The 72,089-nt window shown below is 38.1% G+C and overlaps 2 protein-coding genes across 4 annotated transcripts in view; both read right to left on the bottom strand.

Annotated features, from left to right (window-relative positions):
• BCAS3 (BCAS3 microtubule associated cell migration factor) overlaps positions 1-14,638 on the bottom strand; it is a 789,343-nt gene extending 774,705 nt beyond the window's left edge. Inside the window, exons 1-3 of the mRNA XM_044003231.1 lie at positions 14,588-14,638; positions 11,406-11,493; positions 6,042-6,096 (exon numbers count right to left, since the gene is read on the bottom strand). Of these exons, the coding sequence (XP_043859166.1) occupies positions 6,042-6,096; positions 11,406-11,476 (126 nt within the window). The 5' untranslated portion in view covers positions 11,477-11,493; positions 14,588-14,638. The remainder of the gene's footprint in view (positions 1-6,041; positions 6,097-11,405; positions 11,494-14,587) is intronic.
• Positions 14,639-24,150: 9,512 nt separating this feature from the next.
• On the bottom strand, positions 24,151-69,378 carry PPM1D (protein phosphatase, Mg2+/Mn2+ dependent 1D). 3 transcript variants are annotated; one of them, XM_043999557.1, is made up of 6 exons: positions 68,788-69,376; positions 63,300-63,525; positions 53,027-53,151; positions 38,781-38,971; positions 32,616-32,855; positions 24,151-25,555 (listed from the first exon to the last, which is right to left on the bottom strand). In XM_043999557.1, the coding sequence occupies exons 1-6, from the start codon at positions 69,251-69,253 to the stop codon at positions 24,995-24,997; spliced, it is 1,809 nt and encodes a 602-aa protein (XP_043855492.1). In that variant the 5' UTR covers positions 69,254-69,376; the 3' UTR covers positions 24,151-24,994. The 3 variants fall into 3 exon arrangements, with proteins under 3 accessions (XP_043855492.1, XP_043855491.1, XP_043855493.1); XM_043999556.1 differs by having other exon boundaries at positions 63,300-63,528; positions 68,788-69,375; XM_043999558.1 differs by lacking the exon at positions 32,616-32,855 and having other exon boundaries at positions 63,300-63,528; positions 68,788-69,378.
• Between the last annotated feature and the right edge of the window lie 2,711 nt (positions 69,379-72,089).

Here is a 72,089-nt window from a genome sequence, read left to right as displayed (position 1 = left end):
CATGACTAATGCAGAAATAGGATTAATGTTATTATGTGTGTATATATATATATATATATAACCTATATCAGATTACCTGCTGTCTAGGGGAGGGGGGAGGGAGGGAGAAAAATCTGAAATTGGAAAGTTTGTATAAACAAAAGTTGAGAACTATCTTTACATGTAACAGAAAAAAATTAATTAATTAAGTAATTAAAAAAAAGAAGCAAGCTTCTTAAACGATGGGTCATGTAACTTAATGTGGGGATTGCAAAAAAATTTGGTAATAAACGTTTGATTTGTATATCTATTTTATATACCCATATACCCGGGGTCATGTAAAAAAATTCTCAGGAGAAAAGGATTACAAATGGAAAGAGTTTAAGAAGCCCTGCTTTATAAGATATACCAAATATGCTGTGTGATTTCCTCCAATTCTTTCAGATTTTATGAATACAAGTACAAATAAGAATACTCAGGCTATCCATATGTTTTCCCTCATTGCAACTATAACTGGCTCCCCTCCTTTTCTGGTCAGACCTGTCCGATCTGACTCACTCATTCTACATTCCAGCCACACTGGCCTACTTGCTGTTTGCTCTTCTTACATAACTTTCCCTCTCCTGCTTCTGCGCTTAAAATGGGATCCATAATGGTTAAAGGATAGCAACAAGAAGTTTTCAGAAGAAATCAAAGCTATCCATACATATATTTTAAAATGCTCTAAAATACTATTTTTTTCTGGGTTGTTTTGTTTGTTTTTTCTTTTTTGGGGGTGGGGCAATGAGGGGTAAGTTACTTGCCAAGGGTCATACAACTAGTAAGTATCAAGTGTCTGAGGTCAGATTTGAACTCAAGTCCTCCTGAATCTAGGTCTGGTGCTTTATCCACTGCACCACCTAGCTGCCCCTCTAAATCGCTATTAATCAGAGAAATACAAATACAAATACAAATTAAAACAACTCTGAGGCATATCATCTCATACCTTTCAAATTGGCTAACATGATGGAAAAGGAAAATGGCAAATACTGGAAAGAAAATGGAAAAGCAGGGGCATTAATGCACTGTTGGTAGAGTTGAAAATCGATCCAACCATCCTGGAGAAGAATCTTGAACTATGCCCAAATGGCTATAAAACTGTACATACATTGACCCAGCAATATCACTACTAGGTCTATATCCCAAAGAGATCCAAGAAAAAAAAAGGATTTATATGTACAAAAATATTTATAGCAGCTCTTTTTGTGGTGGCAAAGAACTAGAAACTCAGAAGAAATCTAAATATAGCTAAACAAGTTATGGTATATGATTGTTATGGAATACTATTGTGCTATAAGAAATAATGAGCAGGGGGCATAACATTGGTTCATTACTCTTTCCAGGTTTTTCGGGGATCATCCTGTTTGTTATTTCCTGTAGCACAAGACCATTCCACTACAATCATTTAATACAGATTGTTCCATCATTCCTCAATTGATGGACATTCCCTTGATTCTCAATTCTTAGCCTCCACCAAGAGTTGCTATAAATATTTTTTGTACAATTTTTCCCCCTTTTCTCTTTTTCATGATTACTATTGCTAACTGTTTCCCTTCCATCCTAGAATATATTTATTCTATTATCCATCTTCTTTCATCCTATCACTCTTCAAAAGGGATTTGCTTCTGTCTGTCCCCTCCCCCACTCTGCCCTTCCTTCTTTTGCCCCTCTTTCTTTATCCCTTTCCCCTCCTATTTTCCTGCAGGGTTATAGAGATTATTCCACTCAATTGAGTGTATACATTATTCCCTCCTTGAGCCAACTCTAATGAGATTGAGGTCTTTGAGCCAATTCTGGTGAGTGTTAGGCTCATTTACTGCCCAGATTAAACAGATTACTACACCCAGTTGGGTGTGTCTGTTATTCCCTCCTTGAGGCAGCTCTGATGAGTTTAAGGTCCTTGAGTCTTTTCTCGTGAGTGTAAAATTCATTTACTGCCCTGCTGCTCTCCCATCTCTTCTCCTACTCCATAAGCCTTTTCCTGTTTCTTTCATGTAGGATTTCACCTCTGCCCTTCCCCCTCCCCCAGTGAATTCCCTTAACCCCTCAATTTAACCCTAAAGATGTTATCTCCTAGCTAAGTGACACAGTGGACAAAGCATCACCCCTGGACCCAGGGGCATCCCAGTCAAAACCTGGCCTCAGACACAAGGCAGTCACCCACTGTATGACCCCAAATATGTCCCCCAGCTCCAATTTTTTATGGTTCTCTATTTGAAAGTCAAATTTGCCATTCAGTTCAGGTCTTTTCATCACACATATCTGAAAGTCTTCTTTTTCACTAAAGTCCCATTTTTTTCTGCTGAAAGATTATGCTGAGTTTTGCTGCGTAGGTGATTCTTGGTTGTAAAGACCTGGGCAAGGGGGAGACTACAGGGATCTATGCTGGTGCTGAGGCAGAACTTGGATTTTTCACCCCTGCTGAGAACCAGGGTTGAGTAGCAGACAACCATAACACACAAAGCTGGTTGATTAGCAAGTTGGTCTGAGGGTCATCTAAGGACCAGGGAACAGGCCAGGCAAGTGAAGAACCTGATCCTCCTTAAATCATACCACCTGGGACTTCTTAAGCTTGGGCTACTGCAGCCTGGAAACAGTGCCCCACTTTAAGGAGCTAAAAGTCTAGTAAAAGAAAGGCAAGATGAGCCGACAGAAAAAGGTGAGGACCATAGAAAGTTTCTTCAGTAACAAGGAAGACCAAGTGGCGCCCTCAGAAGAAGATGTCAGGGCTCCTATATCTAAAGCTTCCAAGAAAAATAAGGGCAAAGGAAATGGGATTACAACCAAGAATCACCTACCTAGCAAAAATAAATATATTTTTGAAAATGCTTTTTAAAAGTAATAAAATGCTATAATGTAATACCTCCTTCCTTCTGCTGCTAGGAATTCGTGGTTACCTTAAAAGTTCAGCTCATCAATTCAAATGCTACCTCCTAACCTGAAACAATTTTCAATGCCCCCAAATTGTTAATGTTCTCCCACTCCATGAAATTATTTTGAATTCACTCTGTATAAATTGTGTCTTTATCTGATTCTTGTGGGTGTCTCCCAATAGAATATATGCTCTTTGAAAGCAGAAACTGTTTCTTTTTTCACTTTGTGTCCATAGCACATAACACAGTACCTGGCACATAGCAGAAACTTGATGTTTATTGAAGTGAAATGAATTTAGTCTCTTTTACTTTTACATCTTCAACTCAAGTCACAGTACATCATATGTTACAAACTAATTGCACCCACCATGAACCTTTCCACTGCCATTTGGAGTCCCTCAAATTCTGGTTCTTCTCAGATCATGGTATTTGATTTGTAGCCACATACACATGACTTTGAGAATAGTTGTGTTTAAAAGATAGGTTTTCTTTGTGGAAAAGAATAGACAAAAGCACATACAATCCAGTGCTCTCTCTTCTATTTTACATCCATCTCCAGGGCCTATCCAAAATATATTAATTGACAGCCTAACATTTAATGAGCTGGCCATCAAACTATATACCAAGATACAAACATATATTCTTCAAACACTTCTTTTTATCCTGGGTATATTGCAAAGCCTATCACTTCTAATTGGTCAAGAATCTTGTTGATGATACTTAGCACATCAACTCTAAATTCTACCATCTAATTCAAGTTTCTCTAGAAATTGTTTGTCCTTTCCACCTCCCTTTTTAATTAGATTACCCACGCAATTCCTTAGCTCTAACCAAATGAATCTTCTTGCTAACCCTAATGCACAATTTGGCAATTTCTACTTCTAATGTCAAACTAATTTTTCCTTATTATATGCCTTTACCCCAATTTGTTTGCCATTTATCCTACAAAATCAAACATCTTTCTTCTACAATCTACCTCTCCTCTCTCTGCATCCCCTTTTCCATTATTATCACCGTCACTCAGGCTCAAAACCTTGTAGTCAACTTTCTTTCTTCTTTCTCCCTCACTCCCCACCATGGACAATAAAATTCCCACAGATTCTACCTCTACAATCTCTCTCCTATCCCATGATCCTCACTTTGCAATCCTACTATAATCACCGTAGTTCAAGCTCATATCACATCTTGCCAAAACTATTTTCATAACCTTCTAATTCTTCTTCCTATCTGCAGTCTCTTTCAGTTCTTGCCCTCAACTTACATAAAGTCTAATAAAATTGAGGAAGGAGATAATAAAACAAATTAAAAATAACTTTTTATTTTCCCTGTAATTTCATTAGTGTAGAGAAATTTCTACTGATACAGTTTTAACAATCAATGTATGGTACTTACTGGAGATTGAAAAAAAAAGACATTATGTAATTATATACAATTTTTTTGTGTGTCCAAATCATGAATTTGAGTATGAAGCCCTTTCATTTCAAAAACTCCTTCCACCAACTCATATGGATAACTCATATGCAACTTGTCTTGGAGGAAGGTTAAGTAACACCCTTGGTCACACAGACAACATACAATTTATTTTATTCTATATTTTACAAATATCCACTTACAGCTTGCTAATATTCTCCAGTTATTTTATCTATTTAGTCTCCTTAACGAGATTAACTTCTATTTTAATACAGAACTACTTTTCATAGTGTCCCTTACCTACAAATAGTATATGCTTAATTAAAGTTGTTGACAATGAAAAGGGAATGAGATACATTTCTGAATACATAAGTTCTGTTTCCACTTCATTATGGGGGGGGGGGCGGGGCAATGGGGGTTAAGTGACTTGCCCAGGGTCACACAGCTAGTAAGTGTCAAGTGTCTGAGGCCAGATTTGAATTCAAGTGCCCTGAATCCAAAGCCAGTGCTTTATCTACTGTGCCACCTAGCTGCCCCTGCATTCTTACTCTTATTATCTACTGGTACTTTTCCTTTTATGTTGACTGTGGTCTATTTTAAACGTCCCTCAGAGTTTATGTGGCACTAATGGTCTTTTTCAACAACAGATGACATGAGGAGAAAAAAAGTCAATGTCATGAAGCCTCCTCCCTAAATTCAGCAGTTCAGTTACAGATAATTCTAGTATATATTCTAGATTATTATAGGGACAGGTGGCACAGTGGATAGAGTGCCAGGCCTAGAGTCAGGAAGACCTGCATTCAAATCTGTTCTCAGACACTTACTAGCTGTGTGACCCTGGGCAAGTCACTTAACTAATGTTTGCCTCGGTTTTCCTATCAGTAAAATGGGGCTAAATAATAGTGCCCACCTCTCAGGCTTATGTTGAGGATCAAGTAAGATAATAATTATAAAGTGCTCAGCATAAAGCCTGGCACATAGTAAGAACCATATAAATGTTAGCTAGTATTAGTAGTATGGCCCCTTTTATTCTCTTTCCTAGGCATAAGAAGGACAAGTCTTGGGAATATTACCCCTCCAAGGGACTGTCAGGCAGAACTGATAACATGAGGAGTAAAACTGAAGTGGAAACAGAACTTATGTATCCAGGAAATCCTAAACATTTTACTACTGATGAAGCCTCATATTCTGCAAAGAAAATTCAAAAGCATTCCAACCTCTATTACTATTACTGGGAAAGAACAAGTGGTATATAAAAGCCTAACTAGCCAGAGGGAGAAAAGCAGTTCAGGGTAACTAGGCTTTTGTGTATATGGCTTTAAAACACTATTCAACAAGAAAATAGATGCATCTTTGTGTTTAAGTCTAATTTCCAGTTCATGAAATTACTCATCATATTCTACAAACACAGAACATAAAGAAAGGGAACAAAAAGACTTCAGAAGCAGAACTGGGAAAAAAGATCCAATGCTAGGGCCTCTCATTCCCCTAGCTCAACTAACCCATAAAGCAGAGTCATCCCTGGAGGCAGTAATTGCTCCACTGGGCTGTTCCAACAAAAGCCAAAGAACAAAACCCTCCTCTCAAGACAGGCCAAATTGCATAGTCACAACTATGGTCTTTCAACTGAAATTCTGGAGGGGAAAAGAGCAAAAGCCTATTGGAACTTGGACTAAAGTAACTGAAGCCCTTCTACCTGAGGCAAAATAAAAACATTTCTAGAGGCACAGAGTCACTTACCTGTGGCACAACATCCTGAAGGAAAGTCACAACACTCTCCATATAAGATTGCTCCCTGGGGGGAAAAACAGAATAAAATGGAGAAAAATCACTATGGAAGCTTAAGATAATAGAGAATTCTGTAAATAATGTAAAATATCAGTTTATAAGTTCTGAGATTACTCAGCCTCCCCTCTGAGTGAGCCAATAGAAGAAGAGTTCAATTTCCATCACAGGGTTTTCAACTTATCCATTATGGGGCAGTCTCATTTTTCTAGTATGATAAGCCTCTTTCATAACCCAAAAGGCTTGAATGTAACTGAGTTTGGAGATTTAAAAAAATGTTTTTAAATTAGGAATGGAATTTAACAACAAAGGAAAAAACAATATGAACATATATTCAGAATTCTTTCCTAGAATATTTATAGCCTTCTCCTCTTGATCAGGTCATTTTTTTCCATACATGCAGATAACTGTTTAAAAGGATGATGGAGGGGGCGGCTAGGTGGCGCAGTGGATAGAGCATTGGCCCTGGATTCAGGAGTACCTGAGTTCAAATTCGGCCTCAGACACTTGACACTTACTAGCTGTGTGACCCTGGGCAAGTCACTTAACCCCCATTGCCCTGCAAAAAAAAACAAAAACAAAAACAACAAAAAAAACAAACCAAAAAAAAAAAAAAGATGATGGAAAAGGAACTCTAGTGAAGGATACTCTAGTGACTTACTTAAGCAATAAGTTTACCTCTGACTCAGTACAAAACAACGCCTTTAGTTAGGCCTAAAACAAATGGTGCTGATGACTCCACACTAAGTGTTCTGCCCTGCAAATTTGAAACAATATTTTGTTGCAGGTGCAGAGTGTAAAGATGTAGGACTACAGTAATTAAGGCCCCATGGCTCTGTGGCAAGGTTAAAAGGTGTGAAAGATTTCTCTAAAAAGAGGCACAAAGTAACACATGTAACTTGCCAGTGATAATTAAAATGGGAAGGATGTGAATATCAGTAGTCAGAGAAAGCACAGACAATACAAATTTGTTTTAAAAAGATGAGTAATCCTAAATCTTAAAAAATCACCCAAAGACCTACAAATGCCAGCTGTAGGCAAAAATATTTAAGAAAAATGACCAAAGCTATTATTAAATGTACATAAAGCACCATGCTGTATTTTTCCAGAATTACAATATATATCAATAGATTTCTTCTCATGCAACAGCTAAGAGAAATTACAAGAAATACAATTTTCAAAACAATTCACCGACTTTAAGGAGCAAAAGAGTATTTCACTAATATCTGTCACAAGCATGAAGCAAGAAGTCATGGGTGGCACTGGAAAGCATAGACTGTAATAACAAAAATGGAAAGACTCAGCTATGGTAAAAATCAACAAAGAGGTTAACATTTTCTTGAATAAGAATAAAAGAGGACTTTGTGTTTTCTAAATAAGACAATATTTTTATTTTAAATAATAAATGACCTTGGACAAATTTATAAGATAACTGATTTTAGAGCTAGAAGGGATCATACAGGTCTAGTTCAACTTCTCTCCTTTTAAAGAGGAAGAAACTGAGGCCTACAGTAAGTAGCAGAGATTCAATGAAATGAGGTAATGTGCTGTAAGAAACGATGAGCAGGAGTTCAGAGAAACCTGGAGGGTCTTGCATGGGCTGATGATGAGTGAGATGAGCAGAACTAGAAGAACATTGTACACAGTCTCATCAACGTTGAGTGTTGATCTACTGTGATGGACTATATTCTTCTCACAAATGCAATGGTACAGAAGAGTTCCAGGGAACTCATGATAGAAGAGGATCTCCAAATCCAGGAAAGAAAAAAAAGAACTGTGGAGCATAGATGCTAAATGAACCATACTATTTCTTTTGTTTTTGGTGCTGTTGTTTTTCTATTTTGAGGTTTTTCATTATTGCTCTGATTTTTCTCTTACATGACTAATGCAGAAATATGATTAATGTTATTATGTGTGTGTGTGTATTATATATATATATATATATATATATATATATATATATATATAAAACCTATATCAGATTACCTGCTGTCTAGAGGAGGGGGGAGGGAGAAAAATCTGAAATTGGAAAGCTTGTATAAACAAAAGTTGAGAACTATCTTTACATGTAACAGGAAAAAAATAAAATACTTTATTAATTAAAAAAAAGTTAAGGAAGATCTAAACTGAAGTTTTCGCTATGTGACTGAACAGAAGGAGATATACTGTGAAGGTGGAATTAGATAGACTTGCCAGTTAATGATATATAGATAGTGAGGAAGAGGCAAGGGTCAAAGAGAATACCCAGGTTGTAAACCCGGCTAACAAGAAAGATGATATGTAGTACTCACAACAGAGATAGGAAAGTTAGGAAGAAGAGATGATAAATGGGGGATAGAAGAAGGTAATGAGATCTGTTTTGGCCATGAGCTTAAGAAGCCTTCAGGCCGTCCAGTTGGAAATGTTCACTAGCCAGTTAATGATGAAAAACTGGGCCTATGGAGAAAAGTTAAGGCTGGATATACAGTCAAAGGCAGAGATGATTTTGAACCCCTTGGGAACCATGATGGAATGCCCAAGAAAGAGAATGTAAGCTACACCTAAACATAATGATTAAGAATTGGTGAGGCATGATAAATAATAGGACAGGGGCATTCAAGGGCATATATAGTTCAATTGGTGAGTTAAACTGAGGTAAGATTGGTGAAGGAGGAAAGAAAAGTCTGAATCAATATAACAAACAATCTGGGAAAATACCAAGGTATGATGAATTTGGAGGTAGCTTTGAGGACAAAGAGATTTGGGATGACTGAAGCATAGGAAAATTTGGAGGGACAGGGAGTTTATGGCTAGAGGACATTTAGAAAAAATCTTCACCATGGCCCAAAGATAGCTTTCTCAAGAAGTTAGACTATGAGCAAGAAAGAGTAAGTGTGCAAGTATAGCAGAGTCATAGAGAATACAGAGGGAATTAATAGGAAGCCTGAAAAGGTGGGAAGGGCCCAGGATGTGAAGTTTTTAAATGCTAAACAAAGGACTTTATATTGGATCCTTAAGGAAACCAGAAACCACTGGAATTTATTGAGCAAGAAAATGACTTGGTTAGACCTAGAGTTTAGAAAATTCACTTTTGTGTGGAAGATGGATTGTAATGACAAGGGCCTTAAGGGAGTGGGATCACTAAAAAAGCTACTGCAACAGTCCAGGTAAGAAGGGACAAGGGTCTGTGCTAGGATGGTAGGTCTGTTTGAGTGGAGAGAAGGGGATATATTTAAGAAATATTTCAAAGGTGGCAATGACAAGATCTCACAAATGGGGTAAGAAGGAGTGAGGAATTAAGGATGACACCAAGGTTTTGAGCCTGGGTAACTGAAAGGATGGTGCTACCCCTTAAGAGTAATAGGGAAGGGGGCAGCTAGGTGGCACAGTGGATAAAGCACCGGCCCTGGAGTCAGGAGTACCTGAGTTCAAACCCGACCTCAGACACTTAACACTTACTAGCTGTGTGACCCTGGGCAAGTCACTTAACCCCAATTGCCTCACTAAAAAAAAAAAAAAAAATCCAACCTCAGACACTTGACACTAGCTGTGTGACCCAGGGCAAGTCACTTAAGCCTCATTGCCCCAAAAATTTTTTTAAAAAGAGTAAATAGAGAAGTGTCATATGATCATGATGGAATACTGTTATGATAAAAAAATGATAAGCAGGAGAGTTTCAGAAAAATCTAGAAAAACTTAAATGAACTGATGCTAAGTAAAGTACGTAGAACCAGGAGAACACTGCACACAGTAACAGCAACATTGAAAGGATGATCAACTATGACCTACTTTGATAAATACAATGATCCAAGACAATTTTGAAGGAATTATGAAGAAAAATGCTATCCACCTCCAGAGAACTGATAGTCTGAGTGCAGAGTGCAGAGTGAAGTATAATTTTTTCACTTTCTTTATTTTTCTTGAATTTTTTATGCAACATAGCTAATATAGAAATATGTTTTACATGATTTCACATGTATGACTGATATCACATTTCTTGCCTTCTCAATAGGTGGGAAGGAGGGAGAGAATTCAGGATTCAATATTTTTTAAATGAATGTTAAAAGTAAATAATACCCTGGGCAAGTCACTTAACCCCAATTGCCTCACTTAAAAAAAATTTTTTAAAGTTAATAATAAATTTCTTTTTTAAAAAAGAGGGAAAGGTCTGGGGGAAAGATAATGATTTTCTTATAGACACATCGAGTTTCTGTTACCTATAAGATATCTAGTTCAAAATGTCCAACAGGAACTTGGTACTGCAGGGCTAGAGTTGAGGAAAAGAAGACTAGGGATGGATATGTAAATCTAGAAATCATTTACAAAAAGATGATAGTTGAACTCTGTGAGATCAAGAGATCATCAAGTATATAGGAAAAAAGAAAAAAGGAGCACTGGACAGAGACTTGGGGGATGTGACAGTTACTGCATGTGACAGCAAAAGAGAATAAGGCGTATTATTCGACTCAAAAGGAGGAGAAACAAAAGAGAACAGTGTCATGAAAACTGAGATAGAATATTCAGGAGGCGAAGGTACTCAACAGTGCCAAATGCAGCAAACAGGTCAAGATGAATGAAGACCCAAAAAAAAAGCCATTAGATTTGGCAAATAAGAGATCAATGGTAACTTTGAAGAGAACAGTTTAACTTAAATGATGAGGTTGGAAGGAAGACTGCAGAATGCTTGGAAGTTAGTGAGAGAAGAGGAAAGGCACCTAGGAAGAGATCTAATCAGCATGAAAAGTAAGAGCAAATTAGGGTTTTTAAGGATGGGAGAGACATTGGCATATTGGCAGGCAGTAGGGAAAGACTCAGATTATAATGAAAGATTGACAATTAGAAAGATTGTAGATTATAGTGAACTCAAGCATTTATGCAGAGGGATTAGCCTTGGAACTTCATCAGAGACTTAAAGGAAGATATAGTAGGGATAAAGTCAAGAAGGTAAAAAGGAGTTTTTTCAGTAAAGTATGAGTTGACATGCCCAACTAAAATGGTGGAGAAGGGAGTAATGTGGGAGGCTTGGAAGAGACAGTTCAAAGAGGAATAGAGAATTGTTTAGAGAAGAATAAAGGGATTGCCTTATGGCAGTGTCCCAGATAAGATAAGGAACATAAATTTGCAAGGGACCCAACCTATGGCTGAGGCAGAATAAATGGTCCTCAATACCTTTCTTTCAAGGAATCTACTTATCTGATAAGGCCAAAATAAAAAGTACTTTCCAAGCCTAAGCACAGCCTCAGAAAAGGAGAGAAACCACTTCAATTACTGGTCATGGCTAGAGGTACAAATGAGTCTAAATTTTCATTAGCCAATAGGATTATTCTGAAATTTTCTTACGTTACAGCCTGAGGACGAACCACAACTCCTCCAGTACATCGGCTTGGCCTTCGTGGAGATTCTGTAGCCATGTCTGTTTTTACAATACCTATTTCCAAAAGAGAAGAAAAAAATACAATCACTTTGTGAGAAAATTTATGCTCACCTGATTCTTGGTATTTTCAGGACTGCTCAATTTGTGATATTTCTTTAGTAATTATTGTCCCAAGAGAGACTAGGAGAAAAGTATCTAAATTTTTATTTCATAATAATTATAATAGCTCACATTTAAGATAGGGTTTTGGGGTTTATAAAGTGCTTTCCTCACAAAAACCTTATAATATAGGTAGCTGAGTTATATCACCAATTTGCATTTGAATAAAAGGAAGAAAGGAAAAATTAAATGACTTGCTAAGGATCACTTTAACAGTTAGCATCAAATCCAAGTCTGCTAACTCATTCAAAGCTCTTTCCACTATCCAACATTCCCTTTCTTAAGTTTCATGTAAGCTTTCATTTCAAAACCAATAAACCAACTTCAAACTCTCATAGATTCATTCATTCCCAGCAAGGGGAAAAAAACAGAACACAGAGAGAAAGATTTATAGTAAAATAAACATCAATATATCTGAACCTTCTCTAGGAACCTGAGTTCAAAAATTTCCTACACTGTTTTCAAATCAAGAGGACTTTATTAGTGCTTGTTTGAAATACTTATCCTGTGTTTGTTTTTTAAATATTGGATACCTGTATTATAAATTGGACTTGGTACTGTATTTGTCCATAACAAGCGAACTAAGAACAGTTTTCCCACAGGTTAAACGTCATTCAGTACATATTGCACTGCCAAAGAATGGCAACTGTTACTTCCCAAAAACCCTACTGGTAATTTACAAGCAAAGGGTTGGTCTGGATATATTTATGAAACTAAAGCAGGAAAAGTTAATCTAGAGTCCTAGAACTAGTTCATGCTGGCTGTGTAACCCTGGGCAAGTCACAACCTCTCAGCCTCAGTTCCTTTCTCTGTAAAATGGGAATAATAGCACCTCCCAACAACCAGGGTTGCTGTGAGGATCAAACGTGTACAGCATTTTTTATAAACTTTAAAGTGCCTACAAATGCTAGATATCATTATTAATGATAGTTTAATTACTACTTCAATGCAATTGGTTTCCTTTGTAATTCTAAGCATTTTATTTTATGCATTTAAAAATATTGAGAAGGTATTCATTAGCTTCAAGACTTGATAAATGGGTCTATGGCATGAAAAAAGATTAAGAATTCCTGTATTACAGAGTGTTGAGTGTTTGTTTAGAATGTGGACACACTGAAAACTCTCAATATCTAGTAAGGCATACTAAGCAACTGGAGATGATGTGGTTGGTGCCCTTTTAGAACTAAGCTACCCTCTGTGCTAGGCCTGCATTTTAGCTATTACACACATTTGTGGGAGCCTTCCACCAAAATTTTTAGACCTTAAGAGTTTCTGGTCCCACCCATGCAGTAACTTTGCAACCTTAAGTGTAAGCCTTAGAGACCAGAGGGTAAAAGCCCATGAACCCCTACAGTTCTAGTATAAGAATTCCTAAGTCTGAGGAGCTATCACACAGCCCTGGGGCTATAGAAACAAGAGACTGTGTCATGATATGGCAGAGGGAAGGGGGGAAAAACGTCAACTTTGCCCTCCACTGAAAAAATGAGTTACTGGGATGGTAGAGGTTCCTGAAAAAAGGAGACTGTTTCTATAACAAAACCAAGTTCATTTCCATTGGAGGGGAATCCAAGCTTTTAAAGTAAAATCATAAGGCTGGAGGCCTGATAAGAAGGCAAGGAGCTAATTCTCTTGTAAGGCCAAATTAGTTTCCCTTCAGAGGGACATTCACGATAGAAGGCTGGAGCATTCTCCCTTCTGCAAAGGAAGATTCGGTCCCAACCAAAGGCTTGTATCCCTAAATCGGGGAACTCCCCAGACCAAGCCCTCACATAGTGAAGAATGAATCCTAAATCAAGTAAACACCACCTCATTCAGGCAAACTTCTTTTCTCCCAGCAGTCCCACCTGAGCCAGACAGAAGAACCTCTCTCCCCATGCTTCCAAAAGACAACTCTAAACCTCTGAACCCTCCAGGCCGCTTCTTAACTTTGGGACCAATTGGGAACTTGGGAATGCCTCAAAAGTGAGTCCTGGAGAGCATGAAACAGAGCTCCTGCTTGAGGGGAGGGAATGGAGGGGGGGTGGGGGGGGCGCGAAGTAAAGAAATCTGCCATTGATTGACTGTCCAGGAGCACAGCACAACATCTAGCAGGAGTTCTTTACAAGGACCCTAAATCTGGAGCTGAAAGAGGGAGCCCCTAAGACCCTGCATTCGGAGCAATGGGGGAGGGAATCTGTCAGCTGAGCCTGGAGAGAACAATAAAGTGGGGTCACTCGTAGGGAGGGAAGCACCCCTTCCTCCTGCAACAAAAGCGACCCCCTTCTCACCCTATCCCACTCCAGTCAGCGATTACAACAGGGGGGAAGGGGGCCTCCGCTTCCGTAAGAGAGGAGCTGTGGTGCCCCCGGGCCCCGGGGTCCTCCCTCCCCGGCCCAAGCTTAGGGGCACCCCAAAGCTGCCCTGGGGTGGGGCGGGTCCTTGGCCTCGGACTCGCGAGTTCCGGGGGGCCCTTTCCCAGCCTTGACTGGAACGCTTGCGGCCACGGCTACCCCTCCCTGCCCCTGGGCATAACCTCCCACCACTAACCTGACACCCACCGCCCAGCGCGCACCCAGCCACCCTCCCCGCTCTGCGTCCCGCCCCGGAAGTCCGCCCGCCCCCAGCCCTTCAGTCTCCGCAGCCCTTCAGACCCCTCTGTCCCCTCACCGGCTGCCCCGCCGGTTACCGGGCTCTCCTGCTGCCTTGCTCAATGTTTAGAGTCCCCCTTCGATGAGTGACAGGCTGCGCCTCCTACCTACGCCACGGCGGAACTTGCCGACTGGCCAATCCCAGGGGCGTTTCGGCCACAAGCGGGCACCGCCCCCGAGGGCCAGCTGAGCCAATCGACAACGAGCAAAGTCTTAGCCAATCGGAAGCAGTTCGGAGGAAAACACCATAGGGGGTAAGTTCGTCTCAGATTCCGTAGTGAAAACAACCAGGACGCAGACCACAGCAAATAAGCTCGTTTTCCCTGAAGACCCTGGCTCATTGGCCTTTGAGAGAAACCCACCCGCGGTAAGATCCCTTTGGCGTCCCTTTTCCTTAAGTCTGTCAGGAGCTCGGGTGTGTGTGTTTACATCGAATTATCGCGACAGCTGATTCGAAACTCAGAGCACGTGGACATGGCAGCTGCCAATCATAGGCTGTGGCCATTCATCAGCGCCAAACCCGCCTTTATGCCCCGCCTCCTTTTGCAGTGTTTACCTTCCGGCTCCTAGGTGCCAGCCACTGCTTGGGGAGATTACGGAGGTGCTGGCGGGAGACAGCCTTAGTCCGCATGTGATGAGGAACCACTGAGAAGGAGCGGAGCCTCCAGGAGGTGGGAGCGGGACCAGGACGTGAGCTAGGCTGATAGGTTCCTTCAGAGCCTCAGGTTCCATCACCCCAATTGGGGGTGGGGGGGAGTCTGCCTCTGCTCCCCGACTATCTCCGTGGTGGAAAAAGGGACCTTCCTTCTTTAACGGTGAGGCCTTTTCTGGTTCTTTCGCAAGTAATGCTACTAAGTAAGCCTTATGCAGCGTGAAGCCGTGACTATGAAACACCTTGGAAGCGTTTATTAAGCACCTGCTATTAGCTAGCATTTATATAGCACTTTAAGGTTTGCAAAGTGTTTTGCAAACATTGTCTCATTTTATTCTTATCTGGGAAGTAGATGCTATTATCCCCATTTTATAGTTAAGGAAACTGAGGCTACCCAAAGTCTGGTGACTTGCCCATGCTGCATTTGAACTCTGGGCTTCCTGACTCGAGGCCTTGCATCTATGTACCAGGCTTTGTGCTAGGCTGTGGAGGTACAAAAACAAAACCGGGCTGGTCCCTTGCCCTTAAAGAGCCCATATGCACTGGGAGAAATCACACTAAGAAGAGACGAAGTTACAGATCCTTCATTTTTTGAAAAGCACCAATGACATTACAAAGTGATATCTTGACTTTTGGGTGAATTTGATTTAAGTGAGGCAGAGATGACTGGTGCTGGACCAGGATGCAGTTGATGACCTTGAGGTCTTTGATGTCTAAACAAGCTCTAAGCACTCCACAGCACCCAATTTAGCTGCCTTCGTTGCCATTGAAATAAAATGTTCTTATCCACCCATTTCTGCTGTGGGAAGTCTTCACATGCTTGGAGTAGACATACCCCTAACTCATCAATGTGTTCAAGGCCTCTCAGTTATCCTCAGCCTGGTTTAGCCCTCTACCACATGGTTTTACCAGAATGTGGCTGCTGTGCAACTACAGTTTCTTGGAGCCACACAAAGTGAATATTAGGCAATTGTTGGAGAGATAGTCACTGAGACTTGATGTGGGAGATACAGTTTGAGAGGAGGAAGCCTTGAGGATATAGAGTCTAAGAGAAGAAAGTGAGTTAAGACCTATACAAAGGCACTGAAACCAAGATGGGGACTTTCAGATACAGAAACAATACTTGCAATGTAGATGTAGATCAAGCAAGGGAACTTGTGACTGTGTAAGAGTTGCCCTGGGTCATAAAATGTCTTATGTCCAATTTTACACTTCCTTCAAAATCCAGCTGAAAACTTTCCTCAATGAAGCCTACCTAATTCATCAGGTGTACAGATGGGAGGGACCTTAGAGATCATCCTCCATTTTATATAGAAAGAAGAGGTCCAGAAGGGGAAATCAACTTGCTCAGTCACATGTCTTAAATAATATCCAGAATTCTGACTCAATCCTCCAACTTCAAGTTTCAGCCCACTATACTGCCTCAATAATCAATCATTGACTCAACATTGTTAAATACCTGCTAAATTCCAAGTATTATGCTAAGCTCAATTCTAGTGACTTCCCTCTATTGATTGTTTCCAGTTTATTCTTTTGGGGGTTTTTTGTTGGTTTTTTTTTAGTGATGCAGTTGGGGTTAAGTGACTTGCCCAGAGTCACACAGCTAGTAAGTGTTAAGTGTCCGAAACTGGATTTGAACTCAGGGACTCCTGACTCCAGGGCCGGTGCTCTATCCACTGCGCCACCTAGCTGCCCCTCAGTTTATTCTTTATATATCTGCTTTGTACATAGTTGTTTTCATGTTGCCTCCACCTTTAGATTGAATTTGAAAGCAGGGACTATTCTGCCTTTCTTTGTATTCTCAGTACTTAGCACAGTGCCTGATGTAATAGGTGCTTAATAAATGGCTGATTGTATCCCTCTGGGGATACTAAGACAAAAATGAAACGTTCTCTACTCTAAAATAGCTTCCATTCTAATAAGGGAAGACAAATACACACGTACAAATAAATAGTAAATAAATATAAGGTAGTTTAGGGAAAGCCTGCACTGGGAATGAGGACAAGCTTTGTATAAGATGATATTTGGGGGCAGCTAGGTGGCGCAGTGGATAAAGCACTGGTCGTGGATTCAGGAGTACCTGAGTTCAAATCGGGCCTCAGACACTTGACACTCACTAGCTGTGTGACCCTGGGCAAGTCACTTAACCCCCATTGCCCAACAAAAACAAAAGATAATATTTGACTAAACTGAAGGGTTTTAAAAGCCAAACATTATAGTTTACCTTCATAGGAATAGAAAGCTGCTGGAGTATAAATAGAGGAGTGATGGGGGCAGACCTGCACATAAGGAAACCACTTTGGAATCAATAAATATGAATTAAAACAAGGAGAGACTGGTAGAGGTGAAGAGGACCTAAACAAAGCTGAATGAGTAATGAGCATTCAGATATGAGCATGTCATAAAGGTGGAAATGAAAAGATTTGGAAACTCACTGGATATATGAGGCTCAGGAGAGTTAAGGAATAGAAGTTACTAACCTTCCGGACTGAAAGGATGATGCCTAGACAGAAAAAGGATAGTTTAAAAACAGATATAGTTTTAGTACGGAAATAATGGGTTCTCTTTTGGACATGTTGAATTTGAAATGTGTAAGGGACATCCACTATGAAATGTCCTGATAGGCATTAAGTGTTATAGGCCTGGACCTGCGGTATACGAGGTATCCTAAGAATCCTACTGAGGCTAAACTATCAAAGTTAAGCTTTAATAGCTTTAATAGTCTACCATTGCACTAAGACTTTTGGGACATGGTCTAAATCTGGGAGTCATCTTCATGGAGATGGAAATTGATGAGGTCATCAATGAGAGGATGTAAAGAAAGAAGAGGGCCTAGGCCAGACTCTTGGGGTGAGAAGTCATGATAATGTTCATAGAGGACCTGATATGATGAGCCAGTAAAGCAGATTAAGAAGAACTTAAATAGGAGGAACCCAAAGAGGGAGTATATCCATAAGGAAGGGACTGTAAATAGTCAAATGCTTCAAATGGATCAAGGATAGGGATTGAACAAGGTCATTAGGTGATCCAGAGGAAAGGAAGTGAGTACTCATATAGACTTGATTTTTTTTTTGAGAGAGAGAGAAAGATAGGGAAGGATAACTTGAGTGTTTCTTAGGATGTAAGGAAGATTTCTTTTAAAAATGAGAAAGAATTGGTCATGCTTGAAGGCATTAGATGAATCAAGTCAACAAGCATTTAATAAGAACTTGCTCTGTGCCAGTGTGTTCTGAGGGAGAGAGAGGGAGGAGGGGTACCGAGCCAAAGATGGGCCAGTCCCTTGCCCTTAAAAGAGTTCACATTCTATTTGGGCAGAGGGAGAGACAGCATGTACTCAGATGAGTCATTATTTTGTTGTTGTTGTTCAGTCCTGTCCCCATTTGGGGTTTTGTTGGCAGAGATACTGAAGTGGTTTGCCATTTCCATTTCCAGCTCACTTTACAGACGAGGAACTGAGGCCAACAGGGTTAAGTGACTTGCTCAGGGTCACACAGCTTCTAAGTGTCTGAGGCCAGATTTGAGTTCAGGAAGATGACTTCAGGGCAGGTAGGTGGTACAGTAGCTAGGCCTGAAATCCAGAAGACATCTTCCTGAGTTCAAATCTGGCCTTAGACACTAACTGTATAACCTTGGGGAAGTCATTTAAGCCTGTTTATTTCAGTTTCCTCGTCTGTAAAATGAACTAGAGAAGGAAATGGCAAGCCACCCCAGTATCTTTGCCAACAAAACCGCAAATGGGGTCAAGGAGCCAAACATGACTGAACAACAAGATGATTTCAGACAGACCCCTCATTCTATTCATTGTAATACCTATCTGCCCCATAAAGACAAAGTAAATAAATACAAGATATTTTGTGGAGAGGGTACTAACCACTCAAACTGCTTAAAGATAGAGCTTTACAAGAACCTTGAAGGAAAGAGAGAAAGTAAGGAGGACCTGCATAGAGTACAAGTGATAAGGTGCAATTAAAGTTTGGAAAGAGAGGCTGGGATGTTCTGAGGAGGAGAAAGTTGAGAGAAGATAACTAGGGGTTTTCAGATGAAGACTTCTGTTTTCTGTATAACACTGGAAAGAAGAGGTCTGGAATTGCCTCAAAGAGTAGAAGGGATAAGATCCCTTCCAGCTCTTAATCTGTGATCCTATTAACTAACATTTAGAATTGTAGATTAGCTACTTAAGAGGTAGAATATAGTAAACTCCCCCCACAGATAAAGAAATCTTGTTATTTCTAGCCAATCCACCCAGGCATTAACTCCCTTCTAGCATTGTTTATATCCTAGGGTGTGGGAAAGAAGTAGATTGGAGTAAACCATGTATGTAGGGGCTAGAAGTTCTAAAATATCTTTTTCTCCTTACTACTTTACAAAGCCTGAAATTAAAAACACCCAACCTTACAAAAGTCCTGGCAGCCCATAAAAGAAAAATTATGCTGACTACATTTTACAATGGAAACTACGCATAGGACATGGTCTCTGTCAGCTTCTGAGATCCTGGGTGCTCAGTAAATATCATCAGCTGACAAGTCTTTGCAGTGTCCCAGCCCACTTTTGAGATGCTGATTCAAAAAAGGAATTAGTTCTAGCATATGAGCTATTCCAGCTGGGAAACTCATTTTCAAGTGGAACATGATATCATGGCCATAGCTCTTTGTTCTTCCAGTTACGCCCCACACCCCATTTTTATATTTAATAGTGACTCAGACTGCTTTTCCTGTGGGAGCAGAAACAAACCTAGAAAAGCACCAGACAAAATCTCCTTTGAGATTCCTTGAAGATACGTTGAGGGAATTCTTTGTATGTCCCCTAGATTTCAAGGCCGGTCAGTTCTTGGCTATGTGTTTTTGTTTTGGTGGATTTGGAAGGGTTATTGCGTCACTTACCCCTGGCTCTGAAAGCACTAGACAATCACTATATCAGGTGATTGCAACTCTTATGAAATACCATAGTATTATCACAGAAAAGAACTACTGTTCCTCTTCTACAACATGTACAATTGTAAAGGATCACGTGCATTCCTCAACAACAGTGGGGGATAAATAAGGCAAGTATACGAATTTTGACTGTTTCTATATAGTTCATGTCAGGAGACAAAAGAATAGGAAATTCCTATTCTGATTAAGATACTGAGGATTTGGGAAATCTGAAGTAAATTTTAACTGAGATAATTAGTCATAATGTGAATAATTATCCAAGGATTTAAAAGCACTGCTTATAATTTAATATGTGAATCTATCTCAGTCAACTAGCATTTATCAAGCACCAATAGTATTGTGTGGCAGAAACTATAAATGCTGGGCACATAAAGGCAGAAGACAGACCCAGTTTGAAAGTAAGTCGGATTAGACAACATGCAAACAACTGTGTATAAACAGGGCAGGGTAAATTGGAGATATCCAGAAGAGGAGATCAGAAAAGTTTTCAGTAGAAAAGTAGAAAAGTAGAAGGTGGGAGGCAAAAGAGGGAGAGTTCTTTGTTAAATTTTGCAACCTACTCACCCCACCATTTCTCTTTCCATTGCCCATCTAGGGATACTTAGTTTTAATTCTTCGAAGGAAGTAGTGAGAGTGTCAGTCACTATTGTATTAGCCTAGGCCTGAGCAGATAAAGGTCTGCTCCGAGTTGGTGGCAGTGTCAAATGAGAGAAGGTGACATATTCTAAAGAGGTTAACAAAGGTAGAAAAGCCAGGATTCATGAAAGGAGTTGAAAATACCTAGGTTTCCAGCCTTCAAGAGTAATAGGGGTTAGGAAGAAGGGTTTGAGGGGGGAAATGATTCCGTTTGGGACATGTTTAGTTGATGTGAAATGAAATGTTATAGATAAGTTGTCTCCTTGTTAAAGACAAGTCAATTATTTCAATATAATTTTTTTCCTTTGTAATCCTATGTATTTATTTTATACATTTAAAAATGTTCTTTACTAGATGGTCAAAGAGATCCATGACACACAAAAAAAGCTAAGAAACCCTATCTATGCTCTAGAACTGAATCTGAAATGATCCATAGATAAAAATTTAACTCATGGGAAAAGCACATTCTAGAAGAATGTAAATTCCCTGAGAGTAAGAACTGTTCATTCACCTTTTATCCACAGCCTACAGTCAATGCCTAAAATATTTAAATTTTGTTTAACTGAACAGGAACAATTGTTTACCTTTGATTTTCTTTTTCTAATTTATCTTCTTTTCAACTGGACTTTTCAGAAGTATTTTCAGGGCAACTAGGTGGTACAGTGGATAGAGTACTGGGCCTAGATTCAGGAGTACCTGAGTTCAAATCTGGCCTCAGACACTTAATACTTACTAGTTGTGTGACCCTGGGCAAGTCACTTAGCCCCAACTGCCTCACCCCAAAAAAATTTTTTTCAAAATTCCAGCTAGAAAATTTTAAGTTCCTAAAACATTAATCCACTTTCCAGTTAGATAACTTCCTCCCCTACCCCCTCCCCAGCTTAGCAATATGAAGGTAAAATAAAATTAAGCATACCTTTAAAAATTTTTTTTAGGGGCAGCTAGATGGCGCAGTGGATAGAGCACCGACCCTGGAGTCAGGAGTACCTGAGTTCAAATCCAGCCTCAGATACTTAACACTTACTAGCTGCGTGACCCTGGGCAAGTCACTTAACCCCAATTGCCTCACTAAAAAAAAAAAATTTTTTTTTAAATAAAAAGCATACTGTATACCATCTATTGCTTAGCACAGTGCCTGGCACACATAGTAGATGGGTGCTTAATAAATGTTGATTGATTTATTGGTGGCAGTGTTTCCTGGGTAGAAAATCATTCTTTCCAGACCCAAATGGTATACTGTAACCAGTACTAGACTTGAAAAGACTTGGATTCAAATTTTGGCTCTTCTGATACTTTTTTAAAAAGCAACTGTTATATATTAGTTTGACTCATTTTTTTTTTTACTTCTGCCAAATTAACATAGCTAGATCTTAGACAAACTTGACATACAGCTATACAAGTCATCAATACTTGTGACTTGTACATATTTAAAACCTTTTAGTAACTTATTAAAAAGATTACCCTTTTCTAAAAATCTTTGGAAAAAAACACCCCAAGGTGGGTAGGCAAAAAGCTTTTTAGGGAAATGGATTAAGGAAGGTGCCAAATCTTAAAAAAAAAACCACACAACTCATTTTGGCTTGCTTACATAATTGTGATCTCCACCTAAGAAGCAGTCTCTATGCAAAAAAGGGCTTATATCAAAGGAAGGGAGGAGTTTCCTTCACTCAAGTCCAAAGAGTTTGGGGAATGGTCCTAGAGGAATGATTGATTCAAGAATGTTAATGCAGGGGCAGCTAAGTAGCACAGTGGATAGAGCACTGGCCCTGGATTCAGGAGGACTTGAGTTCAAATCAAGTGACCTCAGTCACTTGATACTATCTGTGTGACCCTGGGCAAGTCATTTAACCCTCATTGCCGCACCCCCACTCCCCCCAAAAAAGAATGTTAATGTAGACCATATTTTAAGGTATCTTCTCCTTGTTTAACATTCCCATAAATGTGACCTGAAATCATTTGGGGGCTAGTTAAGACAATTCTCTCCAAGGTAGAAATAGCCTGGGCTTAGATAAATTAAACTGTTTCTGATAGACTGGTGCCTAAACATGAAGTATAGTATGTATCAATATTTTTTTCTCATTTATGAAAACAAATTATCCTGAGAAACTGGTTCAGTGGTTTCAGTTATGTCCAATTCTTCATGACCCCTTTTGGAATTCTGTTGGCAGATACTGGAATGGTTTACCATTTCCTTCTCCAACTGATTTTATAGATGAGGAAATTGAGGCAACCAAGGTTAAGTGACTTGCCTAGGGTCACACAATTAGTATCTGAGGCCAGATATTAACTCAGGAAAAGGAGTCATCCTGACACCAGGCCTAGCTGCTCTGAAACTGGTAGGTAGTGAGGGTATAATATGCTCCCCTCCCCCAAAAAAAGTAGGACTAGGTTGATTATTATTCAAGTTAATACTGGTCCATTTTCTAGCAAGGTTATTATTGGTCTGGCTCTATTATTAATGAAAAAAATAATTTGGTCTACCTCTAAAAAATGAAGTTCTTTTTAAGATGTTAGAAGTTGAATGCCAATCTAAAGCACAGTTCAAACTTAATTTTCTAAAGGATCTTCAGAATTACCCAGATTCTAGGAGGGAGCTGAACCATTCTGTCAGAGGTTTCAAACTATTAACTTTGATTAGTTGAGACCATCTAATTAAAATATATATAAATGATCACTATGGGGCAATGATTCTTAACATTAACCCTTTCATGTTACTATAACTCTAATATGGTAAAAACATATAAAAATACTTTCTATATTCTCTAAGACATACTAATTGCCTTAGTTATCTTTCAGAGGAAGAACTGGCTGCTATTGCATAAATCCTTCTCCCTTAAGAGGCTGGGTGTGACTGTAGCCATGGTAACACATGGCCAAGATCTAATTTTAGCACTTTATTGTTCTTTGACTGAAAAAGTAGCTCCAAGAATAAGATGGCTCTGATTCAAATTATATGAAATTGTATCCAGCTACCTTTTAAATCAATACATCATGGCTAAACACTACATTAAAGCTTCTTGAAAAAGTGACATTACTCTCATCTCTCAAAGCCTATTTCCTTATCCCTAAAAATGTTGTCAGGCTCAACTAGGTTCCTGTTCCAATTCTGTGAGCCTGAAAATATGGCCCTACTAAAAGAGATTTGAAAGATGTTATAAGATCTACTAAATAAAAAAGGGCAGTATGGGTAGCAGTGGATAGAGTGCTGGACCTGAAGTCAGGAAGACAATTCCCAAGTTCAAATCAAACTCTTACTTAACTTTGCCTCATTTTCCTTTTCTATAAAATAAGCTGGAGAAGGAAATGGCAAACCACTTTAGTCTCTGTGCCAACCAAACCTCAGATGAGGCCATGAATAGTACATGACTAAAATGACTCAACTGTATCAAAATCCATTCCCTGTAGAGAACTATACCATGACAGACAGACCATTGCACTTAGGGATAGTAATCTTCGTTTTTCACCCAAGGTGTTCTTCCAGACCTACAAGTGGAAGAGAGTTCCTAAGTGACAAATGCTACTTCACAAATAAATTAATGAAGCACAATTAAAGAATTAATCAAAGAGAAAATAGCAAATTATTTATATTAGTATTTTGGGGGACTAGACAGATTTAAGATAAGTGCATTTTGAATTAGTGTCCCAAATTATAGTTGTGTACAAAAATAATATATTTTGTTAAAATAAAATAAGCAACAGCACCAAGAATAGTACACTGGTTTATTAGATGAACATTCAGTGTCCATATTAGCCATTGAATATGTTGAAAATTAGCAGCATCATCAGTTAATTGGAAAAAGACTTAAGAATGCCATACCCTTTTTAAGGTATAATGAAAAAAAGAATAAATACTTAAGACCTGATAATCATGGCATTGAAAATTTGGAGTAATCTTACACATCCCCATACCTCTTGATGAACTGACCACTTGTTTCAGAAAAATTTAACAATGAAAAGCGATACTGCATAGTATTTTAATTAGGATAAACAACCTAACATCAAGCTATTGCATGGCTCAACTGCTTTCACTAAGTTTCAGTTTTCACTTATGAAATCTAAAATCAAAAAATAAATTTTAAAGAGGAATTCTCTAAGAGACAGATACTGAGTGGAACTTAAGTCGCTATGAAAATACATCACTTTTTCAATCTGTTTAATAATTTAGTTAAAAAGTTGTGAAACTCATCACAAGTAATTTATACAAATTCAGTTCGTTAATAAGCCTTTTTAAAAAATTAAACAGATTTCTAAAATCTAATAATTTTTATTTTCATTTTTTAAAGACATTTAGCCCTGCTGTCACAATTACTTTATTCAAGGACTAAGTTTGTATGAAGAATACAAATTTACACACATTTTACATTTTACAGCAACTTATACCCTAACATCTACAAAATTCACAATTATAATACAAGTGAGTACAAGGCTGAGATATAAAGATGTTTTGAATACCAAGGAAACAAGACTTTCTACTTTCTTTTTTAAACGTTTGACTTCTGTACCAAGGTAAAAAAAATCTTTCTGTGGTTTTAAGATAGGCAGCATGCCCTTCAACAAACACACACAGTTTTCCGGTGCTGGTGTAACAAAGGATTTCCAAGTTTCTTCTGGCCCCTAAGACTGCGGCGCATAGCAAGCTTCACTGAGTTTTTACGTTGAGGGGTTGAGGAAAGACTCTCCGATGAAGAACCACTGCTCCGGTTTAGGCCACTTCGTCTGGGCTTCTTCATAGCCGGTCCAGAGTTGGATTCTTCCAGTGTCCTTTTAAAGTTAGCTGGAGGGGTCCTCTCAACTTCTTGGGCTTTCATTTGGCCAGGAGTTGATTTCTTTAAGTTTTTTTGGTCCACACTTGGGTTTGCTGAATTAGAAGAGGAAAGGCCAACTGTCAGGCTGTTGTTATTCAAAGAGTCATGTATCCTCAAAGTCAGGCCTTTTGGGCAGTTTTCCTCTAATGCCTCTGGATCCTTTGAAGATACTGCTACAGACTGGACACTACCCCTAGCTCTCTCAATTGGTAGCTCTAAATATTTCTCTGAGAAGGCATTACTGCGAACAAGGGCAGGGATATGGTCCTTAGAGTTCAGTCGTGGCCATGCATCCTCTTCCAAAAACTGAAAAAGAAGGAAAATCATGTTAGAAATTAATGCTGTACTTTAACGAATACCTGATTTGTGGCACTAGAGTCCTGTAGCTATTACAATAAGGAAAATAAAGATATGTAAAACTATTTTAAACTCTTTTACATCAAACCAAGTTTAATTTGTCAAACAGATGCTATGGCTGGGGATTAAGTCCTCCTAGACTGTCTTTGGACGTCTCGAATGTATATACATTTCTTCAGACAAGTTTAAGATAGTCTTATTGTAGTACAATTGTCCTCCAAGTCTGGGGGTGTATACAGTGAGCCATTTCACTGAAGAAGATAAGTCTAATGATATTTCACAGAAGGGAGAACAAAACAATCTAAATCAAATGTCAGATGGTCACAGGTATTTTATAATGTCCTATTTTAAGGAACAAGGCTTCAAATAGACTAAATAGAAATTCTTCATGCAAGCAAACTATTCTGTAAGCCTCAGTCTCAGTCACTGTTTCTGAAAATCAAGAAAATAAAGAGCATTAACTTGCTTAATTTTTTACATTTATTTATGCTAGAAACAGAGGCTAATAAACTTCCACAGTGAATCTAATTTTAAAATCTCCTTAAGGGTTGTGGAATGATATGCACACTAACACATTATTGCCAAAGCAGTAAAATGGCACAACCTCAATGGAAATCAATTTGGAATTATGTAAATAAAGTGACAAAAATGTCCATACCCTTTGAATCAAAGACTCCATTACTGGGCTTATACACCAAGGAAACCTTAGATAAGAAGAATACCACATATACACCAAATTTTTTATAGCAACACTTTTTGTGACAGCAAAAAATTGGAAACAAAATTGAATGTTTGTCAACTGGGGAATGGCTAAACAAATTATGGTATATGAATGTAATGGAATATTACTGTGTGGTAGGAGGTCATGTGTGTAATGAATACAGAAGATAAGGAAATTATCCTTAAACAAAGCCCAAAAAACCCCAACATACATAAAATAATAACAATGGAAATGGAAAGAACTACACACCAAAAATTCCAAAGTAAACGTAACAAAATTATGAAGAACAATCAGGACTCAAGGAAATATGAGAAAACACTCACAACCTAACCCCTCTTCATGGAGGTGAGAACTACATAGGTCTTATATACTGTACATTTTTTGAACTTTTAAAATGTATCAGTCAGCTGTGCTGTCATATAAGATGGCTCTCTGGGAGGGAGAAACAAGGGGATACTTCAGATAACTATGATTTAAGAAACAAAAACATCAATAAAAATCCATTTTTAAAAGGCTCCTTAAAAGGGACAGCTAGGTGGCGCAGTAGATAGAGAACTGGCCCTGGAGTCAGGAGGACCTGAGTTCAAATCCGGCCTCAGACACTTAATATTTACTAGCTGTGTGACCCTGGGCAAGTCACTTAACCCCAATTGCCTCACTAAAAACAAAACAAAACAAAAAGCTCCTTAAAAGACCTTACTAGGGATGATGAAAAATCTTAAGGGAATTAAAGTCAACAACTGAATAATTTTCTGATAATCAAAATGGATATACGTATCAAATTTTCTGTTACAGTAGATTACAGAGTTCAAGAAGGCTGGCAATTTTAAGTTGCTACTTAAATTTTGTGGACCAAAAAAACTTAAATTGTATTTACCTAGTCAAATCAATGAAGAACAAAACCATCTAAACATCTCTTCCAAATAAATGTACAGGTACAGAAACATGAATATAAATATATCAGGGCAGCTAGGTGGCGCAGTAGAATAGAGCACTGGCCCTGGATTCAGGAGAACCTGAGTTCTAATCTGGCCTCAGACACTTGACACTTACTAGCTGTGTGACCCTGGGCAAGTCATTTAACCCCAATTGCCTCACCCCCCCCCCAAAAAAAAGAATATAAATATATCAAGCATTATAAGTTGGTTATTTGGCAACTTTCCCAGGGATAGAGTTCAGTGGTAGATGAGACTTTGAGAATCATTCTCTATGCTAGAGGTGTCAAATATAAGTGACCTGCAAAACTCCTGTGGGGATTGAATTAGGTTAAAATAAAATTGGGAGGGGGGGAAGCTGGGTGGCACAGTGGATAAAGCACCAGCCCTGGATTCAGGATGACCTGAGTTCAAATGTGGCCTCAGATACTTGACACTGTGTGACCCTCACTGCCCACATAAAAACAAACAAATAGAATAAACATTATTCCAACAATGGTTTACTTTATTCTTCAAGTCCAAGTGAGACACTTTCTGAAGCTTATCTATAATCAGCAAATAAGCTAATTTACTCTCTTTCCTATGATAGTCATTACTTACAAACATATCAATTATTCTGAACTGCAGGTAAAAAAAAAAAAATGTGATCCCATCTTTTGTCACTTTAACAAGCCCAAGGGATTCACTGGAAATCATGACTTCAGAGGGGAATGATCTCTACCTGAGATGCTGCCAGCTCATCACAAATATCAATTCCTGGGGCAGCTAGGTGGAGCAGTTGATAGAGTACCAGCCCTGGAGTCAGGAGGGCCTGAGTTCAAATCCAGCCTCAGACACTTAACACCTACTAGCTGTGTGACCCTGGCCAAGTCACTTAACCCCTTAATCCCAATTGCCTCACAAAAAAAAACACGAAATGAAATGAAATAATTCCTGATGCAAAATTGCACACAGTATGCAGGTAGGAGCCAGATTCTGATAGTGCTATATCTAAAAGGCTAGAACCTTACCTTTTTTGAGGCTAGAGTGACAAGAACTAGAGTGACAAGGCTAGAAACAACAGTAGAGAGTTGTTTCTAAAATTTAATTTCACATTATAGACATCAAAGTACTTTAGAAAATAAAGCCATTGGCTCAAGATCCTACGCAGTCAAGTAAAGGGACAGAACACAAAAGTACACTGTCCTAATCTTGGTCTTCTATCCAGAATACACAGCTTTAACACAGTAACTTTCCTCTCTGGGTCAGTGATTCACTTATTTTTATAACCATATGCCTCATTTCAAAAGCACAATGTCTTCAATTTGCTTGTGATATTGAGTAGATGATTATGAATACTTCCCACACCTCAAGGTGGCTATGTTTTACATAAAGATGACAGGGCAATGAAGAGCTGCTTTCCTTTACAATAACAGGAGCTATATAAGGAGTTTGTCCTTTTCCCTATACTGAATCAGGTAGTCTAAGTTCATGGCCAAGTAGATGCTTGTGGCTACCCATGATGAAATTCAAGAAAAGGAACAATAAGGAACAATACTAGAATAGTGTGGATTAAAATTGATGGGATCCTTTACAAAAGAGACAGACAATGGGGCAAGTTCAGAGTTAACACAATTTATTATAATTTCTGTTGTGCCATTTCTTTTTAAATTCACAGACTATTATTCTGATACTACGGGTGCGAAGGCTTCTCTTCCCCCATTTCCTCCTTGCATTTTTCCTTTTCCTTTTCTTTTTATTGGCGTTCTGTGGGAATACATTGCAACTGTTAGCACAGTGACTGTTTTATATCCACCCCTCATTATGTTATTTGAATTACCTGCCCCCTTTTTTTAGATTCATAAAACACATAAGACATAAGGTGCACACACCGCATGTTTTAAAACTTAAAACAAAAAAAATTTCAAGAACATTCTATCAACAGAAATATTACATAAATTGAGTGTGAATTGAATATTCTATAAATTATTTGGACTAAAGCAGAGCTTCATCAAAAGTCATGCTTCAATGCCAATCTCTGTCTTAGAGAAGAGATAATGAAATACTACCCTACGCTAGGTTAGAATGTTTGGGAACAATGGGTACAAAATGTTGTATACACTGTCAAATGAAGTTGCCATGTCATTAGGTTTTTCATTAGGAAGACTGTTAACCTTTCTTTGTAACAAAGGACAACAGCTAACAGTCTTCCTTCATTACAAGGGAGGATTAACTTTCACTTTTGTTAACAGGGGAGGGTTCTATGGGAGCAATATATCAATTTTAAAAAGGCCTCAATATTGTAGGAATCAAGACATATCTTTTTATACCCATCATGCCCCTTTTGAACCATATCACATAATAAATCTCCCTTATTCCTATAACATAATGACTAAATTTGCCTGAATAAAAGGAACCAAGTAAGATTGAAAGGAAGGGAGCAGGAAGGGGAAGTTAGTTCACCATCTTCATAGCAACTTACATTTATATAACACAAACATCACAACAGGTTTTACTAACATCTGATGTTTCTATTTATTAAGCTGTAATACAGACAAGTCTTAGATATGAATGGCATAGTGGATAGAGCACCGGCCCTGGATTCAGGAGGACCTGAGTTCAAATCCAGCCTCAGACACTTGACACTAGCTGTGTGACCCTGGGCAAGTCACTTAACCCCCACTGCCCCACCAAAAAAAAAAAAAGAAAGAAAGAAAAAGAAAAAGATATGAATGGCTGAGATAGTAGAAATACCTCAGCTTAACTAATATGAAAAAAGTATTCTGATGGGATACTGTCAGGAAAGCATCCTTTGTGATGTTAAAGTGTTATATAAAGCTTTAAGGTAACATGCCAGCCCTTTCCAAATATAATAATAAACTAAAATGTCACCATACTTTTAATGGAGGCTGTTAGCCACACAAATGAAAAACTATTGGAGTTTGTCATAAGCACAAAACAACAGAATCTACAAGAAGTACTTCTGAGAGTCAGGCCTTGAAGACTTCAAGTTTCATAGACAAGAAAAAGAAAGAAAAATGAATCTTTACAAGAACAAAACTGTGTCCTTTATATGCTTATCAGAAATTAGTCTATGACTGCATTGGTCTGATTATGATGTCTTTGTATTTATCAGGGCCAACTGACCATTCTGCACACCTGTATATGGGTTGTGATATTTATAAACCAGAGATATAAAACTATCTAAAGCTCTGCTGCATCTCAAATTATCTTTTAGGGAAAATCCTTTCAGATGGCCTATTTCGTAATTTTCCTATACTGCACTAGAATACAGACAATGGGACACCTTTGCTATCTTCAAAAGATTAAATATTTTTGTCATGGGCAGCTAAGTGGCACGGTGCATAAAGTACTGGCCCTAAAGTTGGAAGGACCTGAGTTCAAATTTCCTCTCAGACACCTTAAACATCCGGGGCCATCTCCAGTCTCCAGAATATATATATATATTTTATATACACACACACACACACACACACACACATATATATACACATACATATACATATATACACATACATACATACATACATATAATAGCCACTGGACCCAGAATAAGGCTGGTGATTTTGCACAGCTCTGCCTCACTTAAATCCAATTCACTGCAAGTCATGACATCAACTCCTTATGTCATGGCCCTCTTTGAGAACCAAGGACAAACAAGTATTCTCGTCAGAACATCATTCCTACCATACCTCCTGAATTTACTTTGTATTAAAAAAATTTAGATGCATTCAAATATTTCAAACCTAAAAATAACTAAAAACAGTCATATTTATAACTGGATCAAATAAAGAACCCTCAAAAAGGGTTTGAGAGATAAAGTTTCAGAAAACTTTGACAACAAAGGCCCTTAAAAATGTGGACAGTTATAAGTGGCTTATCAATTTATATCTGAGCACTGACCCTGGATTCAGGAAGGCCTCAGTTCAAATCCAGCCTCAGACACTTGACACTTACTAGCTGTGTGACCCTGGGTAAGTCACTTAACCCTCACTGCCCCTCAAACAAAACAAAACAAAATTTATATCTGAAAATAAAAAATATCTCTTAAGATTAATCAAACCACAAGAACTGACCACAATTCAACACTGTCAAATACTGTGGTATTATACTAAACCTCCCATACCTATATCAAATATTGTTGTAAGCCCTAAGTTTCTGACTCTTTCATAAGTCACATCTTAGCACCTTAGGTAGTAGTAGGTTGTTTTAAGATCTGCATGAAGAAAAACTATTCAGTTGCTCAATTTACTTTGGCAAGGTAGATAGATGGGAAAGAATGATCCTATAATGTCTTCTGCTGAAGGGAGCAATCAGCAATCATATAATAATGAGGCATTAACAAGATTAATAATAGCTAGTCAATCCAAATTGCCCAGGATGCACATGGCACTCAAATATTTAAATGTAGTGAATTAAACTAACCATCAAAGAGATAGGAGTGAGGGTAGCTAGGTGGCACAGTGGATAAAGCACTGGCCCTGGATTCCAGAGGACCTGAGTTCAAATTCAGCCTCAGACACTTGACACTTACTAGCTGGGTGACCCCGGGCAAGTCACTTAATCCTCATTGCCCTACAAAAAAACCCAAAAAAAACAAACAAAAAACCCCCCCAAAGAGATAGGGGTAAAGACTAGACTTATGATGTCAGTGTTTAAAAGCAACTCTCAACATGAGCAAACTTTGTCTCAATGTAGGTAAATACCTTCTCTGCAAATGACAGTCTTAGAGAGCTGCCCAGAGTGGTGGTGCCGAACTCAAACAGAAATCTATCTCTATAGGCCATACACTGATTTAGAAAACCACAGATTAACATTATCGAGCTTGTACAGTAATATTGATTTTTTGCTAGACATTTCCCAGTTACATTTTAATCTAGATAAAGAAAGGACCTCTTGTTTGACACCTCTACCCTTAAGCATTGAGAGATTAAGTGACATGCCCACTGTCAGAATATGTGTCAAGAGGTGGAATTTAAACCTGTGTCTTCCTGGCTTCAAAACTAGCTCACCAACCACCATACCATGCTGTTTCTCAGACCATCAAAACATCCACAAAATCGGGGGCAGCTAGGTGGCGCAGTGAGTAAAGCACCGGCTCTGGAGTCAGGAGTACTGAGTTCAAATCTGGCCTCAGACACGATGCTTACTGGCTGTGTGACCCTGGGCAAGTCACTTAACCCCCATTGTCCCGCAAAAAAACAAACAAAAAAAATCCACAAAATCTTTAATTTCCTAAAAATAAAAAACTATTAACAATGGAAAAAATGCCAAGTGACAGAAACTCTGTAGACATTACAACTTAATATAAGGTTGAGTTATAACAATAAAAAAGGAAACAGGAAAAATTTACCTTAACCGGTGGTATGGAACAGGAAGGAGACATTGTATAAGCTTCCTGACTGTTGTATGAGGGACTATCTGCCAGATTTAGATAAATCTCATCTTCACGTGTGAAGTTGCCTTGATTGTCCACTCCAGGTGAGATGCAGATAACTATGGCACTGGTGTTATCTGCACGAAGCATGCGCTGTCGCCAGCGACCCAGTGCTCTATTAACAAGCATTTTGGCACAAGATTGTCCATGCTCCCCCTGTTTTAAAAAAAAAGGAAAAAAATAAATGTAAAAAGCCAAGATTTTTGCCCTTTGGGGGAGGGGGGGAATAGGGAGAGAAGGCAATCTGTGTTGTGACTTGTCCAGGGTCACACAGCTAATAAGTGTCTTTAAACTAGGGTCCTCCTGACTTCCAGTGCCAATGCTCTACTGTTCTACCTAGCTGCCCCAAAGATTTGCTTCTGAGAGGAATTTAGCATAAAAAACTGAGTCTTCACAGTAATAGAGAACAACATAACAGTTTCAAAAAGCATCACAGAAGACAAATAATATAAAATGCAATAATCAGGTTCCTGAAAAAAATGTAAACTATGTTCAAAAAACAATCACTCTAGGCATAGACCAACAATTTACACCTTATACTAAAATAAAGTCAAAACAGGTACATGATTTAGACATAAAAGGTGATAGATACCTTAGGTAAATTAGGAGAGGAAAGAATAGTTCACCTCTCAGATCTTTGGAAAGGAGAACAGTTTATGACCAAACAAGAGATAGATAATAGTATGAAATGCAAAATGGATAATTTTGATTACATTAAATTAAAGTTTTTGTACAAACAGAAGCAATGCATCCAAAATTAGAAGGGAGACAGAAAACTGGGAAATTTTTGTAGACAGTATTTCTGATAAAGGCCTCATTTTTAAAATATATCAGGAACTAAATCAAATTTATAAGAATCCAAGTCATTCCCCAATTGAGAAATGGTCAAAGGATATGAACAGGCAGTTTTCTGATGAAGAAATCAAAGCTCTCTATTGCCATATGAAAAAATGCTCTAAATCACTATTGATTAGAGAGATGCAAACTAAAACAACTCTGAGATACCACTTGACACCTCTCAGATTGGCTAATATGACAAAAAAGGAAAATAATAAATGTTGGAGAAGCTGTGGAAAAATTGGAACACTAATGCATTGTTAGTGGAACTGTGAATTAATCCAACCATTCTGGAGAGCAGTTTGGAACTATGCCCAAAGGGCTATAAAGCTTTGCATACCCTTTGACCCAGAAATACCACTATTAGGATTTTTTTCCCAAAGAGATCATAAAAAAGGGAAAAGGATCCATATGTACAAAAATATTTATAGCTGCTTTTTTTGTGTTGGCAAGGAATTGGAAATTGAATGGATGCCCATCAATTGGGGAATGGCTGAACAAGTTGTGGTATATATGAATGTAATGAAATACTATTGTGCTGTAAGAAATGATGAGCAGGGGGCAGCTAGGTGGCGCAGTGGATAAAGCACTGGCCCTGGATACAGGAGGACCTGAGTTCAATTCCAGCCTCAGACACTTGACACTGCCTAGCTGTGTGACCTTGGGCAAGTCACTTAACCCTCATTGCCCAGCCCCCCCCCAAAAAGTTTAGATTAAGTTACTATTTTACCTATTTAGAACTTAGAATTGTGTTCTTCATGCCAAAACTAAAATTTACCCATATATACCAAAATTTTAGACAGCATATACATATATACTATGTTTAATAATCTGTTTTGGTCTTTTTTTTTTTTTTAAGAAAAAATAAGGTCAAAACACAATTCTTTTTTTTTTTTTTTTGCGGGGCAATGGGGTTAAGTGACTTGCCCAGGGTCACACAGCTAGTAAGCGTCAAGTGTCTGAGGCCTGATTTGAACTCAGGTACTCCTGAATCCAGGACCGGTGCTTTATCCACTGCGCCACCCAGCCGCCCCACAATTCTTTTTAATCTATTTTTATCTATTTGCTTTGCAAGAAATTTTACCTCTTCCCTTTTAATTAGGAAGAGTCAATGACAAATTAAGAAAAGCACATTCTAAAAGAAACAGGTTTGGAGAATTAGATATTGTAGTATGGATGAACACTCTACATGAGTGAAATACCCAGAGTTTTTTTCTTCAATTCTGAGATTACCTCAAATGATGAGGACCTATTTTTAGGAAGGTTTTCATAATACGATGAACTTCCAAAGTGGCTGGCAAGGTATTATACAAATACATTTATTTCATTAGCATTCAAACATAAAAGCTCCATGGAAGCAATTCAAAATATTGTGTCTTAATAACACATTCACTAATGGTTCCTCTGGGAATTGGGAGATGCTGTGCCAATGATGGACAAAACAGCTCTCTTCATGGAAGACAATTTTCAGTACAGGAGTACAGGGACTAGGACTAAATAAATTTATAATGATATGAAAATGTAACCTATTAATTTTCAGATCTCAACTATCCTTTAATTGTTAAGTAGTCTTCCTTTATCCCCCTTCATGAACAAGATTCAATTTGAATTACTAATTACAAATAAGAATGAAATGAATTCAGAATTCTCTTCCAAATCTTGAGATTTTATGCTTCTGTGTGCTGTACAATAAAACTGTGATTAGAACATATATAGCAGAATCAAATGAGAAGAAAATAAATGCGAACTTGGTATACTGCTCATCCTAAATGAATTCCTTGTAACATGGATTCAAACATATAGCAGTGATTCAAATGACAAGAAAACAAGCACGAACTGAGTATTCATCCCACTTAATCCTTATATATTTACTACCTCAAATTCAAGCACACTTATTTCTCACCACAATATATACCTGAAAACTACATTAATCTGCCTGCATTATACTATAAAAATCAGACATAATGCATGCTGCACAATGATTCTTTTTTTTTTTTGACAAAGGCTATTTCATTCTCATGAGAAGGAGGCACCCTAGTATGCAGCTAGTGGGTGCCCCCAATGATTATTCTGAGAAAGAACAATGTACCGTGATGTGGACATAGAATACGTAAGAACTTTATTCTAAATTTAACCAAAAAATAATTTGACATACTAAATAATTATATTCCCCTCTTTTTCTTTCTTTTTTTTTTGAAAAAGATTTTATTAAAGATCTTTACAGAAGAGCTTTGGGCACACGATTCTAGATGTCACAGAGTCCTGTTATGCAGTGGGCCCTTCCCCTCTTAAAACATGGAATAGACCTTTTTTTTAAAAGCACAAACCTCTTTCTTTTTAAAAAATAGATTTACTCAGAAAAGATCTCTGTAAAAAGCTGTTGATAATCTCTACTGACTGGTCTTGGGTCAGTCTTAGAATTAAGCATTGAAGAGCAGATCTGTAATCTGTTTCTTATTCACTTTTGTCAAAAAAATTAGTTCACAAGAAGAAAATCCCAGCTAGCTAAAGACAATTAGATGGATTCTCATTAATCCAAGTTTTACTTTAGTTTATGTACTGCTGTTTTCAAGATCCTATTCTGAATAACCTGTAACAATTCCTATTGTTATGAAAAACAATAATGAGCTGCCTTTATTTTTCTCCCAATTACCCTATGACAAAAGCATTTAACATTTCATTACTATAATGGGTACAAAATATGCTAGAGTGACGATTATGGTATTACTTCCAAGAAAATATTTGCCTAATTAAAAGGATGGGCCCAAAACTTTTCACTTTCACCTATTTACCTCGGCTTCCTCAATTTATTTGAAACTTCCTCAGTATCAGACCAAATAAAAGCCACCAGAAGACTAACTGGCAAGTCTTCCTACTTCCTACTTCTAATACTGAAAATATAAAGGCACTGAAACAACAAACTCATTAGCATCAAGTTTCACAGAAATCTAAAAGCAACTAATACATTTTGATTGCTCATGTACATTTATGCTTTCAGAAAAACCTCTGAATGAACATAGGGAGAGTAAGAACAGAAGTATTAGTGTTAATTAGGCAACATAAAATAAGTAAAATACTGATACTGGAAACAAAAAAGGGGATATCACAGTGTATGTTATAAATATTTGCATGAAAAAGTTTTAAGAATACTTCAGTTAGGAGCGGCTAGGTGGCACAGTGGATAAAGCACCGGCCCTGGATTCAGGAGTTCCTGAGTTCAAATCCGGCCTCAGACACTTGACACTTACTAGCTGTGTGACCTTGGGCAAGTCACTTAACCCCCATTGCCCCGCAAAAAAAATACTTCAGTTAACCAGAGATATGAAACTTTTAACAATTAAAATTATTCAGACTACCTTATTTACCCAGAATTCCAATTAATTGCTGTTTTAATTAAAATGACTAACATAAAGAAAAGACACCAAAACAGATAACTGGCATTTATATAGAGCCTTAAAAGTTTGCAAATCATTTTACATAAACCACCTCGATTGAATTTAGACCTAGTGTAGGTAAAAGTATTATTATCCCCACTTTAAAGATGAGAAAATTGAGATAAGGAAAGATTAAGTGGTTTGACAATCTTTTTCTTTTAAGATTCACTAAGTCATTAAAGTAAGCTCCCATTCTAAACAACATACAATTCCCCCTAAGAGCCCTAGGTTTTTAAGTTATCTCCAAAACCTCTGGTGGCTGTTAAAATGTAGGGGGGGGAAGGGGGGCCAGTAGAATAGAGGTTGGAACAGTTTCAAAGTCAGTTCTAGAGCCACACTCTCCCATGCATCCCCTTAACTGAAATGGCCACCAATCTAGTTCAAACTTTTGACCTCGCCCTTAGCGTACTGCAGTTACCTCCTTCCAGAATATCATTGCTTCTATTCCCTCCCTGTCTTCACATAATTTCCAAAGCACGCTGCTCACTGTTATCCCCATGCTCCATAGCCTTCAATGATTTGAGGAAATCTATGTAAACTCTTCAGTATGGAATTTAAGGCCTTCCAACTTCAGCACCTAATCTATGTCTTATCTCATTACTATTCCCCTTCTCAATCAACATTCCAGCCAATCTGAAATACTAACTATTCTCCAAAATCAGTATTTCACACAGGCCAATACCCCTTACAAATCAACCAATAAACATCTATTAAGCACCTACCATATGTACCAGGCACTATGCCAGATAAGGAAGACAGAAATACAAATAAAACAACCCCTGCTCCGAAAGAGCTTACATGTTAATAAGGGAAATATACTGCTAACATAGTTTGGAAAGTACTAACAATTGTGGGGATCAAAAGATCATGAGGGAGGAGAATGGCCAATACAAAGACACACAAATGAGGGGAGTGATTTTTGTAATGAACAGAGTGAAAGCTACTTTTGCTGGATCCCAAAGTGTGAGGAGAGGGAATAAAGCATTTATTAACCAGCCGCTGTGCCAGGGTGTGAATGGCTTTTAAAAAGCTAAACAAATTAGGTTTGGTTTGGTTTGGTTTGATTCCAAAGGCAATCAGGAGCCACTGGAATTGACTGAATACAAAAGTGACATGATTAGATCTGTACTTAAGGGAATGTCACTTTAGGAACTATTTGGGGCATGTACTGGAGAGAGGAAAGACTTGAGACAGGGAGAGCAATTAGTAAGCTACTGAAAAAATCTAGGAGAGGTGATAAATCCCTGAACTAAGGCAGAAGCTGAAAGAATAAAGAAAAGGTGTTGGACATGAGACCCTTTGAAGGTTTAAAAAAAAGGGCAAGATTTGACAAACTAAAGACATATATAGGACATGGGGAGAACAAGAGGTGAGGATAATGCTAAAGTTATAAACCTGGGAAAGAGAAAAGAGGAGTCTGGAAATAGGGGTGAGTTTGAGAGGGAATATAGTGGCTTCTGTTTTTTATATAATGGGTTTTGTCAATGGACCTTATAAAGGCTCAATATTTAATTTTTTTTTTTTTTGGTGAGGCAATTGGGGTTAAGTGACTTGCCCAGGGTCACACAGCTAGTAAGTGTCTGAGGCTGGATTTGAACTCAGGTACTCCTGAATCCAGGGCCAGTGCTTATCCACTGCGCCATCTAGCTGCCCCATAAAGGCTTAATAAATGTGAACTCTTTCTGCAAGGATTGCTATTGCATAATCTAAATTAGAAGGCATAGTTAATTTCTATTCAAGCCTCTGACAAAAGTACTGAAGACCAGAAATGAGGACAACAACATCAGATTATCAAAGACTTTCTCCTCACCATCAAGTACTTTTTCTCCTCCTGGTCCTGGCACATGGCAATGGCATCCTGAGGAGGGATCATATTCCATAGTCCATCACTGCCCAAGATTATATACTTGTGTTTCTGGGGATCAAGAGTATGTACACTTGTGTCTGGTTCTGGGGACACCACAAACTCTCCAGTGTAAAAATCATAACTCCATAAGTCACCTGGTTGGGAGGAAAGCAAAAAGTATTGTTAAAGAAGTCATTTCTAGTTTGACACTAAAGCAATAATTGCAATTGAAAGCAAAGAAGTACATCAGGAACAAAGATATCATGGCACAAAGAACTAAGCAAAGTTATCTTTAAATTTTCAATACAAGATAAGAATATGACTTTGTTGGCATCACTCAGAACTGGTGGGAATAAAATTACTAGAATATTGCAACAGAAGAATTTCTTACTCAAAAGGAACCTAAGAGAAATGGAAAAAAATGGTTCTGTATTTATCTCTATAAAAATCTACAAACCTAAATACAGAAAGATGCTTCATATAAAGCATTTTGGTGAAAAGAAAAACAAATCAACTGATAAATGCGGAAGAGCAAATTATAGAAGGAACATTGTTAATAGCCTCCCTAATACAGATTATAAACTAGCACAGAAACAAGATATGGTAGTGATGGGAGGAGGGAAGTGGGGGTAGGCAAGGGGCAGGGTTTGCAATTATCTGGGTATATGCATCAGATTGATTCCATTTTTTAAAAAAAGCATAATAAAGGGGCAGCAATGTGGTGCAGTGGATAGAGCACCAGCCCTGAATTCAGGAGGACCTGAGTTCAAATCTGGCCACAGACACTTAACACTTCCTAGCTGTGTGACCCTAGCCACTTAACCCCAAGTGCCTCACCAAAAAAAAAAAAAAAAAGGCATAATATATTTTAAATTCCCATCTTGCCTTTCTGATAATTTCAGCTCTCGTACCAGGAGGTAACTGCAACTCTAGACTTCTGAGCAACAATGAAGAATGGTTAGTGATATGGAAATGACAAAGTTTAAGAGAAAGTGATATCATCTACAAGTCGAAAATAGCAAAAGACAGAAATATTGAACATGCATGTGCCATGGGTTTTAGGAAAGAAATAATTTTGCATTCCAAAGACTTTAAAGGCATCTAAAGGCACAAGAGACACTAAACACCTCAAATGCTGGCTATACAATATACAAATAATCCTATTTCAGAAGAAAAGAGTAAACACTTAAATCCATGTGCTAAAACTAAGAGCTTAATGCTGAGGTAAGACTTCAAAAAGAAGCATACAACAAAACCGAAGGGAGAAAAAAACAGGAAAACAACAATATGATTCTTTACATCTAAACCTAAGAAATAAGCTGAAGTTTAGGAAAATTACTGAAGCCAACAAAATGGCCTTGCTTCCCCTAAGGACAAAAAACAACTAGGTACTTGGAAGAAGATGGTATAGAGTTAACAACCTCCAAAAAAATGAAAGCCAAACTAATCTCTATTTTGTTTCCAATTTCTCCATCAAGTAGAATAATCTTAAAACTCAGAAAGCAGAGCAAATATACCATAAGGATCAATATCAAAAGCAAGTGGGCAGGCAGCTAGGTGGCACAGTGGATAAAGCACTGGCCCTGGATTCAAGAGTTCAAATCTGGCCTCAGACACTTGACGATTATTAGTGTGACCCTGGGCAAGTCACTTAACCCCCATTGCCCCGCAAAAAATAAATAAATAAAAATTAAAAAAAAAAAGTAAGTGGGCCACTTAAAATGAGTTTAAATCTCAAGATTTAGACAATTTTTTTTTCTGGGTAACAAAAGAATTTGACATTTCTTTTAGACAATTTTTTTTTACACTAAGATTTTCAAGACCCCTTGTACTTTAAGAATCTATGATTTTGTGAGTATATAAACTCTCTTCATTAAGTCTGATCAGAACCCTATGTCTGAATAAATGACCTTCCTTAGTTGCCTCACCCCTAAAATTTGGCACAAGGCAATTGCAATTAACCTAGTGACTGATCTCTGCAAATTTAGCAAATGTTAGTCCTCAAAAAAAAAAAGATATACCTATAGTCTGACCTAGGACCTGTGATCAAAATTCTTTCCAGTTTCATGGGACATACAAAAACTTGAACAACACAACCTTCAGGAAGCCAGGGCCACCACAACACCATGATCAGGTGTCAGGAGAGATATAGAGTAAGTAATCAGATGCTTGAGAAATCAAAAAGAAAATTTTAAAGATTTTCAAAATGGGGAGGAGGGAGTAGTTTCTGAAAACTAGACAGGTATCCTTGATGTTAACTTAAAATTCCAGACTATGTTATTAAACAGATGACTATAGAGCACACAAAAAAATTATTTTCACATATTAGAAACCCATGCTTTGGTAAGCATGAATAGTTTCACTCTTTAAGTAAGCCAATAGGAAAGAGATGTGGACATGTTCCTAGACAAGCTTCTTTCTGTTGGTTAAACCCATTAAAAATCAATAAAATTTTTAAAAATAAAAAAGAGGCAATTTCACTTTTTAGATGTTTTACTTGTATTTGAAGGAATTTTTAAACACTTGACCAGTTTTAATTTCAGTTCAATCTGAGCGATATCAAGTTTAGACTCTTAGAATGATGTAGAAGAAAGGGAGTCAACTCCCAACCCCTAGCTGGATGACCATTATAATTTCTTAGAACCTCAGTTCCAAGTGATGTTAAGTAAACTATTTCACAGGGTTGTTGATTGTCAAACTGGAAAATGTATATTAAGCACTTCATAACCTCAAAACCTATGTTGGCTATTATCTTATTAAGTTTAAAAAATTACAGTGACAAGGAAAACAAGAATGATGCTGTTCTCTAAAGTATAAGACCAAGTATTACAAGATACAAATACTCTTTTTAGTCCAAAGAAAGAAAAACAAAGACATTAATTTCTACTTCTTTTGTTCTGAAATACTTTGGGAATCAAAAGACCTACAGGAATTTTTTAAAAAGTGGTTTATAGACATGAGGTTTCAAAAAGTATAAGTAATTCTTTTCCTTTCAATAGTTCCGATCTTTTGCTCAATAATAAAAACTTCTTTGTCTCCCCCCCTTCCTGAGTTTGAACTTCCCCATTAACTCCCATAAGTGATACTGGCCAATTAAAATGTGCTTAGAGACTAAAGAATACTTGAAATAAATTACTCTCCTGCACTGTAGCAAAATCCACTGCTGAGCCACTCTCATTAGCTAGAGAGCCAATTCACCTTCCCAGCAGAAAAGAACACAATCTGCCCCTAAATGCTAATTATAACCCAAGCTTGCTTACATAGTTGCATTTCCCTCCTTTATAACAGCACAACAAAGCTGATGTCAAGATCAAATGAGTTGATAAATATTAAGACAGCAATTACAGAGTATATAATTGATGCTAAAATCCTTCAAAAACCTCATTTTGACTAGTAATTGGATTCAACATTGCCACACCCAGTAATAATGTAATTTATAAGAGAATTGTGACCACAAGTTTAAACTGAAGGTCTAAGGAAATATGAACTGTCCTGTCTCATTTAGGTTCAGATTCACTACACATCCTTGAATAAAAGATAGTATTTTTCTCCTTTAATAAAAGAATTAAGAACTTAATACCGCACGACTTATATTCCTTATGAGTTTTAAACCACTGCTGCTTATTTCAAATACTGGCTAAGCACCTGTATGCTTTAGACTGTGCTAGGTTGTTTTGGGGAAAAAACAAAAACAAAAAATGAAGGCATGACTAAGAGAATATGACCCAGGAGAGAGAGAAAGAGAGGAGACAGAGGGAGAGACAGAAGCAGGGAGAGATAGAAGGGGACGGAAAGTGGGGAAGGAAGAGGAGATGGGACAGAGACAGATATGAAACAGAGAGACACCCTCAAAAGCTTGTAAACTGACATGACCAGATCTGGAGAACTGTAAACCAACAGCTAAAAGGCTGGGTGGTGGTGTGTTTTTAATGAACATTTTTATTGGGAGCAGCTAGGTGGTGCAGTGGCTAAAGCACCAGCCCTGGATTCAGGAGGTGCTGAGTTCAAATGTGACCTCAGACACTTGACACTTACTAGCTGTGTGACCCTGGGCAAATCATTTAACCCTCATAGCCCTGCAAAAAACAAACAAACAAAACTTTTTTATTTAAAATTTCCCCCCTTCCTAAGGCAAAAAGCAATCAGATATAGGTTATACATGTGCAATTATGTAAGACATTACCATCTTTAGTCATTTTGTATAAGAAAACATGAATAAAAAAATGAAAGTGAGAAATAGCATGCTTCAGTCTGTGTTCAATCAATATTTCTTTCTTTGGAGGTGGTTTTAGTATACTTCATAAGTCCATAAAGTAATGATTTTGAGCATCTTTTCATGTCTATAAATTGTTTTAATTTCTTCACTGGAAAACTTCATATCCTTTGATCATTTATCAATTGGGGAATGACTCATATTTTTATAGACTTGACTTTTTTTTATATTTGAGATATGAAACTTTTATCTGAGGAACTGTCTATAATTTTTTCCCACAGTTTTCTGCTTTCCTTCTGATCTTGGCAAAATTCTTTCTTTAGAATTTCCCAAATTTGTTCCTTTATTATTAGTGTCAAAATCATATTCCAGAATGTGGAATGTGGCACAATGGAGGAATGAAAAAATCCTAGCTCTGCCACTTACTATATACCTCTTTTTGGACCTCAGTTTCCTCTTCTGGAAAATGAAGGGGTTGGATTAAATGATCTCTCAGGCCTTTTCTAACTATAATCTTCCAGCTTTCTAGATGGTTTTCAAGCTTCTCTTCCTTCTAATCTATCCTATTAACCTATAATAAATTAATATTTCTACAACACTACTTTCAACACATCACTTCCCAATCCCCAAATCAAAAAGAACCTATGATCCTTTTGAATATTCCACAGTGTTTCAATACTTTTAAAAATAATTTATTGTTCTAAAATTTTTTAAATATTCACCGACAGTAGCATAAACCCCTAATATAACCTCAAGTAAAACAAAAAATTTATATCCTCTATGTTTTTATTTATGCAGAATGTCCCAAAAGCATTAGTGAAGTTATTAGTTTTAATCACTTCAGAACTATAAATGCTACATTTAACGGTTATTTGTATTTCTTAAATTTTGATTTTCTTATTAAATTTAACATAAGAATCCTATACAATGTACATTTCTGTAGTCAATTTTCAGACTTTTAAAAACTTTCACCAGCTGAGGCTCAGTGAATGAAAGGACTGCACCCATCCAAAGAACTAGGTTTTGTTTGGTTGGGTTTTTTGCAGGGCGAAGAGGGTTAAGTGATTTGCCCAGGGTCACACAGCTAGTTAAGTGTCAAGTGTCTGAGGACGAATTTGAACTCAGGTCCTCCTGAATCCAGAGATGGTGCTTTATCCACTGCGCCACCCAGCTGCCCCAAGAACTAGGTTTTGATACATATATGATAGTTGTGAGATGACCCTACAAGAAAACTTCTAATGGATCATTTAACTGAGGTGGCCAAGCAAGAGTAATCCAGAAATTGCTCCACAATGTATAATGACAGGATGCCCCATCTTGTTAAAGCTAAAACTTTATTAAAGAAAATTCATGAAATGAAATAAATGTTAAAGAAATTTCAAAAAAAATTCAAATTGTGTTTTGTCAGTTTGTGTTATTTATATTTCTGAAATTATTAAAACTGAAAGCTGTACTAAGATGTTTAGTATACCCTGTATGAATTGGATTCAACTGACTACAAACATAACAAAGTTAAAAATGTTTTATTATAATAATTCAAAGCACAGTGTTGGCCAAATGCCATTGAGTTCTAATGAAAACTCCTTTGGGAGACTTTAAGAGCAGCCAAACACATACAAAAGATGCCTCTAATATTTATGGTACAGGAAGTTTAGATGAGGATTCTCCGATTAGGTCTGCCAATCAAACCTAATTCCATACACCCATATACAGAATACCATGATTTCGATGAATTTACCTTTTTATAAACAAATGACAAAATGCTGAAGAGATTTTTACAATACTGAAGAGGTTAACTTGCTTGTTGGCACATTTCTATCTTCTGATTTTTACCATTTAGAGAACAATAATGAGGTAGCAGTTTATTTTAAGATTATCAGGAAGAAACATACTGATTCCTGGAATTTGTGGAAAAGCCAAAAATCATTTATACACAAGAAAAATGAAAGACAATTTAAAGTCATCTTTCCACCCCAACTAACACAAATCAGTGCTGAAAGAAAATTAGGGAATTTCTCATTAAATAAATTGTAGTTCATAATCTGATGATTTGACATGAAGAATATCAAAGACATAAAAGGGAGGGAAAGCTTAGAATCTGTAATAGCTTATTGTGAGATTTCAAGGTGGTTTTGCAGATTAAAAGTTCTGCTATGCTATGTTGCTGTTGAGCATTCCATTTACCTTCTTTAGTGCCTCAGTATCCTCGTCTATAAAACAGTGATAATATCTAACTCACAGTGCTCAGAAATACGGGTGAGGGCTTTTGTTTATCTTTAATTGTACTCTCAAAAGAGAACAGCTTTTAAGCTCCTGCTTAAAGACAATTTTAACCTTTTTTAAAAAAATTCTGAGTTCCAATTTTCTCCCTCCCTCCCTCACCTCCTCTCTCCTGAGAGGATAAGCAGTCTGACATAGATTATACATGTGCAGTCATTCATGCTATTCATTTTAACCCCAAATGTTTCTTACAAGCACTCATTACCTGAGTCTGTAGTCCACAAAAACCCCAAAATCTTTTCAGAAAAACTGCTGACTAACCATGCCTCCCTCCACCTTGTACTTGGGAAGCTGATCTCTTTTAACCCAAAATTTTATCTACCCTTACAAATTTCATCTTATAATTTTGTGGTTCCCAATTCTGTCATTTACTGAGTTAGTTATCCCTACCAGCTTTGAGACACATGCAAATTCTGTAAGCATTCCATCTATGCTTTCATTCATATCACTGATGATAATATTAACCAGAACAGGGATAAGAAGTTTTGATTTACTCCACTAGGCAGGTATCTTCATGCTGACCTAAATCACACACTATTCTCTTAACCTAATAACTTCAACCATTTCAGAGTTCAAACTAACTAAAATGTTATTCAACTCAATAGCTCTCCAACTAATCCATAAACATATCATAAGAAATACCTTACTAGATGGCAGAAACTAAGCATAGACCAACATCTCATACCATATACTAAAATAAGGTCAAAATATGCAAATTAGGAGAAGGAATAGTTTTACTTGTCAGATCTATGGAAAACGGAAGAATTTATGACCAAATAAGAGACAGAATATTATGAAATACAAAATGGATCACTTTGATTATATTAAAGTTTTTGCACAAATAAAATCAATACAACCAAGATTAGAGGGAAAGCAGAAAGCTGGGGAAAAAATCTTTACTACCAATGTTTCTGATAAAAGCCTCATTTCTCAAATATATGATCAAAGGATATGAACAGGCCATCTATAGTCATTTGAAAAAATGTTCTCAATCATTATTGATTAGAAAAATGCAAATTAAAGCAACTCTAAGGTACCACCTTATACATATCTGATTGGCTAATATGACAAAAAAAGGAAAATAGTAAATGTTGGAGAAGATGTGGGAAAATTAGAACATTAATGCTTTGTTGGTGGAGTTGGGAACTGATCCAACCATTCTGAAGAACAATTTGGAACTATATCCAAAGGGCTATAAAACTGTGCATGCCCTTTAAGCCAGCAATACCACTACTAGGTCTGTACCCCAAAGAGATTATAAAGAAGGGAAAAGACCCACATGTGCAAAGATATTTATATCATCTCTTTTTGTGGTGGCAAAGAATTGGAAATTGAGGAGATGCCCATCAATTGGGGAATGGCTGAACAAGATGTGGTATATTAATGTAATGGAATACTACTGTGCAATAAGAAATGATGAGCAGGATGATTTCAGAAAAACCAAATGCAAAGTCAAATGAACAGAACCAAGAAAAAATTATACACAGTAACTGCAATGTTGTGTGGTGATCAATTGTGACAGGCTTAAGCTCTTCTCAGCAATACAATGATCTAAGGCAATTCCAAAAGACTCATGATAGAAAATGCTATCCCCACCCAGAAAAAAAGAACTGTGGATTCTGAATGCAGATTGAACCATACTGTTTCTACTTTGGGTTTTTTTTTTGTTTTTCCTTTGTATTCTGATTCTTCTTTTACAACGTAACTGATGTTTATGTTTAACATAACTGTACATATATAAACCTATATCAGATTGCTTGCTGTTTTGGGGAGAAGGGAGAAAAATTGGAACTCAAAATCTTAAAAAATGAATGTTGAAAAGAATCTTTACATCCCAAAACAGAGGAAAAGACCTATTTGTAAAAAAAATATATTTATAGCAGCTCTTTTTGTAGTGGCTGAGAACTGGAAATCAAAGGAATGCCCGTCAATTAGGGAATGGCTAAACAAGCTGTAGTATATGATGGTGATGGAATATTATTGTGCTGTGAGAAATGACAAGCAAGATAATTTCAGAAAGCCCTGGAAAGACTTGTATGAACTGATGTATAGGGAAGTGAGCAGAACCAAGAGACCATTATGCAAGTGACAGCAATACTGTTTGATGAAAACTGTAAATGACTTCAATATTCTCAGCAATACAATGATCCAAGACAATCCCAAAGGACTAATGATGAAGCATACTAGCCACCTCCAAAGAAAAAAGTTACATTGATTGAACACAGACTGAAGCATGCTATGTTTCACTTCCTTTCCATTTTTTTCTTTTATCCAAGTTTTCTTATACAAAATTACTAAGATGGTAATGTTTTACATAATTGCAGATGTATAACCTATATCTGATTGCTTAATGCCTCAGGGAGGAAGAAGGGGAAGGAGGGATAGAATTTGGAACTCAATACTTTAAATAAAGTTGAAACCCATAGCCTAAAGGGCCCTAAACAATACTGACCCGAGTGGGGTAGAGTGGGGCGGGGACACACAGGACAGGACAGTAGTCATTAAAATGACTGACACTTAACTAAGGGCTAACAAATCACAACTATAATAATACACTCTAGAAAGTTCCCAAAAATTAAAACCAAACTCAGTGGTTTTGAATCTGAAAAGGCTTCTCAAAAAAAAATGCTTCTCAAATAAAACACTCAGAACATTTTTCTTTCTTCAGACATAAGTAGTCCCCAATAAATCAATCCTGTTCACTGTACTCAAAATATGACCTTGTGGGGGTGGCTAGGTGGCGCAGTGGATAAAGCACCGGCCCTGGATTCAGGAGTACCTGAGTTCAAATCCGGCCTCAGACAATTGACACTTACTAGCTGTGTGACCGTGGGCAACTCACTTAACACCCATTGCCCCGCAAAAACAAAACAAAACAAAATGTGACCTTGACTAAATCATATATCACCTCTAGCTTGAGTCATGTCATCAGTAAAGTAAGGAATTTAAACCAGATGATCCAATTCTAAGACTCTATGATTCTTAAATTTTACTTTATGAAAGAAGCAGTGTAGTCAAGTGGAAAGATCACTGGCCTTGGGAGTCAGGATTTACATTCACATCCAGCCTCAATCACTTATTTATTGGGATGTGCTTGGGCAAATCACTTAACCCCTCTGGGATTTAGTTCCTCACATGTAAAACAAGGGAACTGATAAGTAAGATTCCAGGTAAGCATGCTACCAACCTGCTTGACATATGTGATAAACTCAAGATGCAGATTAAGACATATTTTTGAATAAAGCCAATGTATGAATTTGTTTTGTTTAACTATGCATACTTGCTAAATTATTTTTCTTTCTTTTTGATTTCAACTGGGAGGAGAGAATGTTAGGTGGGAAAAAAGGGCTAAGGATATAATACATTCCTCTCTCCACCCCATCACCACACACACACAAAATGATCACTGAAGCATTTTTTAAATACACAGAAAGGAACAAAAGGAAAGCCAGAAAGAATCACAGACAAAAACAATTTAGAAAACTATATGTTAAATGGATTATTTAAGAAAAGCACACTGAACATAAGAAATGTATAGTTTCATGTAAAAGCTGCTTTTTCAAGTTAAGAATAAAAAGTCATGTATCACAGAGGAAATTACAAAAATAAAATAAAATTAAGAGATTGGATTAGATGGACTGAGATTCCTTCCAGCTCTAAATCTCTGGCCCTATCCTATGATCCAAAGACATAATACTGAACATTTACCTGAACTTTTATTTGGGAACCACAAGAGGGCAGCTCTGCCATTTCTATCAGTCAACATCCAATGCTACCATTATAGATCTATTCCTAAAAAATAAATCTACTAAATTCCTCAAAATAAACAAGGAGGAAAAAGATACAATAAAGACAACAGGGTAGAAAATGAGTAACAAGTGGAAACTTGGCACTGGACATCTGAAATTTATCAAGAACCAAAAAAAAAATAGTAACATGATACATTAGATGATATAAATGCTCAAAATCAAAATAAGTGTCAAACCTTTTTTTTAAAGCAGGAACTAAAAGTGCCTATGGAAATAAATATGATTATCTCTGTCTTGTTCAATAAATTAGTGTAACCCAAGAAGTCCATATGGAGAGGCAAATAGTAGGTATTGGAGCAGGTGGGTTAATAAGCAGCAAATAGCAAATAAAGAACTTCAAAGAACTGGAGTAAAAGATGCAGTAACATATGAGTGAAAAAAATTGGGGTAACGTGAACAACCCAAAGGATCTACTGGTATCTTTTCCATTTCAGAAAAAATTGAGGAAGAGATCGATATATAAGATGAAACAATAAATTACCTGATTCTCACACATGGAATAATGAATTGCCCTTGCCCTCTAGAATAAAGAATTCCAGAACAATTCAATTCCCCTCTCTAACATGCTACATAAATAAAGTTTTGCATACTGTATATGTACAATCTAGAGCAAACTGTTTTCCTTCTCAAAGAGGAAAGAGGAGAGGTAGAGAGGAGAGAATTTGGAACTCAAAAATTTTAAAAATGAATGTTAAAAATTATAATTATATATAATTGAGAAAAATACAAAAATAAAAAATGAAGCAGTATTCATTCATGAAAATTCTATGGATTTAATGACTAGCTATTTAAAGACAAATGCTTTTATACAATATAATGATCTAGAATTCAGTCAATACTTTTTTTATATCTAACAATGAAATAGGCCTGCCTGGACTTATTTCTCATCTACAAAATGTGAGTGAGAAGAGCAATCTTCATAAATCTTTGAGATCCCGGGATGAAATGATTGCTCCTTTCCCATTCCACCTTCACACACCATCTGTAAAAACCAGCTCAACAGCTCTGTTTAGTTAGCACATGGACACCAGTATATTTTCATATCCCTAACTAGCCACACCCATGCCATTTAACTCCACAAGTAATTGTTCCAACAACCTTTGTTCTATGAGCAAGCATGCCAAAACTGACATAGTATAACTAGTACCAGAGAAAATTATATAGGTTTCCAACAGAAAGAGGGAACAGTCCATTCAGTCATATTGGAAAGTCTATTACTCATAAGGCTACTCCATAAAAGAATGAAAAGTATTTTTTAAGAACATACAATGTGCTAAGCACTAGGGATACTAACAGAAAAGACAGTCAGTCCATGCTGTCTCCTTCACCTGTACTTGCACAAAGTAGGGCTTTGGGCTTTGGTTAACCCAACTATATAGAGTAAGACCCAATCTCCAAAAAAGTATATCATTGGGGGGGGGGGGGGGTTTTGAGGTTTGCAGGGCAATGAGGGTTGTGACTTGCCCAGGGTCACACAGCTAGTAAGTGTTAAGTGTCTGAGTCTGGATTTGAACTCAGGTCCTCCTGAATCCAAGGCCGGTACTTTATCCACTGCGTCACCTATCTACCCTGAAAGTATATATTATTTCGATCTTGGTTAAAGAGGGTTTTGAAGTACATAGCGCCTCTCCAAAAACCATTTTCCATCAGTCCCACACAAGTTTAATTGTTTTAGGTCATTTAAAGAAAAAGATATTGTGAATACAAGATCTTAGACTTTCTAAAGGTGGAACCAGCTAAGAATACTACTACTGCCAAGTGATTAATATTCTCATTTTCTCACTCCTGAACTTAGCAGGCCCTTAGAAATAATCTTTATACATGAAGGTGCTATCAGGGCCATGATGGGTGCTGAACAGATGGGACTTCCCAAGAATTCCTCTCTGTGCACAGGCAGCAACCAAAATATTTCATTAGCTTAGTGAAAGTTAACTAAAAGTTAACTGGGTCTTGCAAACATTTTTTTAAACCCAAGAGAGGTAAAGGAAGAGAAGTTAAAAGTAAAGAAATCCAGAAATTATAAAGCTCTTCAGACACAGCATTGAAAACAAAAATAATTTGCAGAGAAAAGAAGCAAGAACTATTTACTGGACACTAGGCCTTATCCTCACCTAGGTGTCACTGATCCACTGTATGTTCATAAGCCTTTTCAGCTTACTACAGCTTCAGTTTATCAATCTTTAAAACAGGACTACTGAGGTTTATATAATTAATCCCTTACAAAGCATTTAAGATCTCTGGAAAAAGAATGTATATACTTCAAAGTCTATTAAAGAAAGCATGAAAGGGACTGACTGGTTGTATTTTTTTTTTAGTGAGGCAATTGGGGTTAAGTGACTTGCCCAGGGTCACACAGCTAGCAAGTGTTAAGTGTCTGAAGCCGGATTTGAACTCAGGTACTCCTGACTCCAGGGCTGGTGCTCTATCCACTGCGCCACCTAGCTGCCCCTGACTGGTTGTATTTTAATTACCACTCTGATGCAGTCAAGTAAATGTTTGGGTTTACTAGAACCATGGTAAAGAACTACGTGCCAAGAAGAGGTCTTCCTCAAGCAGTTGTTGCTCTTCCAGGAAACAGAAATCAATTACATATTGTGTATGTCCCATAACAGAAACAAAATAGCACCTCACAGTATGAGAAACAAACAGCTCTATTCCACAGAACTCATTCTCCCTTAAATGAACCCTGCCTGAGATAAAACCAGAACATAATAATCTGTACTTTTACTTCTACTCTGAAAAAAAACTGTAACCTCCCCAAAAAGCAGGTTCTGGTTTTGACAAATAATCTTCCTATATAAAGTCCAGTTATCATATTCTAAAAACTGTAGAAAGGACTAGTAATACTCAGGATCTGAAAAGGTTTTACTAAAAGTGACCAAGACAGGCATGCTTCAAGAAGTAATTTGTATTTAAGTTTTTCCAATGAGAAAATGTATTTTACAAATAAATACTGTTCACCCCATTCCTCCCCAACATACACACCTATCCCCCCCAAGGCTGAGCAATAGGGTATAACACCAGGATAGAATTATGTATACACTGTCTGATACTTTAAAGAGCTTTTGCTTAATTATTTTTTTGTCAAAAAAGAGGATTAATCTGGAGGCAGAAATGACTCATAAAGAAAAAAGGCAGGGTAAGACCTATAGAAAGTATTTTCTTTAAAAAAGGGAAGATATATATAACCTATATCGGATTGCCTGCTGTCTAGGAGAGGGGAAGGAGAAAAATTTGAAATTGGAAATCTTATATAAACAAATGCTGAAAAAAATACCACTTTGGCAAAAAAAAAAAAAAGAATAAATTCACTATATATGCTCTAAAAAAAGGGGGGGAGGGGGAGAAAATATATTTAAGAGCTTCACCACCCCTCTCCCTAACAAGTCAAATAGTAGGCAGGCCTCCTCACTACCAACATAAAAACAAATTTGCATTCATTAGGATGATTAGAAAATTGCCTCTTTCCTCTATTTAAGGCAATTCATCTCTTGCTAAAAACAAAAACACCTTTGTAGAAAGGAACCTATCAGAGGAAATCTCTTAATTAACTGAGAGGATAAAATAGGGAAGGCATTCCTAAGTAGCTTTAAAGGCTATATGAGGTCCAAATACCTGCCAATAAGACAATATACTAAAATACTTCAACAATTTTATGCTATAAAAGACTGAGATGGCAAAGTCCTCAAAGATGATAAAAACCTCTGATGAGATTACACACAGTACCAGGTTAACACAGTGGTCTTCCCCTTTACTTAACTATGCATTTTTTAAAAGAGATCAAAATGACAAATTATTCTTTCCAAAACATGCTAGTTGAGCATGCCCCTCCTTCACAGCCTATTAACTGGTAGTGAAGCCTAAAAGATACCACTTGTGAGTAAAAGATACTTGTGAGTCCTGCTTACCAAGTGCTCTTGCAACTGCCAAAAAAGGGATCTGATCAATAACTGTGCTTCTTCGAACAGGACCATTATGAGTAAGACGAGGTCGTTTCCAAACAACCCGGTTAACACCAGATTTGTTGATCACACTAAAAAAAGAAAAAAGTAAAACAAATGTGACTGAAATAATATAAATAAGCTAGTTTAACTTTCTTCCCTCTTTCATTAGTTTCATTTGGGCAGTTACTACAAACTTAAAACTGAAAATGCCTTCATCACCAAAATAAACATTTGAGTGAAAATGTAAAGATGTAAAAATCTAGATGTCATAGGGGATAGAAAAAGGATTCATTCCATAATCTCAAGAGAAGTACAGAGCTACAAGAAAAATTAAACAACATAAAAATTAAGGAGTAGGAGGCCAGGACTAAGACATTTAAACTCTTATTATGCAGGCATCCAGGAGCAAACATGAGAGTAATATGATAAAATATTATTTTAAGATTAACCTGGTAATGTTGTATGAATGAATTAAAGGGGCATAAGGGCTGAATAAAGGAAACTCTGTAAGTAGTCCATGAATAGGGTGAAGAGAACTAGAATGAAGAACACTGACAACAGGAAAAGAGAAAAGAACATATTTGAAAGAGTATAAGGAATACATGAGGAAGGAATGTGACAGGTCAGAGTTCATGACAACTCCAATATTTTAATCCTATGTAATAAGATGATGGATGGTTCCATCAGGAGAAAAAGTTATTTCTAAGGTAGAGGGATTTCCATTTTAATTATATTGTATTTGAAGTGATAACAGGGCATTTTTTCAATTGGATGTCCAATCAGAAATACAAAACTGCACTATCTTCATGAACAATTCAGCATTGGAAAAAAAATGTGTGTGTGTGACAGAGAGAGAGACAGAGAGAGAGAAACAGACATGAAGGTGTTAGATAAAGTGAAGGGACTGAATGAATAAGAGTTCTAGATGAGAATCCAGTGACCAAAGCCTGAATTTAAAACAAATGTCCAAATTTAGAAAGGAAAGGAATAAAATATGAGAAACAAAGGCATAACCAAGTAAATGTAGTATCGTGAAGGCCAAGTAAATAGTATGTTTCAAAAAGGAGTAGCACTGTACCAAAACTGCACAAGTTCTAAGAGAAAAAAAAATTTTTTTTAAAGTTCTAAGAGATTGAAGACTATGAAAAGGCAACTAAATGTACCAATTTATAAGATGCCTTCAAGAGTATAGTTCTAACAGTTGCAGGACAAAGTTAAGAGAAGAAGCCAGATTTTAGTGAGTTATTGGGAGAGAGAAGGAAGCAGAGACAGATGTAGACAATTCATTTGAAAAGAATGGAAGGAAGAAGAGACATAGGATAATAGAGAACGGGGTAAATGTTTTTCCTTTTTTTTCTTCTTTTTTTTTAAGTGAGGCAATTGGGGTTAAGTGACTTGCCCAGGGTCACACAGCTAGTAAGTGTTAAGTGTCTGAGGCTGGATTTGAACTCAGGTACTCCTGGCTCCAGGGCCAGTGCTCTATCCACTTCACCACCTATCTGCGCCTGTTTTTCCAATATAGAGAAAATATATTTTAAATTTTATTCTGAACTTAGAAAAAGACATGCTTATAGGAAACTGCAAATCTATTATGTACAGCTTGCTTTTGAAAATATATAGTAATTTCAACATGTAATCTTTAAGGTTGTCCTGTCTGTTTCTTTCTGGCCTGCCTTCCGTTCTCTTCTTTTCATTTTTTTAAAATGACCCTCTTTCCTTTTTTGGAGGGAGAGGCAACCCCAACACTACACTCTCTTCCCTAGCTTCCTTCAACCGATTGGGGTGGGAGGGGGCAGGTTTTGTTACAAATATAGGTAGCCAAACCAAGCCAAGCCAAGCCAAACCAAAAATCGCAGATTGGTTATGTCCACAAATGTACAACTTGCTCAGCCCCACCATATTTGTTATTTTCCTCCTCTGTCATTTTTGCAAATATGATGAGTGCAAATTATAACCTCAGAATTATTTTAATATGTATTCCTCTAATGATTAGTCATTTGTATTTCATGTGGTTGTTGATAGCTTGGATTTCTTCTTTTTGAAATTTCCTGTTCCTGTCCTTTGACCACTAATCTATTGAGAATGACTTGTTTTTATAAATTCTTATTTATCTTGGATGAGACTTTTATTAGAAAAAATTTGCTTATTTAATGTTATTTTATATATATATATATATATATATAAAACCTATATCAGATTACCTGCTGTCTAGGGGAGGGAAGGAGAAAAATTGGAAATTGGAAATATTATATAAACAAATGTTAAAAACTATCTCTACATGTAACTGGAAAATTATAAAATACTTGTATCAGAAAAAAAATCAGTAAAAATGTTTTCCAATTTCACTTCTAATTTTAGCTACACTAGTTTTACAAAAAAAAAGTTAATTTTATGTAATCAAAAAGATCCATTTTGTCTTCTCTGATCCTCTCTATCCTATGTTTGGTTGTGAACACTAACCCTATCCATATTTTTTTTTTTTGAGAAGTATCAAAGGTCTTTATTTACATTCTCATGAGAATGGGCCCGTTCCCTAATGGAATGGCAGCCCCATATTTTTAAAAGGCATTTTTCCTTCTTTCCTCCTCTAATCTGTTTATCATGTGACCTTCTATATCACATCATGTATCCATTTGGAGGTTATCTTGATATACAGTGTGAGATACTGGTATTTACCCAATTTCTGTCAGACTACTTTACATTTTTCCCAGCAGTTTTTGTTAAATAGTAAGGACTTACCACAGTAATCGGGCTATCTTTAGATTTATCAAAAGATGTGGTACCGCATTTCCCTCTGTATCTTATATACCTAACCTATTCCAATGATCAACCTCTCCATTTTTTAACTAGTATCAAATAGTTTTAATGATTACTGTGAATTTTTAGAAGGCAAAGAGCACAGAGAGAGACAAACAACATAGGTCCCACATAAGTTAAATGACAAGAACAAAAGTATAGGTTAGAAAGTTAACCCTAACAAGAAAAATGTCTTTTCTTTTGAAGCAGGAGGAAATATACTGTGTAGTTTAAGGACTATATTAAAAAAGAAAAACACCTGTCTTTGCTATATATTGCCTGTATGTTCTTGTCACTTCGTTTCTTTGGGGCTCCATTTTATTATGTTCAAAATGAAAGTGGAGCTAAATGATCCCTTAAAGTCTATTCTAGTTCTAAATCTGTAAGTAGTCCAATTATATGATCCTATGGAAGGAAAAGGGGATGAGTTAAAAAATAATAAAGATGTCACAATGAATAGCTTCAACCTATCTATAAAGGTGGTCTGCTATAAATGTAAGAGTAAAGAAGGACAGAGACCAGATTCTGAGTTTTCTGAGATTTGGAAGGTTTTCTATTCATTCTTATAGAACAGAAATACAAGATTGAGCTCTCCTATAAGTACTGCTTTAACCTGTCTAACACTCAGTTTTAACAAATGACTACTTATAGGGTTGGAACCCAGAATGATTTAAAGATGTCATGATCTCAAAGGAAGAGTCATTTCTCTGCCATCGTTACGTCCTTCCGTGTCAGTTTCCTTATCATCGAAGTACACATTGGATCTAGCAGTAATTTCATTCAATTTAATGAATATCTGTGTTAGTGTGCCAGGCACTGAGGAAACAAAAATAAATCTGAGTTCCAGCACTTAAGAAGCTTATATTCTACAAAGAAGGAAGAAGGGTAAGAAAAACACACAAATTACAAGGCAGGCAATTATGGGGCCAAAGGAGAACTTCAGGCAAAGTACTTTAGGATAGTTTGAAATGGAAGAGATCGCTTTCAGACTAGTGGAGAAGACGACCAAGGAAAGCTATAAGAAAAAGCACCAGGGAGGAGCTGGCCTGATCTTCAAGAAGACAGGGTCGAAAAAGGAACAGTGTGCTTGGGAAGAGAACAAGCAGGGAGGAAAGGCAGTGAGCTCTAGAACTCATGACACGATCGCTCCAAAAAACATCCAAATAACACCATAGGAAAATGCCCAGAGCAGCAAAACTCACAGAAGAATGTGCTAAAATCATCTTCTAACCAATAACAGCTTGGAAGGTCAGAAGGAGGGAGCAGCTGTGGTGAGACAGGAGTTGAGCCCAACCCCACAGTCACCCTAAGACAAATCCAGTCCCATGAAGGCCTCACCAGAGAAGGAGACCCCCAGAGCCTCTGAGTAAGCTGAAGTGCCAGTGTTGTCTGGAACTAAGCTCACAGTCTCGTGAGAGGGCTGAGACCGGGACAGGGGGGATACTACAGGAGTCTATTCTGGTGCTGAGGCAGAACTTGGATTTTTCACCCCTGCTGAGAACCAGGAGGCAGGCTTGAGTAGCAGTGGCCCAGGTTGGGGAGGGGCACAGGCTTGTCAGAGTTGGTCTGGGGGGTCATCTACAGACCAAGGAACAGGCCAGGTTAGTGAAGAACCTGATCCTCCTTAAATCATACCACCTGGGACTTAAGCTTGGGATACTGCAGCCTGGAAACAGTGCCCCACTTTAAGGAGCTAAAAGTCTAGTAAAAGAAAGGCAAGATGAGCCAACAGAGAAAGGTGAGGACCATAGAAAGTTTCTTCAGTGACAAGGAAGACCGAGGGGCACCCTCAGAGGAAGATGTCAATATCAGGGTCCCTATATCTAAAGCTTCCAAGAAAAATATGAATTGGTCTCAGGCCATAGAGGTGCTCAAAAAGGACTTTGAAGATAAAGTTAGAGAGGTAGAGGAAAAAATGGAAAGAGAATGAGGGAGATGCAGGAAAGACATGAGAAAAAAGTCAACAGCTTGAAAAGTCAAATTGGCCAAATGGAAAAGGAGGTACAAAAGCTATCTGATGAAAATAATTGCCTAAGAATTAGGATTGAACAAATGGAAGCCAGTGACTTTATGAGAAACCAAGACACAAATGAATAAAATAATAGAGGGCAATATGAAATATCTTCTGGGAAACACTGCTGACCTAGAAAATAGGTCCAGGAGAGATCATTTGAAAATTATGGGTCTACCTGAAAACCATGATCAAGGAAAGAGCTTTAGACACCATCTTCCAAGATATTCTCAGGGAAAATTGCCCTGAAATTCTAGAAGAAGAAGCTAAAATAGAAATAGAAAGAATCCACCCATCACCTCCAGAAAGAGATCCCAAAAAGAAAACTCCTAGGAATATTATAGCCAAATTCCAGAACTCTCACATCAAGGAGAAAATATTGCAAGCTGCCAAAAAGAAAGAATTCAAGTACTGTGGAGCCCCAGTCAGGATAGCACAAGATATAGCAGCTTCTACATTAAAGGACCAGAGGGTATGGAATATGATATTCCAAAGGGCAAAGGAAATATTATGCAAGGGACCAACCAAGTATAAACAAGAGACTAGAATAAACAAAACTTGGACCAGTTAACTATTTCTTATTATTTCATTTCTCTAATTAAATTAATTGTTGAGCATTGTCAGTTTCATCTTTCATCTGTTGTCTCTATTACCATTGTGGGAAAACTGGGTGGCACAGTGGATAGAACAGTGGCCCTGGAGTCAGGAGGACCTGAGTTCAAATCCAGCCTCAGGTACTTGACACTAGCTGTGTGATCCTGGGCAAGTCACTTAACCCCCACTGCCTCCAGTCATACTGATGTATATCTTGTCAGTGGACTCAGAAAGAAGGCTCTGGAGAAGATGGTAAGCCTGGTGAACAATTATTTCCACTATAATCACCTAAATACATGCCCTCATTACCAGCTGACTGAATAATTGTAACTACCTCCCTAATAAATCTTCTTACCTATAATCCTTCAGAGGGGATAGGTAAAGGGAAAGGAGTTTTTTATACCACTGTGCCAAGTGCTTTATAAATATTATCTCATTTGATTCTCACAGACACCCTGGGAGGTAGATTTTTTCCCCTCATTTTATAGTTGAGGAAACTGAGGCAACCAGAGGTTAACTGATTTGTCCTGGGTCACACAGCTAGTCAGTGGTCTAAAGCCAGATTTGATCTCTGGACTTCCAGTTTCCAGGCCTACCATTCTATCCACTGAACCATCTGGCTGCCTAGGGTCTGAATCTGTGATTTCAATGATATAAAAAACTCCCAGATAAGGAATCCACCTCCACCAGTGAAGCTCAGGAGCTCCACAACTTATACACTTAGAGTACAACCTACAATACTGAGAGGTTAAGTGACTTGCCCAAGGTCACAGTCATGTGTCAGAGGGAAGTCAGGTCTTCAGAGCCTCTGGGTCAGCTCTCTATCCTCTATACCATGCTGTCTCTACCACTCATACTGCTGACAAAATATTCTTCCTAATGGACAGATTGGGCCATGTTATGAAGAAAGATGAAAAATCTTCAGTATCAAGTGAGAGTCCAATCCCTCTTCCTGGCATTCAAGGCTCTCCATAGAATAGTACCATTCTATCATTCTAACCCTTTTTTTTTAAATTTGATAGATTTTTTTTCTTTATTTCTTTTTTTTTTATGAGGCAGTTTGGGCCACTGTGCCACCTAGCTGCCCCATGATAGATTTTATTTTTAATCAATGAATATTCTCTCATCCATTTCCCCTTCCCACCTCTGAAAAGGAAAAAAAGCCCATAAAACCAATATCCCTAATGGGCAAAATGCCCACTTTGGTCTCTTGGTCCAAAATGTCTCATTCATATCGAACCCCTCTTGTCAGAAGCTAGGCAATATCATTCCTAAGGCCTCTGGGATCAAAGTTCATCGTGGTATTGACTTGGAGCAGTCTTTGTGAGAAATCCATCTTTGCATTCCCAGTAATATTAAGCTCATAAGGTTATTAAGAGACATTTATTAAAAATGGAACAGGGGGCAGTTAGGTGGCACAGTGGATAAAGCACTGGCCCTGGATTCAGGAGGAGCTGAGTTCAAATTTGGCCTCAGACACTTGATATTTACTAGCTGTGTGACCCTGGGCAAGTCACTTAACCCTCATTGCCCTACCAAAAAAAAAAAAGTAACAAGAATGAGAATAGAAAGGCCTTACTGGGATGGAAAAACTCAGACAAAATGAGATGGCCCTCATTTGTCTGGGGAGCAGCTATCTTCTCTTTGAAATCTGATTTAGTCCTGTTGGCGTAATGGCTGGTACTAACCAAGCACACATTCCACCACATCTCGGGCTCTTCCGAAGGCTTCATTGTTACAGCAGATGTAGAGACAATGTTATTTCCTTCTGCTTTGATGCTTAGGTGAGTGCAGGTGAGCTGCTCGATCACCTTTACTGTAGAGCCTTATTGGTCCTAAGGAGGCCCACAAAGCAGCAGTGAAGTGGGAAACAAAGTGATGTTGTTGCCTCTCTCTTTTGGAATACTGAGCTTCTAGCCCGACTCACAGACCTCTGCTTCTGCCATTGCCTCTGCCAGGGGCTTTCTGCTTCTTCCTCATGTTTGTTGGGAGCAACTGAATCCTTCTTGCTTAGTCAATCCTGCTTCTTCCTGAAGGTTGCTCATGTTTGCTGAGTGGTCCAGGTATGGCAATAGTTTAAAGAAGGGTTTTTTGGGTTTTTTGCAAAGCAATGAGGATTAAGTAACTTGTCCAGGGTCACACAGCTAGTAAGTGTCAAGTGTCTGAGGTTGGACTTGAACTCAGGTCCTCCTGAATCCAGGGTCAGTGCTTTATCCATTTCACCACCTAGCTGCCCCTTCTATCATTCTAACCTTACAGCATCACTCCTGCTGTGTATCTGACACTTCAGGTAAACTGCACTGCTCTGTGTCATCTGAATATGCATTATCCTATCTGTGCCTCCAAGTCTTTGCTCATAGCTGAAATATTTTCCATTTCCTTCCATTGTTGAAGTCAGAGCCATCCTTTAAAACCAACTTAAATGCCAAAAATAGTGTATTAAAGCTGTGTTGGTATCTTATCCCCTACTAGACTGTAAGCTCCTAGAAGGCTGAATAGGTCAAGCTGGGTTTAAATCCCACCTTGAAGAAGCAGGATAGTTTTGAAAGCTACAACCTGATCTTATTATACTTAAAAAAAAATAAGTAGTACATCATTGAGACCTACACTATTATTTACCATCTTCTATTCTACTAGATACATAGAAATGCCCATTTTATTTGCTTTTTCTTAAGTTCAGAAAGAAAATGGATTTTTAAAAAATTCCACCACAAATATTTATCAATTATGTGATCTTGGGCAAGTCATTTAACTTCTCAAAGTTACCATTTTCATTATAGTGGCATTTAACTCAATTTGCAAAGCTATTATCAAGAGTTTCTGTTTCTCCAAAACTGGATAAATTGAAATGTCACCTTGTAGGGACAAAAGAACAGTATCTGGTTTAAAAAGCACTTCAGAAATGGAATGTTTTATCCAATGACATCTTCCTTGCTAGAAAATGACTATCTAATGGGGGCAGCTAGGTGGTGCGGTGGATAAAGCACTGGCCCTGGATTAAGGAGGACCTGAGTTCAAATTAAGCTTCAGACACTTGACACTTACTAGCTGTGTGACCCTGGGCAAGTCACTTAACCCTCACTGCCTCCCCCCAAGAATATTTAGGATATAAGATTCTATCAGAAAGTTCTTTCAAAAATATTTCTAAGATTATAGACACGAATTGCTGAACACAAGTACATGACAATTCTTAAACTGTCATCAGGAACTTTGTCCATCTAAACAACAGAAAAGCGGAAAGGAAGAAGCTAACCATCAGGAAAGAACAAAACTTAGGTAGCCACCAATATATTAAATGCATCAGGGTAAAGTATGATCAAATTTGCAACTTTGGAACTGCTAAAAGACTATACCATATGTAGAGACACAAGAGAATACCAACATGAGAGCCTCATAAGGAATATAAATAACCACAAGGCTTTACACTATATTTTTTTTAAACTTCACAAATTTTTAAACAAAGCTTTAAAACAATCTCAATGAAATATATTTAAATACTTTCCCGTGCTCTTACTTATGATTCCTGTTTCTAGATGATCATTTCAGTTTACAAAACTGGGCTCCTTAAACTTTAATATATTAATGTCAATAGTCAATACATATATGATGATAAATAATTGGTTTTCTTTATAATCCTTTACGCATTTTAAAACAATTTTCTGAGGTATCCTTAGGTTTTACCAAAATGCCAGAGAGATCTCTGACATAGAAAAGTTAAAAGCACTTGGTTTAAACTATGAAAATATCATAATAAAATTAATTTAAGTTTCTGGTCTCAAAAGTACCTACTTTTAGACATGTAGTTGGCAGGGACAGAAAAAAGAAGTAATAACCGCAGAATCTGGCTTAAGCAGGAAGAGAAAAAAATATCCAAGTTGGTTTGGGCTCAAGCCACCTTCTAAACTCAAACTGAATCCTGCCTCTCATTCTGGAATCCCAATCTCTAAGGTTATCATGCAGCCTTTAACAATAACTCAAAAGCGGGGCAGGTAGGTAAAGCAGTGGATAAAGCACTGGTCGTGGATTCAGGAGGACCTGAGTTCAAATCCAGCCTCAGACACTTGACACTTACTAGCTGTGTGACCCTGGGCAAATCACTTAACCCTCACTGCCCCACAAAAAGAAAAAAGAAAAGAAAAGCAGTCTGGATTGCTTTGAGGAGATTACAGAGCTTAAATTTCCTATGAAAGCAAAAGCCCATTTTCCCAATACTACTATTTCCCAAGTGGCAGCAAGATGCAGAACACCGTGGCCTCTGAGAAACGAAATCTGAGTATCACAAAGAAGGCTGGAGAGGCACATGGTAGGTGTGACAAGGATGCAATATATAAGTAGGAACTGCAAATAACAAATAAAAGATATCTCAAGGGATTATATGACAGAAAAAGATGGACTAGGTCATGTGACAAGAGGGAATCACAGAGAACCAGAGAATTCCTCTGATATGATGATGATGATAATTTACCTAACATTTATATAGCACTTATTATATGCCCAGAACTGTTCTAAGTGTTTACAACTGTTATCTCATTTGATCCTCACAATAAAAACCAGGGAAGTCTTCATTTTACAGATGAAGAAACTAAAGTAAAAAGAGGCTAAGTGATTTGCCAGATTTGAATAGAGGTCTCCCTGACTCCAGGCCTGGCCCTTTATCTACTGCACCACAATGTGAAGAAGAAAGTAAGGAACACCTCTAACTTTTAGTAAAAGAAAAATATGCTAAGGATTTTTATATCCACACATACATCCTCAGTACACCTAAGGCAATAGAAATTGTTTCCTTAAGATAAAGGCAAGTAAGACAGAAAAAGAAAACAAAACTTAATACACTACCTCCCACCAAGTCCTTCAATCCTTTCTCTTTCTTTAGGAAGTTCGGGTTTATGGTCCTGTGTCACTTCCACAGCTCTGACAAAATCATCCTTTGGGTCATCTTGAACTCCAAGGACCACTCCTGAGTCTCCCACATGAGCTACATACATCTTTGTGCCACGGATGATAACCACACTTGCAGTTGTACCTGATGTGCTGGGGAGGCCAGTCATAGTCTTAGGCCATTCTGCTGTAATGAGAAATGAAATGTAGGTTTTATTCTTGTATAGTTCAACACAAACTTAACAAAAAATATTAGCAGATGCTATTCTACCACCATGCTAAAATTTAATCAAAACACATATAACTTCCATAAAGTGAAGAAATTTATGGAAATGTCAAATGTATTCAAATGAGATGTGTTAATACCTATCATATTAGGTAAGTATCAAAAAAATCTTCCAATGTTTCTACCTCAATAAAACTACTCAATTTTAGTTTTATTACTTCTGTGTAATTCTTTTGGTTTTAGATTATATTTTTATATTTGGAGACTAATGTGGTTAAACTGCTTTTATCTAATAGCTGGACAGATCATTTATTGTTTCCTAGTCAATGTTAATTTTAAAGAAGGCTGACTTATTAAACATCTACATCATATAAGATTAGCCAGAAACTTAAAAACAAAGGAAAAAAATCACAGAAGTGAAGAAATGAGCCACAACTTCAAGATGCCATAGCACAATACCAAATACAAAAGCTTGACTACTTTAAAATCCCAATCAAAGGAATCAAAAGAACCTAAATGTTTATGTCTTGATTGGATAAAGTTGGAGCCATTAATAATATAAGTAAAAAGATGTTAACCAGAAGCTTTGATGGAATTAGGTGATTAGAGAATATGTAAAAAGAAATGACAGTTGTCTCTAAAAATTATATTCATATAAACTCCCAGAAAAAAAAGACACAAGATACCTTGGAAAGTTTGCTGGAATGTTAGATCTAGCAAGTTAACAAAAACTCTGAGAAATACTAATAACCCCACCTTTTTATAAATAATGCCCAATAGAGATGAGTCTACCTTTCATAATTGTCTTTCCATTTGTTTCCCTTTTTCTCCTGCCCAGAGTTTATTTATCTAATCACTAGGAGATATAGATGTTCAACTAATTACTATAGACAATTATATAAATTTAAAAGATTTTAAATGATTTAAAGCTAAGGATTCTAACATGCTTTTTACCTTTTAAAAAAAGGTGTTAGAAGTAGCTTCTTCACTAGATCCAACTTATTTACAATTTTAAAAATATAATCAAATAAAATTAGTGTATAGATGCATTCTCACAAACTTAAAACAGCATCAAAGGAGAGTATAACTCAAGGGAAAAATTATAGGTTAGGTAGCAGATAAATGAATCATACCAGTGTTTGCCAACGTCTCTTTCACACTATAACCCATTAAGCCTTAACAGTATGACCTGTTAATTTGAGTACCTACTCTGTCACTAACTAGCTTTGTGATCTTCAACAAATCGTTTTAACTTCTCTGGGTCTCAGTTCCCTGTCTATAAGGGAAGGAGAAGGGCTAAATTAGATTAACTCAAAGGTTCCTTCCAGCTCTGAGTCTGAGGTCAAAAATGTAATATCCTCTCCTTATCACTTTTATTATGCTCCTAAATTAGGTCCCCAATAGATACTACATTAATATATTTATAAAACTTCTCTATAAAGAAAACTAAATTCTACTGCAGAAAAACAATAATTCATTTTCCTCTAAAACCTTTATTATGATATATTTATATGAATACAATGCCTGTTTGAAATAAAAGTCATAAAGATGACAGAAGTTGGACTTTATTCTCCTAGATTCTCCCCATCTTCTTTGAAAGTAGACTAGTGTGTGACCCAGGGCAAGTCGCTTAACCCTCATTGCCCTGCCAAAAAAAAAAAAATAGACTGGACAAGGGAGGAAAAAGAAGTGGATCTTTTGATCTTTCGATCTTTCTTTAGTGAGGAGGGGGAGGAGAGACAATTGGGGTGAAGTGACTTGCTCAGGGTCACACAGCTACTAAGTGTCTGAAGCTAGATTTGAACTCAGGTCCTCTGGACATCAGGGCTGGTGATCTATTCACTGCACCACCTAGCTGCCTCTAGATTTTTCTAAATAGTATCTCAATCTGAGATAAAACATGCTTTCAAAGAAAAGAGAGAATTAAGAAATACTGCTCATATAAGTGGAGGCCCAAATTAATCAAATAATAACAGATTTCTAACATATGGGCAAGAAGGGGGAAGGATGAAAATGGAAAAGCTTATTAATAAGAAATAGAAAAAGATATATTGGTATTTAGTCATAATACATCCCACTATAAATCCCATAATATTTCATTCTCTCAACCTAAAATCATCATTTTCCCTTTCTTTTGGATTAACTAATTTCTCCTCTCATCCACAGGAGGAATATGATACTTAGGGGAGCCTGGGAGAAAAAAAATTTTTTTTAGTTACACTAAATTCTGAAGTTCTCAAAAGTACTGCTAGACAGATCTCTTAAGGAGCATGGGACAAACTAGAAGGTTTATACACCAAGAAAGCTGTTGATAAAACAGTGGCTAAACAAATTTTAAGATATAAATATAACAAAATTATCACTGGACCTTGCAAAATAAAAGTAAACCCAAGGATACTAACATAAATTGAAGGATCAAAGTAGAAACAAAAGATTAATACTACAATTATGTAAATGATAAATTTAAGTGACAAAAAAACTCTAACCAAAACAACTAGTCAACACTGATACTCAGAATACAAACACTAGTCGGCTTCTAATAAACAGAAGCCTAATAAGGAATAAGACTGCATGTACCATAGTCCAAATCACACACCTACAAGCAATTTTACTTAACTATCCTCACCACCTTATGCTGTGAATGATTCCAATGTATCCTGGAGTTTGTATGATGGCTGAAAAGAAAATGTATTAATGAAATTTAAGAAACATGGAATACAGGTTTTTTGGAAACCATTTTATTTACTAAATGTTCTCTCTCAAGAAACTAACTAGGGGGGCAGCTAGGTGGCCCAGTGGATAAAGCACTGGCCCTGGATTCAGGAGTTCCTGAGTTCAAATCCAGCCTCAGACACTTAACACTTACTAGCTTGTGTGACTCTGGGCAAGTCACTTAACCCAACTGTCTCACCAAAAAAAAAACACAAAAACTAACTAGGATTCTTCTAGTATATTGTGCTAAATTCGCCTCTTTTAGTGTCAAGCCTTCCATGCTTTGCTCTAAAATAATTTTCTTTTTTTTTTTAGGGCAATGTGACACGCCCAGGGTCACACAGCTAGTAAGTGTCAAGTGTCTGAGACCAGATTTGAACTCAGATTCTCCGGAATCCACTGCTCCACCTAGCTGCCCCTGCTCTAAAAGAATTTTAAAGAACACAACCATTTAGGTGAATGAGGCTTACTTTATGCAAGGTTTGGGGATAGATTACAAGCTGTAGTTTATAGTATAAAACAAACTTTACCTTAACTGTCCAAAAAAAGCCTAGAAGCATTTATGAATAACTATTTAACTATGAATAACTATAAACTATAACAAAGAAAATCTCTCTTCTAGAAACACACATTTATAAACAAAGGCCTAATCCATGATTTATAAAAATAATGGCAATAGTGTTTCTAAGTAAATGAGCTGAGTCACTAACTAGAAAGTTGCTAAGGTGGTAAGTTTTTATTTAAATGCTAAACTTGCCATAATTCCACTTACAATGAAAAGCTTTAAATATATACAGTAATACTAAATAATGCCTAATGTCTCAGTCCCCCGCACCTTGTTACAACTGTAGTCTTTACTGTACAAAAGATACAACTGTGTGGTATACTTCTAGAATCTACTGTACTAATTTCATCTCTCTTCTTCATACTCAAAAATATATAATGGGGTCTCTGAGATTGGTTGGGAAATAGCTCTATCAACAGCTGACTGGCTGATCCTAGTCTCGATCAAACAACTCTGGGCAGAAAGCCAGGCAGATAAAAGACTGACTTTTGGAGGAGTCTAGTTCACAGGCACAACTTGCTATAACAGCGTTTTTAAAAACATCCCATTTAGCTAATTAAAAATGCTATTCGAGAAATATTAAAAAGCTCTGAATAGCACAAAGCCTGTTAGGATTTTTTATCTTACATCGACTTAAGACACATGCTCAGACATTAATAAGCATTTAAGTTCCCCAGAGCTTATATTGTGATTTTGTTTTGCAGGAGCTTTCCACTGTGTAAACTCCCTCTCCCTTCTCCACTCCCATCCTAGTTCACAGCCTATTAGAGACATATACCAAAGGTTCATTGGGTGGCTAGAGGCCACAGCTAGTGGCAAGAGGCAGGATCTGAACGTAGGTCTTCCAAACCTAGTCCAAATCTCAATTCACTAAACTTCCCGGCCTTTCTTGCATTGTGGAACAGGCTCTAAAAATTACTCAACAAAGTAACCTCAACTATATGCTCCTTTTGTCTGCGGCTGTCGCTTGTACTCCAAAACGAAAAATTTTGTGAGCATTTTCTTAAAGGACCTAATCAGCTCTATTTCAGTTATATAGTTATACGCAATTTATCTGGGTTGCAGTTCTTAAAAGGGCAGCAACTGGTAATGGTACTTAGAACATTCTGTGGTCCTTTATCACAGAATTTCCTCACATTCTCTTAGTTCTTTAAGAATTAGGGATGTTTAACCTGGAAGGAGCTTAGAGAGAGTTATAATAGCTGTCTTCCAGAGGGCTGAAGGAATGTCACATCAAAGGCGTCAGACTTGTTTTGCCTGAGTCCCAAGGGGCAGAACTAGGAGCTAAATAAAACGAGTCTAAGCTGCAACGAGGCAAATGTAGATTCCAGGAACGGAAAAATTTCCTAACACTTGAAGCCGAGAACTACCTCGGGAGTCTTCAAAAAATATCTACTGGGCCGCTTGCGTGCAAGCTGCGGGGAGAATTCTTTTTCGGGTATGAACTGGGTCTAGATGTCCTCTGAGGTTCCAACTCTGTGATGAGCGAGCACCCCATTCTACATTCCTGCAGCCTACTCTGCATCTACACCCCCATTCCCGAATGTCAAGAACTCAATTTTACAGAACACAGAGTGCGGACATGGGGAGGAAGACCGCGCGGCGCGCCCAGTTCTCCAAGGAAAAGCAAGCAAAGGGAAGGATGGGGACACATTCAAATGGCCCATGTCCTCATCAGGGACTCGGGGAGGGAGGGGGGAGGCGGAAAGAGAAGGCGGGATGATCGGGGCGTTTCGTCTTTCGACCAAAACTTGGCGCCGGGTTTTAAACCGTCTGTTGTCACTTGGGGAAGCGGGGGATGGCTAGGGGGATGGGGGAGGCGCGATGCTCCGGACCTTGGGGGGAGGGGGAAGCGGAGAGAAATCAGGCTGCTGCAGGGAAGGCGGGAAGGCAGCCCGCGCGGGATGGGGGGGACGGGTGCGGCCACAGGCACGGTCACTCACCCAGTTTCTTCCACATGGCCAGGTGACAGGCAAGGAAGCCCTTACGGATGGCGGCGCACACTTCAGCCGGCTCTGACGAGGTGAACCCCTTCTGCTTCTTGATGAAACCCCACAGGTGCTCCCGAGCGAATTGGGCCGCCTCCCGCCCGCCGTGACCGTCGCACACGGCGAAGAAGGCCACAGAGGAGCGGCGGCGGCGCCGCGGGTTGCCGCGGCCCGCGGCCAGCGACGAGGCCCCGGCGCCGCCAGGAGGCTCGCGAGGTCCTTCCCGCACCGCCGCCGCTGCCGAAGGGCCCTCGCCCCCGGAGCCCGTTTCGTCCCCGGGGAGCGGTGGCGACGACCCCAGTGAAAGCTCGTCCTCGGACGGCGGCTCCGGCTCCACCACAATTTGGGTCACGTCCTCCATGTACTTCCTCCCGCCCTGGTCGGAGAAGACGCTCACCCCAAGCGAGTAGAGTCCCGCCATGGCCGGACGGCCGGGACCCTCCCGGCCCCACACAGCCCGCCCGCCGAGCCCGGCCGCGCGAGGTCCAGGCTGCGCGCTCGCCGGCCGCCAACTATTGTTTATCTTCGACGACGGCGAGCTGGGGGAGGGGAAAGTGAAGAGAAGGAGGCGGGGGAGGGGGCGGGCCCAGAGCAGGGCTGGGGAGGAAGGGGGGGGCAGGGCGCGCGGGGTCGGGACTTGTCCGCGCAAGCTGAACGTTGAGCTGAGGTAACAACGATCCCCTGGCGCGGCTTCACGTCCGCGCCTGCGCAAAGCCCTTCTGTCCGCCTCGCCCCGCCCTCCCCACCCTACTTACTCATATCCGTCATTCCCCTCTGCTGTCGTCACTCTTCATTCTGGGTCTCTTCCTCGACTTCGGACCAATCCCAAACTAAGGCAGGGCAACCCAGCCCCTCCCCCCGCCTACCCCGACATTCCTTCCTCTCCACCCCCATCTCTTCTACCCAGGGGTTAGAGGAGATCTCGCGAGAGTGGCCTTCGCTTGTCCTTCCCCCACTGTGCATCTCTTCCCTCAGTTATACCTCGGGCTCGGAGTTCTGAGAAGAGTCTGATTCTTCTGGTTATCGGTCCTCTGGGGAAAGCATGGGCCGGGGAAGGTACGGCCAATAATGGGAGTTAGAGGATCAACTGGCCTTAGGGGAGAGAGAAGGCAAGAAACATCCGTCGGGGCTGAGAAAAAGTTGTGGGAGGCGCTGAGGAAAGTCGCGCTCTCTGTGTCCCCACCCCCTTCCCCCGGCAGTTGGTTCCCCACCTTGTTAGGCTCTCTGTCCCAACCCCGGCCTGGGATGCGTGCTGCGTTTCTCTCTCCTTTCCTACTCTGCCCCTCAGTTTTCTCAGAAACCCCTGGGATAGTTTTCCTCACTGGAATCCTACACCCATCCTTCAGTTTTTAGTTTCTTTCGATATCCTTAACGGGAAAGGTAGCCAAATTAGATCAAGTTTAATCTGGTTCTTGGGCTTTTCTCTTTTCAATTCCACAATTCCCCACCCTTCTCTCAAATTGCAGTATTTTTTTTCAGTTAAAACTAGGGCATGTCGGTGAACCCACACAAACGAAGCGATTAGAACTTCTTAAAAGTTAGTATAATGACATTTAGAATTGATGCAGTGTGAAAGAATGGGGGCTGGCTGTTTTGTTTCTTGGGGGTAGGGCCATGAAGAGACGCTCCTCCCCCAAATTTAAAAAAAAAAAACAACAACCTGAAAATAGGATGTGTTTTACTCAGAATAGTTTGGGGAGGGGTGTTTACTGGAAAAGTTGTGGCTACAAAATATTAGCAGGGCCAGCAATTGGAAATCTGTTGCTTTGAAAGAAGCCTTTTTTCTCTTTAAAAAAACAGATACTATTGAAAAGGATAGCACTTTAACATCATCACTGACACTTCCGTGTGAATTGTAAAACCTTTAAAATTCTTCTGTATCTCTTCTCCCTCAGTCAAACCTCTTGACAAAGCTGTCTACACTCTGCCTTGCACTTCTTAAAGAAACTCTACAATCTGGCTTCCCACCTCAACCCTCAACTGAAATTGCTCTCGCCAAAGTTAGCAATGATGGTTTAATTGCCACATCTCATTGCTCATCCTCCTTGATGACAACGCCAGGCAAGAAGCATTTAAGCACTTACTTTGTGCCGGGCACTATGCTAAGCTGGGGAAACAAATACAAGCAAAAAGGAAGTGACTGCTCTCAGAGAACTTGCATTTTAATGGAGGGAAAACTCACAAAAAGGTAGTTGAAAAGCTGGAGGGGGAAAGCAGCAGGCAGTTTGAGGAACAACATTCCTCAAAATGAAGGCCCCGGGAGGAATTCAACGGTGGGAAATGGGGCCAGCACAGCAGAGGGGTGTTGCAAGGTGAGGCCACAGGGAAAGATGTCTGTTTCAAGGTGTGAAAGCTGAAGTCAACGAAGGAATTTCCAGAGTAATACTGCAGCTGAGGTGGGATGTTGAAGTCCAGAAAAGTCAGAAGCAATAGCCAGGGAATACGACCCTGAGCTTCTTGAAATCTCTAGTTTCCTTGAAGAGTCAGCTCCTGAGATCTATCCCAGCATTCGTTAGCATAGTGCTGAACACATAATAAGCACTTAAATGTTGATTTATTGATACATTGATGGATGGATGGAATAACAAAGCTGGAGATAGTGTTATAGGAGAAATACCACCTTTTTGAGTTCAGATGGTAGGTTACTGCAGCTAAATAAACCTTTCACAATGCAGAAAATTATAGCGGTAGAAACCTAGGTTTTATAATGCCAAAGTAGAGGTTCAGAAGGTAGAAAATAACCCTGAACCAAGACTAGAGTTTCTGACAAGCCTTTATTAAAAAACAAAATTATGTTAGAGAGCTAAATAAGTTTTATTCTACAACAATCTTGTACATTCTCTTAGGCCATAAAACTTAAACAGAATCATAATCTTATATGTTCCCAAAGGAGACAAATCTAGATAAAACAGATTTAGTAAGTAAACTAAGTCAGGTTACAGATTAAACTACAGGGCTGATTAAGAGATTTACATGCCTCAAAGATAACTATAGAGTAGGAGCCAGTAGAATTTATTTCATAATAGTTAGCTAAATCACCTTGGAAAGCTCAAACCTCTCCTTTAGCCTCTTATCTAAGGAATGTTGAAAAGTTATCCCTTAATATTATCATCCCAAAAGTCAGATTTTAGCTTTTGTTGTTCAGTTGTGTCTAACTCTTCATGACCACATTTGGGTTTTTTTTGTTTTTAACAAACTGGAGTACTTTGCCATTTCCCACCTCCCCCCCCAACTCATTTTAGAGATGTGAGGACACT

This window comes from Dromiciops gliroides, chromosome 4 (genome assembly GCF_019393635.1).
Source record: "Dromiciops gliroides isolate mDroGli1 chromosome 4, mDroGli1.pri, whole genome shotgun sequence".
Taxonomy (NCBI): Eukaryota; Metazoa; Chordata; class Mammalia; order Microbiotheria; family Microbiotheriidae; genus Dromiciops; species Dromiciops gliroides.
Note: the sequence above shows the minus strand (reverse complement) of the source record. Positions and strands in the feature narration are given on the sequence as shown.

Bases quoted from the DNA above. Each gene is read 5' to 3' on its own strand.
- PPM1D (XM_043999556.1), bottom strand. From the start codon at position 69,253: ATGGCGGGACTCTACTCGCTTGGGGTGAGCGTCTTCTCCGACCAGGGC. The intron at 53,152-63,299 runs GTAGTGTATTAA...TTCTTTTTTTAG, and splicing joins ATTGAAGGACTTGGTGGGAG to TGTGATCAACAAATCTGGTG. The intron at 32,856-38,780 runs GTGAGGAGAAAG...TTTTTAAAACAG, and splicing joins AGGAGAAAAAGTACTTGATG to GGGGAGCATGGACAATCTTG.